We start from the raw sequence: 72089 nt of genomic DNA, 5'->3' as shown, positions 1-72089 counted from the left end.
TTGAGAATAGAGATATCTGCACCTGTATCAAGAAGAAAAACTAATTTTACGCCTGTTTCGGCATGAATGAATGTGGAAAATATGTTGAGATTATAATTGATGGTGTATACTCTACGATCTTCTTTTACTGAGTACCTAAAGGCTGTTGCGAGTTTCCCTGATCTTGGATTACTCGTACATTGGCATTATTTCTGTTGTAGTTATTTTGATTGTTGTTACGGCCTCTATTTCCATTATAGCGGCCTCTGTTATAGCCATTATAACGGTTATTATTTCCATTATAGCGGTTTTGATAACCGTTATTCTGGTAACCGTTATTTTGGTAACCGTTATTGTAGTTGCCTCTAATACTATTGTTATTAAAGCCTCTACCGCGGTTACCACCTCTATTGGCATTTCCGTATCCTCTGTTGGATCTGTTACCTCTAAAGTACATCACTTTATTGATGTCACCGGTAACTCTTGTACTCGTTCTTATGTATGCGCTAATCGCTGCATCCATAGTGGTGCAAGTCCCTGCTTCCAGTACTGTTTTGATGCTTTCGTGCTCAGCACGATTTATCATGGTTTCAATTGCCTCTTTGGTGCTTAGACCAGTGGCATGTTCTAGCGGTATACCCTCATCGATATAGGAAGCTTCTAATAGCTTTCTCAGGCTATCAACTTCAGCGGTAAATTGCGTTGCAGTTTTACCTCTCTGCTGAACTGTTGCTAGCTTTGCTTTGACATTACTGGATGTCTCACCGACAACTACTTTCTGCAATTTGTTTATAATTGCTGGAATTGTCGTTTCATTGTCAACTGAGTTCAAAATTGTGCCAACCATTTTTGACTTAATGACCTCAACTGCAATGTCTTCAAATGGTCCCTTAGCTAGGTCTACCAATTTGATTGCCTTAATGAATCTTTGTAAATGGATCTTTTGCCCATCAAATTCTGGCACTGTGCAAGCGACTTCCCTAATGTAAGACCTAATGGCAGCTGCTTCTTCTGCCATGGTTAAGTTATTTTCGGAGTCGGCTGCGTTATTTGTTTTATCGTCGTTCTTCAGCATTAATTTTGCTGGTATAGTTAGATCGTGAAGATCTTCCTCTTTAATGTCTTCCTTGACTATAGTCCTATCTTCCTCGTCAGAGTTAGTGCTGTCTTCATTCAAATTTATTCTTAGTGGGGTGTTTACTTTGGTTGGAATTTCTATCTGGAGACTGAATTTATTTTTTATAAGTATTAATTTTTCTCTTAATGTCACCAGTAGTTCCAAAGCTTTAGCACACTGTTTGCTTTCCAAATGCTTTCTATTTAGTTGAATCAGCTCTCTGATTTCATTATAACTATTTACCAGGATTTGGGCATTCTTATTAATTGTTACAGCTTTTATTGATCTGTTTTGCGTTAAGCATTTATAGGATTCTCTGAAATTTTCATTTGGGTCTTTTAACTGATCAACAAGCTTTTCCCAATCCATGTTATGGTATTCTCATATCTTCAAATTTATGCATTTGTATTTTTTTTTTAGTTTCTAATCTAGATAAATTCAATATTACGTTTGTATTTTTATTTATTATTTCTTTTTCAAAAATTCATTCAAATTTCAAATTTATGCATGATTAGGTTTTCCAAAATTTTCCTTAAATATTATCTAAACCGTTAGCAGTGCTACGGTATCGTTTCTTCAAGCACTTTTTGTGCAATTTGTATATTTTTATTAATGCATTGGATACCATAATTAGTGCAATTACAATTAGTATTATGGTTATCCAGAACAAGTCTGCATTTTGGACTTCAACTTTATTTATGACATTGGCTGTAGAGTCCACAGTTTTTGTATCTATTAGACCCATTTTGGGTATACTAATTATATATTTTTTTAGTGAATCTTCTTTGTATATATTTATATCTTTAGTTTTACTTATTCTATTTGTCTCTATAGACATTTATATTTGGAATAAAAAGTTTTCAATGTTCGTTAAAATAAAGAAAGAAATTGTATTTTACATTATTGCCTGCCTGATTCTAGCTATGGCTTCACGGGCCATATTGGGTTAACAGGGCATAATAGTATATGCTCCGTTTTACAATATTTCTTACAATTTCTTATATGTATTTTATATCTATTTTATTTATTTAATGTTCATCTGTTCATCTGCTGATGTTCATCTGGTGTCAGCTGGGCGTCGCCGGGGGTGGCACGCTGACACTCCCTCGATGCTGTCTATTTGTTGGGTGTCACTGAAGACGTCGATGGCCGCTCACAGGTCCCCAAGCAGTAGGGACTCCAGATTCCTTCGCATCCAGGGGGGCAGGACTTCTTTGGTTTAGTTAGTGGTGGTGCCGGTGCTGGACATTCCTTGTAATTACGAACTTCATTAATATTTGGTATATTTTTGATATTATCTGAGTGAGTTTTCTCGAGTTTTTGGGTTTTTAATTCTTGCTGATATTGCAGCAAGTGGTCTAGCTCTGCTTGTAGCTTTAGAGCTTTCGACCAAACCGGTGGCGTTTGTTGACCGTATATTAGCCACCTTACGTGGGCTATACGTTTATTCAGCTTAGTTTTCAAACCGCCACGGTGTTTACCCATACTCAATAAAACTCTACTCACTCAGATTCTTCCATAGTTTTGGAGGTTCCATTTAATTATTCCTTGTGTGTGTCTTCTTCCAGTCCAGTATTCCAGCTTTGGTCAATTCTTCCTTAGTTTTTAGGTTAGTTTTGGTTCCATTTAATTATTCCTTGTGTGCCTTCTTCCAGTCCAGTATTCCTTTGTCTTCACCAGCTTGGGTCAATTCGTCCAGCGTTGGACGACTGTCACGGCCGCCATGTAAAGGAAGAACCCAATTCAGAACACAAGTCCGTTTTAGTTTAATGCAGCCGTCGGGCTGACTTTATATTTATTTCTCTTTCAAATTATTCTTTTGGTTTTAGAGTAGGCAGAAATGGTTCTGCCAGCTCAACGTCTACAGAGTGTATGATTTTACAGTTTTTGAATATATTTGGACTTAGGCTAATCCGCGTAGCTGCGCTGCCGGGTACGCCAGCGGCGGAGCGGAGTTCTTATGTATATCTTATATATCTAGGCTTATCGGGAGAGCGAGCTATGTATGTACGTATGTAATAAGCATTTGGTCGGAGTGTGAATGCTGACCATGCACTTATACTTTTTGGCCTTCAAGTGGGCGATCATGTTACATCCGCTCTGGGCCTAACTGCGTGCATAAACATAAACATAAACATAGCAACAAAGTGCTGCCATATATTAATATGCTATTTTATTTAATTGTTCTTAATATTGCATAGGCACATACTACAGTGATATTTCGCAAAAGTGATCATCCGCGTTTTCCCATGCCCAATTACTTTCGCAAAGCCATGTTGTCGAATCCTCTTGTCTGCATTGGTTAATTTCCATTTCATAAATTAGGTGATATGCGTCTGTATTGAACGCAAAAAATTTAGAATTCAATTTCGGAATAAGCTTTGATCCGTTTGTCCACAGTGGTATTGGGATTACTTCAAAGAGATCCGTTTCCTGATTGTTGTATATCGGAAATTTTGCTTCAATGAATAGGACATTATCCTTCAACATAGCTTGTGCCTTCATCAGTTTATAGATCAGCGGTAATTGTATAACTGAATTTCCACCCGGTAGCATTTGTTTTCGTCCTAATTTTTGATTACCTTTTTCGAGCTCCTCCAGCATTTTGTTAGGCGCAATTAGTGTAGGATGAATTCTTCCTTCACTAATGTCCGTTATCATTGAGATCGCTGTTGCTTGTAGGCTTTCTGCCTCTTCAATCCAGTTTCGCACTTGATTTGATAACATAAGGAATTTAATTGACTCCTTATATACCATAAAGTGCTCCTTCATGGTTTCTGCAATAATATCGACTTTTTGGGTCAGTTTTCCCAAATTCCGGTTTATTTCTATTGTAGTTGCTCTTACTAATTCTTCCGTGGCATTGATGACCGAGGTCTGATTGTCAACATATTCCATTAGATGTTTTTCGTTTTTTATGATCGTTTGCATATTTTCCTGTATTCTATTTGCATTTCCGACATCAAAGAACAGTATAAACCTTTTCTTTCGGTTGGTACGGTGCCGTAGTATTTTGTCTTTTTTTTTGATGTTGCCAATTTTTGTCCGTATTGTCGTGCCGAAGAAATCGCAGTAGTCCTTGAAGTCTCCCATTTTTTCGCAAACCAAGCGGGATTTTTCCAGGAAGTCCTCTGATTGTTTTATGACATCAAAATAGGCTTGCATGTCATAAAAAAACAATAATTGCCAACTGGATGTGGCGACTTCAATTTTACCAATTTTGTTCACCATAACTGCAGCTTTTGCGTCGATGTCGTAAATTTTCTCAAGTTCTTCGGCCTATTTTCGAGGTTCCGAATATTCTGTCGCAGTTGTAGCTTGCAATATCAATAAACAGCATAGCATAGTAGCTATGCTTCCAGTGCGATTCCTTTTGTCTTTTGAAACGCTTCTTGTCTTTGCGTATTTGCATTGACTCCGTTTTAGATAGCGTTGCAGCTTGACAGATGTTGTTTAGCGATCTTTTTACTTCCCCATCGTTTCTTTTAACCGTGACTACCCGGACTTTATCGTCTTGTCCTTTAGTCGTACTAATGATTTCCCATTGGCCATTTTGCAGGGTGAGTGTTCTCATGTTTAATAAGAACCAGCTGTCCCTCCTTCAGATTCGGTAATTCTTGGCGCCATTTGGTTCGCTCTGATGCGTTGAATAAGCTTCCATCTATCCAAAGAGCTGATTGTCTTACTTTCGTCAAAATGTTTAGGAGCTCCAATTAGAGGTCTTCCCACCAGAAAATGAACCGGCGTTTATAAGCTGTTTTCACCAATAACTCGTTTAACGTAATTCCATTTGACATTGGAAATTAGTTTATTGATTTCTTCCACTCTAGTTTTTTCTGACATGTCAAACTACAGTGTGATTAACGACCGAATATGTGTACATCAATCGCTGATAAGGCACCGGGATCGTTTTCACTTATCAATTTACATGAACACAAATTTATTTAACAAATAAATACATAAATACAGAACTCGCTGCACAAGAGGTGAATGTGTAAGTCCCTCGCCTCCAAGACCACGGGATCTTCTGCACAGTGGTTTATAAAAAAAATAAATGTGAGTTGTTTGATTAACGACCGAATATGTGTACAAAAATCGCTGTTAAGGCACCGGGATCGTTTTCACTTATCAATTTACATGAACGCAAATTTATTTTACAAATAAATACAAATACAAAAATAAAAGGAAAAATTTAATAATAAAATATAATAAAAAAAATAAAAAATTAAATTAAAATATTTGCACAGTGATATGGTTTCCTTCGGCAAAATCAAGTAAGCATGTAAAAGATAAGTGTTACTCTTTATTTATTTAAAAAAATAAATTTTATTTTTTATTATTTAACATTTATTCGAAGACAGACTTTTTCACTTATACTATTACGAGACACTTTGTTGGTAGCTTATCTTTTGCTTCAAGCTGTTGACGATCTCGTCCCGATTCAGACTGATCTTCAAATTTTAAGTCCTAATCCAATCAACCTCGGCCAGAAGTTTTTCTTTTGAAAACTTACTGAACTTTCGATAAAAGCTTTATTCTGAAATTATTCCACTGCATTGTGAAATTCAATTATGCTGATCGATGCAGTTTTTGATTGAAGCGCAATAAGTTGGCCGTGGTTTGGTCTCCAAGCGGAAGCTGTGTTTACGTTAAGTTTGGGTTGCTTATATTAGCGGGTAGCTAAGCGCTGGCAAAGGCAATGACAAAAACAAAGACAAAAGAAACGCCGACGAGATTGAGAAATTTGTTTATAAGCTGTGGAAAGGAGCTATGTTTATGGGTTGGATAACTTGTATGTGTTTGAGTTGAGCCGCTTGTAAACCCTTGCGACGTCGACGCATCACTGTACATTGGCTGCCGCCAAGAGCTGATGTCGCGCCAGAGAGGCGCGGCGCTTGACGCCGTGTTCGCTTGTACACTGTTGAATTCTGTTAAATTCGGTTGAATTCTTTTTGCACACCACGCAATACGAGAAAAGAACCACTTACAAAAAAAAAAAAAAAAACAATATAATTAATTCAAGAAAAATATTATACATATATATTTAAAAAAAAAAAATATGAGGAAAAAAAAGGGAACACAACCCCCAAACAACCTAGCGCCTACTGTTGTCACTAACCTCTAAAATACAGTCTATTGAACACATATTTAATTCATGCATTACAGTTAAATTCAAAATATCGTCGAAGTTCGTGGCATACACCAACAACACGTCGCCTAATCACCCTTCTCAGATCCAGCCATTTACCCTTAAGGCTTTCTCTTCGGACTAGGGGGGGAGGAGTTAACATACTCCCTCTCTCGGTCTACCCAGTACTGCAAAAAGAGACAACACCGACCCAACAACAAGGGACTGAGAGCCGAGCGAAAGTTCAACGAAGACGAAGACATTTTGGAGATACATACATATACATATTTGTAATAAAGAATTCATGTTCATTTCTCATTTCATACCTCAAACTGCTCAGTTGTTTTTTTTTTTTTTGCTAGCATTCCTCCCTCGGCCACAGGATTGTAACTACCGCGCTAATCACCTCCCGCGTGGTCATATCTTTTGACACTTCGGCAATTGGCCGCTGCAATCGTACTTATCTGTAGCTGCCACTTATGCTGTCCAGTGATATGTCAATTGCATAAATATAATATATTTATAGTTTGCATACTTATCATGTCTAAACACATTTAGACAATCGGCGATCACTCTTTGTTCGCGTATTCTAACGCTGCCTGCGTGCAGCAAGCATACATAATTTGAATTTAGTTACCAATAAACTTCTGCGCTGTAAGCACGCATAATAGGTTATGGAACCAGACAAGAGTTTGGTGCGGTAACTCTAGAGAATTTGTCTTTACGAAAGAAAAAAAAGAAAATTTAAAATGAGTATTATGGTCAACATGGATAAGCTCGATGAGAGCAATTATGACATTTGGTCAATGTCCATGCGCAGTGTTCTGATATCTTCAGATTTATGGGACGTTTTATGTTGTAGTGTGAAGGATCCCGATGAAGTGCCAGGGTCTACTAATATGCATCTCAAACTGTCCCAAATTATGCACATTAAGTCGTGTGTGACTGCAAGGGAAGCGTGGAACATTTTAGAAAAAATATATAAGCCGGTAGAACCGTTAATTCAAATGCAGCTCTATCAAAAACTCATTCGTTTAAAAATAAAGCAAGGTTATAATGTTGCAGACTATGTGAAGTCATTTGTAAAAATTTGTGGAAAATTGACTTGGACTTCCAAGTAGCTTTGAAAATTTCGTAGTTGCCATGCAAACGAGCGATACTTTGCCCCCGTTTTCAACTGTAAAATTGAAGCTTCTCAAAGAAGCTGAACGACATAGAGTGAAAGAAGAATGCGAAGAAGTTTTCGAGAAAAGGGCGTACGTGACTCGGGTCGGACAGCCTACCTCAAAAAGCAATACGAAAAGTTACGGTTCCTACAAACGACGCCAAAAGCAAAGTGTAAAATCGTTTGAGTGCTGGTCGTGTGGAAAGCGCGGCCACAAAGCTGTTAATTGTGGAGAATGACATTTTTCGAAGATGAAGTTTTTAAAAAAATTCAACAATACAAATCATTTCTTGAAAATCAAACGGATAAAACATTGAAAATCTTGAGAAATGACAATGGGCGTGAATATTTAACTGGCTCGTTTGAACAGTTTATTATCAGTCATGGCATTAAAAGGCAGCTAACAGTGCCGCACACCCCCAACAAAATGGTGTAGCGGAGAGAGCAAACAGAACATGGCCCGTACCATTTTACTGTGTGCTGGCCTTGATGAAAGTTTTTGGGCTGAAATGATCAAGACAGCATCCTTCTTGAGGAACGGTGCAGAAACAACAACTTTGCCTGGTTTAACCCCTTTTGAGGTAACCCATACATTGAGCACCTCCGTGTCTTTGGTGCCAAAGCCATTGTGTTGAACAAGACACATAAGACGAAGTTTGCACCGAAGGGTGAGGAGCATATACTGGTTGGCTTCTCCAAAACGGCAAAGGCGTATCGACTGTATAGCCATGAGAGGAGGAATATGATTGAAGCGCGTGACGTCATGTTTTTCGAAGAAGACTTGGCCAGAAGTGTCTTGCATGGTGAAACAGAGTTTAAATTGGTTGAACTCCGAGACAAATCTACGCTTGTGGTTGGTGAGTTGTCTAATAATCCTCCTAGTGTGGAGCCTGAGGCAGGTGATGACTAACTATCAAGTATTGAACAAGAGCCAGAAGACATGGATCCTAAAAACGCGCAGCTTGAAGTAAAAGGAGTACAAAGGGATCCTGGACGACCGAAGTTAGTGCGAACTGGTCTCCCAGGACGACCTCGCAAAGAATATCAGATGCTGAATGTCCTGACGACTGAGGACATTGACAAGACAAGAATGGCTACATCGAACGCTTCAAATCGATACTGGTGGCCAAAGAGTGCGCACACGCCAGGGTATTAATTATTTCGAAACTTTTTCTCCCGTTGCCAGGTACTCCACAATAAGATTGGTGATCGCATCGGCAGTTGAACATGGCATGTTCATGCATCAGATGGACGTTTCTTCAGCCTACCTAAATAGCGAATTGCATGATGTGGTGTACATGAGGCAGCCTGAAGTTTTCATAGATGAGCAGTTTCCGAGACGCGTTCTGAAGCTCCACAAATCACTGTACGGCCTTAAACAAAGTGGACGCGAATAGAACGAGAGACTGAATAACGTGCTATTGGAGATTGGTTTCACTCCTTGTCCCAGTGAACCTTTTTTGTACGTGCGCAAAGTTGATGGAAATCTGGGCCTGTACATGGATGACTTGATCATAGCGAGCTACAACAAAGATGACCTAAATCAAGTTGCTTATCTTTAAGAAGTTTGACGTGGTCGACGGCGGCGATCTTAAACATTTCCTTGGCATGGAAATTGAGAGAAAGGGAGAAACTGGAAGTATCAAAATTGGCCACAAGCAGTATGTGGAGGCACTCCTTAACGATTATGGAATACAAAATTATAAGCCAAGCAGTATTCCATTGGAGGCTGACCATCAGATAATATGCGACCGTGTGAATAAGGAATCCTATCACTCATTAATTGGGTCCATTTTGTATCTGGCGATGACGACTCGACCAGACATATTGCATTATACTGTGAAGTTCGCAAAGAGGAATGCAGATCCTCAAAATTAGCACGAGGCGGCTGATAAGCGTATCTCACGCTTCCTGAGGGAAAATCGGAGAAGAAACTACACTACAGAAGAACTGGGGAGAACATTCACTGCTACGTGGATGCAGATTAGGCTGGCCTTTCTTCAGATCGAAAATCATATACTGGATGGACGTTATTTGCTGCTGGTGCTGCCTTTAGTTGGGAATCCAATAATCAAAGTATTGTAGCTCTGGGCAGCACAGAAGCCGAATATATAGATCTCTTCACGGCTGCCAAAGAGGCGGTCTATATTAGGAAGCTGGTTGCCGAAATGGGTTTCGGAGATGTCAAGACTGTGCAGATCTATAGCGACAACCAAAGTGTGCAATGCTTAGTTTAGAATCCTAAGTTCCATGCAAGAAGCGAACACATTGACATTAAATATCTTTATGTCAGATATATGTATAAGGATAAAATTGTAAACATTAATTATGTTCCCACTAAAGACATGAAAGCAGATGTGTTAACAAAGAATTTTAGTAGAATTAAGCATAATAAATGTATTAAGCTAATGGGACTGTTTTGAGCGAATATGTAAACATACAACGTTGAGAAGGAGTGTTGAATATATATAATGAACAACGATGTCTGTAAGAATCACTCAACTTCTTGTGTACTCTGGGTAGTACAGGGTAGTAATTGATTATAGAAAGCTAAATTAAATAACCTGACAAATATCCAATTCCAAATATGAACGAAATTATTGGCAAACAGGGTAAATGCTAATATTTTACAACAATCGATCTGGCAAAAGGATTTCACCAAATAGAAATGGACGAGGAATCAATTCCTAAAACTGCATTCTCCACCAAAAGCGGTCATTACGAATACCTTCGAATGCCATTTGGCCTTAGGAATGCACCCGCTACTTTTCAAAGGTGCATGAATAATATCTATCGACCGTTGCTTAACAAACACTGTTTGGTGTATCTGGATGATATTATAATTTTTTCAACATCCCTTACAGAGCATTTGAATTCTATACAATTAGTTTTTTCAAAGCTTGCAGAAGCAAGTTTAAAATTGCATCGAGACAAATGTGAGTTCTGAAAAAATATGCTATATTTCTTGGTCACACAGTAACTCCTGATGGTATTAAACCAAATCCATAGTTTAGAGCCTTCCTCGGATTAACAGTTTATTATCGCAAATTTATTCCAAATTACGCAGAGATAGCAAAACCCATGACCAGCTTCTTAAAAAAAGGAGCAAAGAGAGGAGCATTAATTCGCAGTCTATTCCTTTTAAAGAACGTTGGTTTATAAGCGGAATTCAAAGAAATCATACTTCAATCACATGAAAAACTTTTACACCCTGGTATACAGAAAATGACAAAATTATTTAAACAAAATCACTTCTCTTCAAATAGCCAACTCAGAATTCAGAATATAATAAGCGAATGCAACATATGCAATCTGGTCAAGACAGAACATAGAAACACCAAAATGCTTTTAAAAATCACACCTAAACGGGACCATTGCCGAGAAAAATTTGTGGTATATTCATCTGAGGGAAAACATTACATCAGTTGCATTGATATTTATTCTAAATTCGCTACACTTGAGCAAATTAAAACTAAGGATTGGATAGAATGCAGAAACGCATTACTGCGCATTTTTAATCAATTAGGTAAACCCAAACTACTAGAGGCAGACAGAGACGGAGCTTCCTCCAGTTTGGCTTTGAAGCGATGGCTTGAAGAAAAAGAAATCAAAGCAGACCTCGAAAGATTACACAAAACAATAAATGAAAAAATTCGTATTATCAATACGGTGGGCACCCAATATTAGACTTTCCAATAACTAAAGAGCAGAATATAGATCAAATAATTACAGAAAAGGTCCACTACAGAAAGGCAAATTAGAGAATCCATTTAAACCAACCAAAAATGTAGAACAGACAGACCCTGACCATTACAAAATCCCTAATAAAAAAGGAGTTATGCACTAATATAAAACACAATTCATAAAACAACAAAAGAAAAATAATCAACTCTCAATATCACAGGCACCTGGTATTATCAGGTACCACTATTGCTTATAACCAAATTGCCAAAATTCAATTAATAATATAAAAATAGAAGGAAACAAAATGATAAGAGTAACGCAATGCAAAAAGAAATCAATAGTATAATTTTAAGTGAAAATCTGTTAAAACCATAATTAGATTTTACACCACTTAATATAACAAAAATAAAAATTGTAAAACACCACGACATTGTTGAGATGATATCAGAGACAAATATTACACTTTACATACTAATGACCATTGTAATAATTGCACTAATTTTGTTGTACTTATATTTAAGAAATGTATCATTAAGACATTTATGATGCTGTATGCACAACTTAAAATAAGAAAAAATCAAAACACACCACAATAGAAATAGAAAAAACTCCATTTCCCATACTATATCCATTAATCCCAGCCCAAGTATAGGATTATCTTTACGGGAAGGAGAGTTACGTCTTTGGGTGGTCCAAACCGGCCACTTCAATTATTTTAAAGAGCTATACCATAATGCATCCCAGCTGCGCAGCATCCGTTTCTAATATAGAATTCATTGGCATCGTCACTTAGCCGTTCTTGTAAACATCCTAAGCCCTGAGCTAAGCAGATTTGACTGCTCTCTTTGAATCTTTTTCTAATCTTAAGCCAAGAGCGAGGCTCTTCCGAAAAACAAATATTGTTAAAATACTAAGGCTTCTCCTCAATCCAATTTACATTTGATATTTATTCTTAAGCTGATATCCTAATAAAGAAGTTCAATGAAAACCTTTGTTAAATAATTCTTCTTGGCGCTGTCTTTAGTCAACTGACGGGACATTTATTCGATTTAAATAAAAAAATATTACAACTAATTTTACTATATACACATACTTATAAAAATTTTAATTATACTTTGTCCCTTTATTACTTCCTTTGTTATTCTATGCAATGTCTAGTCAGTAAAACTACCCGGCTTCCCTAGAGTGCCATCTCTTAATGTAGTGCATCAAAAAAAGATATTATTCCCCCCTTTCTATATATTCTTTAACCTTCCGCACTTGGCTTATATTAAAGATGTATAAACTTTCCAGCGCGAAACTCGAGGATTAATTGGTACCCCACCTTTTTACCGACCATACAGCCGGAACCAGCACATCCGACTATCTTTGAATATAAGTTAACTAAGTTAACCGGACCGATCGTCCGTATTCCAGCACCGGCCAAATTGCTGACCAAGCGTTTGACCGGAAGCTTTCACATAGCCGGCAAAAGCTCTGCACATTTGCAGAGGCCGCTATGAAGTTCTCATTCTGTTAGCTTTTAAGCAGTTCGTTTTGGGCATTGACATAATAAAGAGCCATCGCTCATAAGCAAACAACTCCGACACTCTGTCGTTAATCTTTTACATTGATTACAGCATTCTGAGTCTCTAGGCCAGATGCTCCAAGGAAGACAGTCATCTTCCCAACATAATCGTCATAACTCTTCAAGTGAGTTTACTACCCTTGTCCCCCGTGCGAGGGGCATCATCGGTCAACCGGCTTAATATCGGAGACTGCAGCGAGGGAACCTCCAGTGGACACCCGAATATTTATTACTGGCGCCCAACTAACTTGGAAACCCACAACAAAACACACACAAGACACACAGATTATGTAAGTGAGCGCCTATCTCCAAACCCCAGCTGCATTTAAATAAAGTTCTAAAACATTTGTGCGAGCTACACTAAATACTAATCTGTATTTCCATGACAATCCTAACCCTTGTATGTGTTGTGAATTTAAGTTATATTAATGAAATTAAAGTTGAACACGGAATTTTAAATTTTTATTAACTGTGCGGATTAAATTATTCTTTGACACTGTCACAGAGATTTATTTACCTACAATTTACATTGTGTGCATTATTTCGTTCCACTTCTGCATATGTCTGGACACTGTCGTTCCACTCGAACTTGAATTCTCTCCCCGCAGCCGTCTCGGGCCCTCCTATCGTTGCCCCGACACCCGATACAGCAGCGCATGCATTGCTGTGGCAATTTTTTGCCTTTTATATATCTCTTTGTCTTTGCTGTTACGATTTGTTTGTCATTTATATATTTGTTTGGCTTAGCGGATGCAGACTCCCCGCAAGCCCCTCACCGTATCGTTGCTGAACGAACCTACGGCTCCGCTCAACGAGCCCTCGGCCAATGTTATTAAACGCCGACTCAGCCCCCGCGTCCCCTCGCCATACTAGTACCTCCTATGGGCAAGACGATGTGAATGTTTATATACTCAGCTCCTCATGAGCAATTCATTTCTACAGTATAGGAATTCTAAACCGCTCGCCAGCGACTCAGAGTCAGAAGGTGACGATTCCACAGAAAACTCTGTGCATAAAAACACCCCGGTTAACGCATTTATTGCATATAAAATGTCGCTCGAAACGGAGCAAATTAAGGCTCTCATAAAAGCTTTACAAGATCAGGCTATTGACAGTCAACGCAGGGAGAACGAATTACGTAATGTAATACAGGATCTTGCCGGTCAAGTCGCGGCTATACGGACTGCCCCGGCGCAAGCCGAAACTCCCCAGATTAAGATTTACAAACCAGTAATTATCACTGGAAAGGTCAGTTGTAGCGAAACATTGGATGCCGTCAAATGTCTCCCAGACTTTATGGGAACCCAGGAGACATACGTCTCCTGGCGGCAAGCGGCAAATGCGGCTTACCATATGTTTAGAGAATATGAAGATAGTTCGCGACACTATCAGGCGGTGGTCATCATCAGGAGCAAAATTAAAGGCCCTGCTGATGCAGTTCTTGCGTCCTTTGGGACCGTACTCAATTTCGATGCGATCATAAGTCGCCTCGATTTCACATACAGTGATAAACGCCCAATACATGTTATTGAACAAGAGCTAGGCACCCTCAGACAGGGAAGCCTAACGCTCCTTCAATATTATGACGAGGTCGAGAAAAAACTCACCTTGTTGACCAACAAAGTAACCATGTCACATGAAGCGTCGGCAGCGGCGATCCTATGTGAGAAATTCCGGGATGATGCTTTGAGAGTTTTCGTCTCGGGACTCAGGCGCAACCTCACGGATGTGCTGTTCGCGGCAAAGCCAAAAGACATGCCGTCAGCCCTCGCTTTGGCGCAAGAGGTAGAATCCAACCACGAGAGGTATTGTCGTGCCGAAGAAATCGCAGTAGTCCTTGAAGTCTCCCATTTTTTCGCAAACCAAGCGGGATTTTTCCAGGAAGTCCTCTGATTGTTTTATGACATCAAAATAGGCTTGCATGTCATAAAAAAACAATAATTGCCAACTGGATGTGGCGACTTCAATTTTACCAATTTTGTTCACCATAACTGCAGCTTTTGCGTCGATGTCGTAAATTTTCTCAAGTTCTTCGGCCTATTTTCGAGGTTCCGAATATTCTGTCGCAGTTGTAGCTTGCAATATCAATAAACAGCATAGCATAGTAGCTATGCTTCCAGTGCGATTCCTTTTGTCTTTTGAAACGCTTCTTGTCTTTGCGTATTTGCATTGACTCCGTTTTAGATAGCGTTGCAGCTTGACAGATGTTGTTTAGCGATCTTTTTACTTCCCCATCGTTTCTTTTAACCGTGACTACCCGGACTTTATCGTCTTGTCCTTTAGTCGTACTAATGATTTCCCATTGGCCATTTTGCAGGGTGAGTGTTCTCATGTTTAATAAGAACCAGCTGTCCCTCCTTCAGATTCGGTAATTCTTGGCGCCATTTGGTTCGCTCTGATGCGTTGAATAAGCTTCCATCTATCCAAAGAGCTGATTGTCTTACTTTCGTCAAAATGTTTAGGAGCTCCAATTAGAGGTCTTCCCACCAGAAAATGAACCGGCGTTTATAAGCTGTTTTCACCAATAACTCGTTTAACGTAATTCCATTTGACATTGGAAATTAGTTTATTGATTTCTTCCACTCTAGTTTTTTCTGACATGTCAAACTACAGTGTGATTAACGACCGAATATGTGTACATCAATCGCTGATAAGGCACCGGGATCGTTTTCACTTATCAATTTACATGAACACAAATTTATTTAACAAATAAATACATAAATACAGAACTCGCTGCAGAAGAGGTGAATGTGTAAGTCCCTCGCCTCCAAGACCACGGGATCTTCTGCACAGTGGTTTATAAAAAAAATAAATGTGAGTTGTTTGATTAACGACCGAATATGTGTACAAAAATCGCTGTTAAGGCACCGGGATCGTTTTCACTTATCAATTTACATGAACGCAAATTTATTTTACAAATAAATACAAATACAAAAATAAAAGGAAAAATTTAATAATAAAATATAATAAAAAAAATAAAAAATTAAATTAAAATATTTGCACAGTGATATGGTTTCCTTCGGCAAAATCAAGTAAGCATGTAAAAGATAAGTGTTACTCTTTATTTATTTAAAAAAATAAATTTTATTTTTTATTATTTAACATTTATTCGAAGACAGACTTTTTCACTTATACTATTACGAGACACTTTGTTGGTAGCTTATCTTTTGCTTCAAGCTGTTGACGATCTCGTCCCGATTCAGACTGATCTTCAAATTCTAAGTCCTAATCCAATCAACCTCGGCCAGAAGTTTTTCTTTTGAAAACTTACTGAACTTTCGATAAAAGCTTTATTCTGAAATTATTCCACTGCATTGTGAAATTCAATTATGCTGATCGATGCAGTTTTTGATTGAAGCGCAATAAGTTGGCCGTGGTTTGGTCTCCAAGCGGAAGCTGTGTTTACGTTAAGTTTGGGTTGCTTATATTAGCGGGTAGCTAAGCGCTGGCAAAGGCAATGACAAAAACAAAGACAAAAGAAACGCCGACGAGATTGAGAAATTTGTTTATAAGCTGTGGAAAGGAGCTATGTTTATGGGTTGGATAACTTGTATGTGTTTGAGTTGAGCCGCTTGTAAACCCTTGCGACGTCGACGCATCACTGTACATTGGCTGCCGCCAAGAGCTGATGTCGCGCCAGAGAGGCGCGGCGCTTGACGCCGTGTTCGCTTGTACACTGTTGAATTCTGTTAAATTCGGTTGAATTCTTTTTGCACACCACGCAATACGAGAAAAGAACCACTTACAAAAAAAAAAAAAAAAAAACAATATAATTAATTCAAGAAAAATATTATACATATATATTTAAAAAAAAAAATATGAGGAAAAAAAATGGAACACAACCCCCAAACAACCTAGCGCCTACTGTTGTCACATGTTCACTAACCTCTAAAATACAGTCTATTGAACACATATTTAATTCATGCATTACAGTTAAATTCAAAATATCGTCGGAGTTCGTGGCATACACCAACAACACGTCGCCTAATCACCCTTCTCAGATCCAGCCATTTACCCTTAAGGCTTTCTCTTCGGACTAGGGGGGGAGGAGTTAACATACTCCCTCTCTCGGTCTACCCAGTACTGCAAAAAGAGACAACACCGACCCAACAACAAGGGACTGAGAGCCGAGCGAAAGTTCAACGAAGACGAAGACATTTTGGAGATACATACATATACATATTTGTAATAAAGAATTCATGTTCATTTCTCATTTCATACCTCAAACTGCTCAGTTGTTTTTTTTTTTTTTTTGCTAGCATTCCTCCCTCGGCCACAGGATTGTAACTACCGCGCTAATCACCTCCCGCGTGGTCATATCTTTTGACACTTAGGCAATTGGCCGCTGCAATCGTACTTATCTGTAGCTGCCACTTATGCTGTCCAGTGATATGTCAATTGCATAAATATAATATATTTATAGTTTGCATACTTATCATGTCTAAACACATTTAGACAATCGGCGATCACTCTTTGTTCGCGTATTCTAACGCTGCCTGCGTGCAGCAAGCATACATAATTTGAATTTAGTTACCAATAAACTTCTGCGCTGTAAGCACGCATAATAGGTTATGGAACCAGACACGAGTTTGGTGCGGTAACTCTAGAGAATTTGTCTTTACGAAAGAAAAAAAAGAAAATTTAAAATGAGTATTATGGTCAACATGGATAAGCTCGATGAGAGCAATTATGACATTTGGTCAATGTCCATGCGCAGTGTTCTGATATCTTCAGATTTATGGGACGTTTTATGTTGTAGTGTGAAGGATCCCGATGAAGTGCCAGGGTCTACTAATATGCATCTCAAACTGTCCCAAATTATGCACATTAAGTCGTGTGTGACTGCAAGGGAAGCGTGGAACATTTTAGAAAAAATATATAAGCCGGTAGAACCGTTAATTCAAATGCAGCTCTATCAAAAACTCATTCGTTTAAAAATAAAGCAAGGTTATAATGTTGCAGACTATGTGAAGTCATTTGTAAAAATTTGTGGAAAATTGACTTGGACTTCCAAGTAGCTTTGAAAATTTCGTAGTTGCCATGCAAACGAGCGATACTTTGCCCCCGTTTTCAACTGTAAAATTGAAGCTTCTCAAAGAAGCTGAACGACATAGAGTGAAAGAAGAATGCGAAGAAGTTTTCGAGAAAAGGGCGTACGTGACTCGGGTCGGACAGCCTACCTCAAAAAGCAATACGAAAAGTTACGGTTCCTACAAACGACGCCAAAAGCAAAGTGTAAAATCGTTTGAGTGCTGGTCGTGTGGAAAGCGCGGCCACAAAGCTGTTAATTGTGGAGAATGACATTTTTCGAAGATGAAGTTTTTAAAAAAATTCAACAATACAAATCATTTCTTGAAAATCAAACGGATAAAACATTGAAAATCTTGAGAAATGACAATGGGCGTGAATATTTAACTGGCTCGTTTGAACAGTTTATTATCAGTCATGGCATTAAAAGGCAGCTAACAGTGCCGCACACCCCCAACAAAATGGTGTAGCGGAGAGAGCAAGCAGAACATGGCCCGTACCATTTTACTGTGTGCTGGCCTTGATGAAAGTTTTTGGGCTGAAATGATCAAGACAGCATCCTTCTTGAGGAACGGTGCAGAAACAACAACTTTGCCTGGTTTAACCCCTTTTGAGGTAACCCATACATTGAGCACCTCCGTGTCTTTGGTGCCAAAGCCATTGTGTTGAACAAGACACATAAGACGAAGTTTGCACCGAAGGGTGAGGAGCATATACTGGTTGGCTTCTCCAAAACGGCAAAGGCGTATCGACTGTATAGCCATGAGAGGAGGAATATGATTGAAGCGCGTGACGTCATGTTTTTCGAAGAAGACTTGGCCAGAAGTGTCTTGCATGGTGAAACAGAGTTTAAATTGGTTGAACTCCGAGACAAATCTACGCTTGTGGTTGGTGAGTTGTCTAATAATCCTCCTAGTGTGGAGCCTGAGGCAGGTGATGACTAACTATCAAGTATTGAACAAGAGCCAGAAGACATGGATCCTAAAAACGCGCAGCTTGAAGTAAAAGGAGTACAAAGGGATCCTGGACGACCGAAGTTAGTGCGAACTGGTCTCCCAGGACGACCTCGCAAAGAATATCAGATGCTGAATGTCCTGACGACTGAGGACATTGACAAGACAAGAATGGCTACATCGAACGCTTCAAATCGATACTGGTGGCCAAAGAGTGCGCACACGCCAGGGTATTAATTATTTCGAAACTTTTTCTCCCGTTGCCAGGTACTCCACAATAAGATTGGTGATCGCATCGGCAGTTGAACATGGCATGTTCATGCATCAGATGGACGTTTCTTCAGCCTACCTAAATAGCGAATTGCATGATGTGGTGTACATGAGGCAGCCTGAAGTTTTCATAGATGAGCAGTTTCCGAGACGCGTTCTGAAGCTCCACAAATCACTGTACGGCCTTAAACAAAGTGGACGCGAATAGAACGAGAGACTGAATAACGTGCTATTGGAGATTGGTTTCACTCCTTGTCCCAGTGAACCTTTTTTGTACGTGCGCAAAGTTGATGGAAATCTGGGCCTGTACATGGATGACTTGATCATAGCGAGCTACAACAAAGATGACCTAAATCAAGTTGCTTATCTTTAAGAAGTTTGACGTGGTCGACGGCGGCGATCTTAAACATTTCCTTGGCATGGAAATTGAGAGAAAGGGAGAAACTGGAAGTATCAAAATTGGCCACAAGCAGTATGTGGAGGCACTCCTTAACGATTATGGAATACAAAATTATAAGCCAAGCAGTATTCCATTGGAGGCTGACCATCAGATAATATGCGACCGTGTGAATAAGGAATCCTATCACTCATTAATTGGGTCCATTTTGTATCTGGCGATGACGACTCGACCAGACATATTGCATTATACTGTGAAGTTCGCAAAGAGGAATGCAGATCCTCAAAATTAGCACGAGGCGGCTGATAAGCGTATCTCACGCTTCCTGAGGGAAAATCGGAGAAGAAACTACACTACAGAAGAACTGGGGAGAACATTCACTGCTACGTGGATGCAGATTAGGCTGGCCTTTCTTCAGATCGAAAATCATATACTGGATGGACGTTATTTGCTGCTGGTGCTGCCTTTAGTTGGGAATCCAATAATCAAAGTATTGTAGCTCTGGGCAGCACAGAAGCCGAATATATAGATCTCTTCACGGCTGCCAAAGAGGCGGTCTATATTAGGAAGCTGGTTGCCGAAATGGGTTTCGGAGATGTCAAGACTGTGCAGATCTATAGCGACAACCAAAGTGTGCAATGCTTAGTTTAGAATCCTAAGTTCCATGCAAGAAGCGAACACATTGACATTAAATATCTTTATGTCAGATATATGTATAAGGATAAAATTGTAAACATTAATTATGTTCCCACTAAAGACATGAAAGCAGATGTGTTAACAAAGAATTTTAGTAGAATTAAGCATAATAAATGTATTAAGCTAATGGGACTGTTTTGAGTGAATATGTAAACATACAACGTTGAGAAGGAGTGTTGAATATATATAATGAACAACGATGTCTGTAAGAATCACTCAACTTCTTGTGTACTCTGGGTAGTACAGGGTAGTAATTGATTATAGAAAGCTAAATTAAATAACCTGACAAATATCCAATTCCAAATATGAACGAAATTATTGGCAAACAGGGTAAATGCTAATATTTTACAACAATCGATCTGGCAAAAGGATTTCACCAAATAGAAATGGACGAGGAATCAATTCCTAAAACTGCATTCTCCACCAAAAGCGGTCATTACGAATACCTTCGAATGCCATTTGGCCTTAGGAATGCACCCGCTACTTTTCAAAGGTGCATGAATAATATCTATCGACCGTTGCTTAACAAACACTGTTTGGTGTATCTGGATGATATTATAATTTTTTCAACATCCCTTACAGAGCATTTGAATTCTATACAATTAGTTTTTTCAAAGCTTGCAGAAGCAAGTTTAAAATTGCATCGAGACAAATGTGAGTTCTGAAAAAATATGCTATATTTCTTGGTCACACAGTAACTCCTGATGGTATTAAACCAAATCCATAGTTTAGAGCTTTCCTCGGATTAACAGTTTATTATCGCAAATTTATTCCAAATTACGCAGAGATAGCAAAACCCATGACCAGCTTCTTAAAAAAAGGAGCAAAGAGAGGAGCATTAATTCGCAGTCTATTCCTTTTAAAGAACGTTGGTTTATAAGCGGAATTCAAAGAAATCATACTTCAATCACATGAAAAACTTTTACACCCTGGTATACAGAAAATGACAAAATTATTTAAACAAAATCACTTCTCTTCAAATAGCCAACTCAGAATTCAGAATATAATAAGCGAATGCAACATATGCAATCTGGTCAAGACAGAACATAGAAACACCAAAATGCTTTTAAAAATCACACCTAAACGGGACCATTGCCGAGAAAAATTTGTGGTATATTCATCTGAGGGAAAACATTACATCAGTTGCATTGATATTTATTCTAAATTCGCTACACTTGAGCAAATTAAAACTAAGGATTGGATAGAATGCAGAAACGCATTACTGCGCATTTTTAATCAATTAGGTAAACCCAAACTACTAGAGGCAGACAGAGACGGAGCTTCCTCCAGTTTGGCTTTGAAGCGATGGCTTGAAGAAAAAGAAATCAAAGCAGACCTCGAAAGATTACACAAAACAATAAATGAAAAAATTCGTATTATCAATACGGTGGGCACCCAATATTAGACTTTCCAATAACTAAAGAGCAGAATATAGATCAAATAATTACAGAAAACACTACAGAAAGGCAAATTAGAGAATCCATTTAAACCAACCAAAAATGTAGAACAGACAGACCCTGACCATTACAAAATCCCTAATAAAAAAGGAGTTATGCACTAATATAAAACACAATTCATAAAACAACAAAAGAAAAATAATCAACTCTCAATATCACAGGCACCTGGTATTATCAGGTACCACTATTGCTTATAACCAAATTGCCAAAATTCAATTAATAATATAAAAATAGAAGGAAACAAAATGATAAGAGTAACGCAATGCAAAAAGAAATCAATAGTATAATTTTAAGTGAAAATCTGTTAAAACCATAATTAGATTTTACACCACTTAATATAACAAAAATAAAAATTGTAAAACACCACGACATTGTTGAGATGATATCAGAGACAAATATTACACTTTACATACTAATGACCATTGTAATAATTGCACTAATTTTGTTGTACTTATATTTAAGAAATGTATCATTAAGACATTTATGATGCTGTATGCACAACTTAAAATAAGAAAAAATCAAAACACACCACAATAGAAATAGAAAAAACTCCATTTCCCATACTATATCCATTAATCCCAGCCCAAGTATAGGATTATCTTTACGGGAAGGAGAGTTACGTCTTTGGGTGGTCCAAACCGGCCACTTCAATTATTTTAAAGAGCTATACCATAATGCATCCCAGCTGCGCAGCATCCGTTTCTAATATAGAATTCATTGGCATCGTCACTTAGCCGTTCTTGTAAACATCCTAAGCCCTGAGCTAAGCAGATTTGACTGCTCTCTTTGAATCTTTTTCTAATCTTAAGCCAAGAGCGAGGCTCTTCCGAAAAACAAATATTGTTAAAATACTAAGGCTTCTCCTCAATCCAATTTACATTTGATATTTATTCTTAAGCTGATATCCTAATAAAGAAGTTCAATGAAAACCTTTGTTAAATAATTCTTCTTGGCGCTGTCTTTAGTCAACTGACGGGACATTTATTCGATTTAAATAAAAAAATATTACAACTAATTTTACTATATACACATACTTATAAAAATTTTAATTATACTTTGTCCCTTTATTACTTCCTTTGTTATTCTATGCAATGTCTAGTCAGTAAAACTACCCGGCTTCCCTAGAGTGCCATCTCTTAATGTAGTGCATCAAAAAAAGATATTATTCCCCCCTTTCTATATATTCTTTAACCTTCCGCACTTGGCTTATATTAAAGATGTATAAACTTTCCAGCGCGAAACTCGAGGATTAATTGGTACCCCACCTTTTTACCGACCATACAGCCGGAACCAGCACATCCGACTATCTTTGAATATAAGTTAACTAAGTTAACCGGACCGATCGTCCGTATTCCAGCACCGGCCAAATTGCTGACCAAGCGTTTGACCGGAAGCTTTCACATAGCCGGCAAAAGCTCTGCACATTTGCAGAGGCCGCTATGAAGTTCTCATTCTGTTAGCTTTTAAGCAGTTCGTTTTGGGCATTGACATAATAAAGAGCCATCGCTCATAAGCAAACAACTCCGACACTCTGTCGTTAATCTTTTACATTGATTACAGCATTCTGAGTCTCTAGGCCAGATGCTCCAAGGAAGACAGTCATCTTCCCAACATAATCGTCATAACTCTTCAAGTGAGTTTACTACCCTTGTCCCCCGTGCGAGGGGCATCATCGGTCAACCGGCTTAATATCGGAGACTGCAGCGAGGGAACCTCCAGTGGACACCCGAATATTTATTACTGGCGCCCAACTAACTTGGAAACCCACAACAAAACACACACAAGACACACAGATTATGTAAGTGAGCGCCTATCTCCAAACCCCAGCTGCATTTAAATAAAGTTCTAAAACATTTGTGCGAGCTACACTAAATACTAATCTGTATTTCCATGACAATCCTAACCCTTGTATGTGTTGTGAATTTAAGTTATATTAATGAAATTAAAGTTGAACACGGAATTTTAAATTTTTATTAACTGTGCGGATTAAATTATTCTTTGACACTGTCACAGAGATTTATTTACCTACAATTTACATTGTGTGCATTATTTCGTTCCACTTCTGCATATGTCTGGACACTGTCGTTCCACTCGAACTTGAATTCTCTCCCCGCAGCCGTCTCGGGCCCTCCTATCGTTGCCCCGACACCCGATACAGCAGCGCATGCATTGCTGTGGCAATTTTTTGCCTTTTATATATCTCTTTGTCTTTGCTGTTACGATTTGTTTGTCATTTATATATTTGTTTGGCTTAGCGGATGCAGACTCCCCGCAAGCCCCTCACCGTATCGTTGCTGAACGAACCTACGGCTCCGCTCAACGAGCCCTCGGCCAATGTTATTAAACGCCGACTCAGCCCCCGCGTCCCCTCGCCATACTAGTACCTCCTATGGGCAAGACGATGTGAATGTTTATATACTCAGCTCCTCATGAGCAATTCATTTCTACAGTATAGGAATTCTAAACCGCTCGCCAGCGACTCAGAGTCAGAAGGTGACGATTCCACAGAAAACTCTGTGCATAAAAACACCCCGGTTAACGCATTTATTGCATATAAAATGTCGCTCGAAACGGAGCAAATTAAGGCTCTCATAAAAGCTTTACAAGATCAGGCTATTGACAGTCAACGCAGGGAGAACGAATTACGTAATGTAATACAGGATCTTGCCGGTCAAGTCGCGGCTATACGGACTGCCCCGGCGCAAGCCGAAACTCCCCAGATTAAGATTTACAAACCAGTAATTATCACTGGAAAGGTCAGTTGTAGCGAAACATTGGATGCCGTCAAATGTCTCCCAGACTTTATGGGAACCCAGGAGACATACGTCTCCTGGCGGCAAGCGGCAAATGCGGCTTACCATATGTTTAGAGAATATGAAGATAGTTCGCGACACTATCAGGCGGTGGTCATCATCAGGAGCAAAATTAAAGGCCCTGCTGATGCAGTTCTTGCGTCCTTTGGGACCGTACTCAATTTCGATGCGATCATAAGTCGCCTCGATTTCACATACAGTGATAAACGCCCAATACATGTTATTGAACAAGAGCTAGGCACCCTCAGACAGGGAAGCCTAACGCTCCTTCAATATTATGACGAGGTCGAGAAAAAACTCACCTTGTTGACCAACAAAGTAACCATGTCACATGAAGCGTCGGCAGCGGCGATCCTATGTGAGAAATTCCGGGATGATGCTTTGAGAGTTTTCGTCTCGGGACTCAGGCGCAACCTCACGGATGTGCTGTTCGCGGCAAAGCCAAAAGACATGCCGTCAGCCCTCGCTTTGGCGCAAGAGGTAGAATCCAACCACGAGAGGTATACCTTCGCAACTTCGTTTGCGCAGAGCCAAGAAAATAGGGATCGCAGACAAATTCCCAAAGCGCAAGAGCGCCAGCAGGCCCCCACACAAACCGGGCCGCAGGGAAGTGCCGGGAGAAACCCGCACTTTACTAGACAACATAGAGCACAGGTGCACTCCGCTCCGCGTAGCGACCGAATGGCTCGAGGGAACACGCCGGAGCCAATGGACATTGACCCATCATTGTCCAGGATGCAGCCGTCCCACGCCCCGGCTTTCCCAAAGTCGAAGCCGGCCGCGTCTGGCCGCTCGATCCCGCCTAAAAGGCAAAGGGTCAACCATGTGGCCCAGGCCTCAGATGATTCCGACAAGGCTTATGCCACCGCGGCCTCCAGTGCAGCGACTAAAGTTGACAATGATGCCATCCTAGAGTATGACTCAGATGCCATCAATTTTTTAGGGGAAAATCCCTGCTACCCGTCATCAGACGAAGAGTAGCGGGGATTGACATGAAACTACTGGTTGACACGGGCGCGTCAAAAAATTTCATCCGACCATTTAAGGGGTTGAAAGGCGTTCGCCCGGTAGAGTCCCCATTTGTAATCCATTCGATTCATGGTGTGACTACAATCACAAAAAAATGTTTTGTGTCTATTTTTAACATTAAAGCTACCTTCTTCTTACTACCAGATCTGACCTCCTTCGACGCGATCATTGGCCTAGACCTATTAAAGCAGGCCGGCGCGTCGCTTTGCCTGGCTTCCGGCCACCTCAAATGGGGCTCCGAAACAGAGCGCATTGACTTCCACACCTGCCCCGATGTCAATTTTACCAACGTAGATTGCTCGGACGCACCGCCCTTGATTAAGGATGCATTTTTGAAGATGCTTGGGAATAGGAAAAAAGCTTTTGCTGATCCTAATGAGGCTCTCCCTTACAATACGTCGGTGGTAGCAACCATCCGGACGACCGACGAGGAGCCCATTTATGCCAAATTATACCCATACCCTATGGGAGCAGCTGACTTCGTCAATGGCGAAATCCAGGAGCTGCTGAAAAATGGCATAATCCAAAAGTCGAAGTCCCCCTACAATAACCCAATATGGGTCGTAGACAAAAAGGGCACCGACGAAGCAGGCAACAAAAAAATGCGTTTGGTACTGGACTTCCGTAAACTAAACGAGAGAACTGTACCAGACAGATACCCTATGCCAAATATCTCAATGATATTAGGGAATCTCGGCAGGGCCAAGTACTTCACGACACTTGATCTGAAGTCTGGCTATCACCAAATCACGCTCGCCGAACGCGACCGTGAGAAGACATCATTCTCGGTAAACGGAGGGAAGTATGAGTTCCGAAGATTGCCATTCGGACTCAGGAATGCTGCAAGCATCTTCCAAAGAACGATTGACGATATTCTGCGAGAGCAGATCGGCAAGTTCTGCTATGTTTACGTTGATGATGTCATCATCTTCTCAGAGGATGAAAATGCGCATGTCAAGCACGTAGATTGGGTTCTGAAGAGCCTGTACGATGCCAACATGAGAATATCTGCAGAGAAGTCACGCTTCTTTAAGAAAAGCGCGAGCTTCCTAGGGTTCATCGTCACCAACAATGGCGCGGCGACTGACCCAGAAAAGGTTAAGGCCATAAAGGAATTTCCGGAGCCCAAAAATGTATTTGAGGTGAGGTCATTCTTGGGCTTAGCCAGCTATTATCGATGCTTCATCAAAGATTTCGCATCAATAGCAAGGCCCATTTCAGACATACTGAAGGGCGAGAACGGAAGTGTTAGCCGACACAGGTCTAGGAATATCAAAGTGGAATTTTCCGAAGCGCAGCAACGTGCCTTCGAGAAACTTCGCAACATTTTGGCGTCGGAAGATGTCATACTTAGATATCCGGATTATAAAAAAGCGTTTGATCTAACGACAGACGCTTCGGCCTACGGCATTGGCGCAGTGTTGTCCCAAGAAGGACGCCCCATTACAATGATCTCTAGGACATTGTGTGACAGAGAGGTTAACTACGCTACCAACGAAAGGGAGCTATTAGCCATAGTCTGGGCGCTAGCCAAATTACGACACTACCTGTATGCGGTCAAAGAGATAAACATCTTTACCGATCACCAACCTTTGACGTTTGCGGTATCGGAATCCAATCCGAACGCCAAAATCAAAAGGTGGAAGGCACGCATCGATGAGTCCGGCGCAAGAATTTTTTACAAACCCGGAAAAAATAATCTCGTTGCGGATGCCCTCTCGAGGCAACAACTCAACGTTGTTGAAAACCAGGAACCCGAGTCGTGCGCGGCCACGGTGCACAGTGAGCTTTCGCTCACATACACAATTCAGTCTACGGACAAACCTGTAAATTGCTTCCAGAACCAAATAGTTTTAGAAGAAGCGCGCTCCCCTTGGAAACGCACTTTTATTCTATTTGGAAATAAGAAGCGTCACGCGATTGGCTTCTCATGCAAAAAGACTTTGCTGGAAGAACTCGCCAACACCATTATCCCTAATGGTGTGAATGCCTTCCACTGTGACCTTCACACGTTGGCACAATTCCAAGACGAGGTGGTCCGACAATTTCCGGCCACAAAGTTCTGGCATTGTAAAAAAAGGGTCACCGACATTTTCGCGGTTGGGGAGAGGAAAGAAATCCTCACCGCAGAGCACGACAGAGCTCACAGGTCGGCCCAAGAGAATGTGAAGCAAGTACTCTCCGAGTACTACTTCCCCAAGATGACCAAATTGGCGAGCGAGATTGCCGCCAATTGCAAAACCTGCGCCAGGGCGAAGTATGATAGACATCCAAGGAAACAGGAGCTCGGTGAAACACCAATCCCGGGCCACGTTGGAGAAATATTGCACGTCGATATTTTCTCAACGGATAGGAAATACTTCCTCACCTGTGTGGACAAATTTTCGAAATTCGCCATAGTGCAGCCGATCCAATCTAGAACCATAGAGGATCTAAAACCACCACTACTTCAACTTATGAATGTTTTCCCAAGAGCTAAAGCCATCTACTGCGACAATGAACCATCATTGAAATCGCACACAATAGTGGCCATGCTGGAAAACCATTTCGGCGTCAGCATCTCGAATGCACCGCCCCTCCATAGCGTCTCCAACGGACAGGTGGAACGCTTCCACAGCACGTTGCTCGAGCTCGCTAGATGCCTAAAAATCGATAAAGGCATAAATGACACGGTGGAGTTGATCTTGCTGGCAGCAGCCAGATATAACCAATCCATCCACTCTGTCATTAACAAGAAACCGGCCGAGGTCATGCGGGCAGATCCGGACGAGCTACAAAGTGATGTCCAGGAAAAAATCAAAAATGCCCAAAACATGACAAGAAACCGAGAAAACTCCTCTCGGCGGAACAGAGTCTTCCAGGTCGGCGATAAAGTCCTAGTGAAGTCAAACAGACGACTAGGCAACAAACTCACTCCCTTATGCGAGGAGAGAACTGTCGAGGCGGACTTGGGGACCACAGTCCTAATTAAAGGGAGGGTGGTCCACAAGGACAACCTAAAGTGACACTAACAGAGCCCAGTTGCGGTTCACCCGGATTTTCTTTTTATTCGTTTTTCATTCATAGCCACTTGGCATAAGTTTTTCATTGGTTCTTCATTCGTAGCCACTTGGCATAAGTTTCATTATTATTCGTAGCCACTTGGCATAAGTTTCATTATTTTTTGCTTCCTATAGCCACTTGGCGTAAGTTTTCTTATATTCTTCATAGCCACGCGGCTTAATCTTTTAGAGTTTAATTTGCTTCATCTTATTTGTCTATTGGTGGTGGGCAACTCCATTCCGAATATTTATTAATCAACCACGCATATTACAGGTCGTTTACAACGCTTCTACTCTGTCTCCTGGCAGTGGCTTCAGCCCAAGTCACAGATTATACCCAGGCAAATTATATTCCCGTCATCGACGGTCAAGTCTTGGTATGGGAGGAATATGCCTACGTCAGACACTCTGCTAACCTCTCCGAGTATAGGCGAGTGATTGACGAAACCAACGGCATGGTCGATATGTTCCCTGAATCCCATATGAAGAAGCTCCTGAGCATTGACATCGCTCACCTTCGTGACATGCTCGACTCGTTGAGCGTCCATCACAGAGTGGCTAGGAGCCTTGACTTCTTGGGAACTGTGTTGAAGGTTGTCGCAGGAACACCTGACGCCGAAGACTTAGAGAACATTAAGTTCACCGAAGCGAGACTTATTGATGCACACAACGGCCAAATCGAAATTAACACCAAAACACAAGTCCGAATTAATGAACTTACCGACACCGTTAATGAGCTTTTAAAAATTTCAAAACAGAAGCAAGTAGACACAGGACACCTTTTCGAAACTTTATTAACACGCAATAGGATCATTGTCATGGAACTGCAGAACCTTTTACTCACAATATCACTTGCAAAAATAAATGTAGTTAGTCCAGTCTTCCTGGACCATGCAGACTTGGAGAATGTTTGGGGCGAGGAGCCCACCAACACCCCCATAAGGGAAATTTTGTCCGTTGCGTCCGTAAAGGTTTTACAGTCCCTTAACGTTTTGTATTTTGTTATAAAATTCCCCAAGATCGTGATGACCTGTAACAAGATCATCGTCTTCCCAGTGGCTCACCATGACACCATACTGAGGTTAGAAAACAATATGGTGGCAGAATGCAATGGAGAAATCCGTACAGTAAAAAACTGCTCCATGTCACCCGGAGCAACATTCTGTCAAATATCTTCGGTGAGCTCTTGCGCCCGAGAACTCCATGCTGGAGTAGTGGCCCATTGCGATACGCAACAGAGCAATCTCCACCCTATCACCTATGTCGACGAAGGGATTATCATTATTAATGATAGACCAGCACTCGTGCGCGTGGATAGTGGAACTACCACCCACATTACAGGCACGCATCTGATTATGTTTACCGATAGTGCTATGGTCAATGAGACCGTGTTTGTGAACCATAACACGATCCAGAAAAAGGCACCGGGAGTAGCTAACTCTCCTGTCCTCAATATCTCTGTGAAACACGAGATCCTGAGTCTCCCATATCTTCACCGCTTGAGTGAGAGAAATTTGGAGCAAATCAGGAAATTCGGAGAAGAAGTCGACGGATGCCGACTGAGCCGGATAGCGCTAATTGCGGGAGTAATTGTCTGCGCTCTTACCTGTGTCGGCCTAACTTACCTACGAGCCACGAGGGCCAAAAGATCCGCGGCCCAACTGACGGATGTCCTCGATCAAATAAGGTCGGCCGAGGGCGGCCTCAATCTTGAAGGGGGAGTAGTTAACTAAGTTAACCGGACCGATCGTCCGTATTCCAGCACCGGCCAAATTGCTGACCAAGCGTTTGACCGGAAGCTTTCACATAGCCGGCAAAAGCTCTGCACATTTGCAGAGGCCGCTATGAAGTTCTCATTCTGTTAGCTTTTAAGCAGTTCGTTTTGGGCATTGACATAATAAAGAGCCATCGCTCATAAGCAAACAACTCCGACACTCTGTCGTTAATCTTTTACATTGATTACAGCATTCTGAGTCTCTAGGCCAGATGCTCCAAGGAAGACAGTCATCTTCCCAACATAATCGTCATAACTCTTCAAGTGAGTTTACTACCCTTGTCCCCCGTGCGAGGGGCATCATCGGTCAACCGGCTTAATATCGGAGACTGCAGCGAGGGAACCTCCAGTGGACACCCGAATATTTATTACTTATACACCCCATCGTGTGACAAGATCCAGCATTACCATCGCAGGTTGTATGCTACAAAATTGGCAAGGCAAACAATAAAACAAAGAAAAATCAAAACAGTTTTCAAAAGTGTAAGCCTTCCATATATGTGGGAACTGTGAAAATTTTAGAGATAAGGTAAACAGAGTAGAGGCTGCCACAAGGCTTTTGCACAGAATCTGAGCACACAGCCAGGGATTCCATCGGAACCTGGCGAATAGACCGGTTTAACACGCTGAAGATCGTTTAGCAGTGAGCTTTCGTTTATAGTGGCGCAAAATATTAGATTCGAATTCGGAATGAGGTAACACTGAATATGTTGTTTCAAAAAACTTGGAGAGTGGATCGGCTATTGCATGATCCGATGTCACCTTAGTGTTTACAAAAGATAGCGAAGCAGGGTAAAAAAATTGTTTTTCACTTAGTGTTTACGAAATTATAAAACTGTTTTGTATCCTGTGCGAACTGGAACTTACAACGGTTTAAATAATTCCTGTATCACAGAGCACGGTAGTGTTTAACCGAGCGCTTAAATATTTATTATTATTAAGTGGGTTTCTATGTGTACTGCGACCCAGTAGGATCTATTGTACTACCCCTTCATTACTCAAAGATCTCCCTGAAGTCCAATGCACTGTATAAAAGACAGAATTTTATTGGGGTTCAGGCCCGCAATTGTTTCCCGTGGGACTACATACATGCCAAGGAGTCTGTTCCTCCTGATGGAAAGCGCCGTGCAGTCACAGTCTTTCTTCCCAGAAGGACAGACGTTTTTCTTCCTCTATTGACTTAAGTAAGCCTAGTACTCTGTGGTGACCAACACCACAGAATGGTTCGGGCCCAATTAGAGGGTTCTCTGCCCCTTTCCTGGCTAGGTTGTCCGCTAGCTCATTTCCCGGGATGTTGTTGTGTCGCGGGACCCACCTTATTGTGAGTTTGTTGACAGCTCCTAGTTTGTCTAGGGCTTCCCTCACTTCATTTACTAGCTTAGATGTTATCTTAGCTTTGCTGAGCGCCTTTATGGCTGCTTGACTATCAGACAGTATAGCAATGTCCTTGCCACTATAGTTCCTTTGCAGATTAAGCTCCGCACAGCGTCCAATAGCACAGACTTCAGCTTGAAAAATGCTGGTGTATCTGCCCATTGATTCGTGGTATTTTAACCTGCGGCCTACAACCCCCAGCCCACTTCCCTCGTCGGTGAGGGATCCGTCTGTATACCACTTTATTGTTTGTGGTTTCATAGGGTGTACTTTCCCCAGGGTTGTCCAACTGTTTTTATTACTGAGATGAGTGCTGAAGTTCTGAGCGAACCTGTGCTCAGCTGGCATCTCATCCCTTGGTTGCATCAGCAAAGGGATATCCCTTCTTAGGCTTTCAGCATCCTTTCTTGTTAGGTTGCAGTCATTTCCTGCTCCCTCAATTCTTATTAGGGTGGCTTTCCGTTTCATTTCAATGACGATGTGAAGCGGCGTTACCTCCATTAGTACTTCTAGGGCTGCAGTGGGGCAGGTACGCATTGATCCTGTCATGCATATGCAGCCATTCTTTGCAGCTTATGAAGTTTCACCTTAGTGGTGCTAAGGCGTGCTCTTTCACCCCAGGCTATTACTCCATAGGTTAGTATGGGTCTGACTACCATGAGGTACAGCCATCTTATTATGCGTGGTGAGGTTCCCCACGATTTTCCAGCAATTTTCCTACACGTGAAAAGTGCTCTGGTGCACTTATCAATTGTGTTATCGACATGAGTTTTGAAGCTAAGTTTGGAGTCGAAGGTTATCCCAAGATACTTAACTTCTTTGCTGGCCTCTATGCGACATTCTGACAGGGTTATTGCCTTCATTCTCTGTAGCTTGTACCTATTTGTGAAAGGAACAATAACAGTTTTGCTAGGATTTAGGCCCACCCCCTAGGGGGTATCCCCTTAGGTAGATACTGTGGACGACTGTCCTCCTATAGTGGCCATGGCTCGCCTAGATGCCAGTAGTGATTTGATCCATCTACTGGTTGTTGCATCTAGTCCTCTTCTTGCCAGGGATGCGTTGACCGCCCCATGAGAGGTATTGTCGAAAGCACCCTGTATGTCTAAGAAGGCACCTAACGCCACTTCCTTATGAGTCACTGAATCCTCAATAATGCTTTTCAGGTGATATAGGGCAGTATCAGTTGATCTGCCCGCCCTGTAGGCATGCTGCGTCCGTTGGAGCGGATGCTCTACAAGCAGAGTGCTTCTAATGCTGACATCCACTAGCTTTTCCAACGTTTTTAGCAGAAACGATGTCAAGCTGATGGGTCTGAACGACTTCGGATCAGTAATGTCTTTCTTTCCAGCTTTTGGAATAAAGACCACTTTTGCTATACTCCAGGCAGTAGGTATGTGTCCTAAAGCTAGGCTGCTGATCAGTATTTTCCTGATCGGCACTGCGAGCTGATTTAGCGCTCGTTGTAGCAGGATTGTCTGAATGCCATTTGGACAAGGAGATTTGTAAGGCTGGAATGTACCAATTGCCCATCTTAGTCTCTCCGTTGTTACTATTGATTTTGCTTTGGCCGAATCAGTAGCACACGGTCTACTTTGTGGCGTTACCGGGGTATTCCCATCCGTTTGAAGCGTGCTTCCCGAAAAGTGAGTTGCCAGTAGTAGCTTAAGTTTCTCCTTACTTCCTATAGTATAAGAGTTATACTCCGTACGTATTGCCTGATTTGATTCTGGCACTCCTTTGGAGATTGCTCTGTGAAGTCTTGCGCCTTCACATGTGTTTACTATTGCCTCACAGAAGGTTATATAATTTCTTCGTTTGGCTTTCCTGATCTCATGGTTATACATGGTCAGTTTATTCCGGTAGGCATCCCAGTTCCCTTCTCTTTTTGCTTTGTTAAAGACACGCCTGGTCGCTTTCCGTAATTTCTCCAATTGGTCGTTCCACCATGAAGCATCTTTTTCCCTCTTGACTCGACCAAGGGAGCAGTTTTCTCTAAACGCGTTAGTAAGACACGAGTTAATATCTTCTACGGCGGCCTCCAGTTCTAGAGTGGTTTCCCGGTTACTCCAGAAGCTGGATTCCGCAGTAAAGAGAATTTGAACCCTTCCCAGTTCTTATTCTCCGGATTGCCCCTACGCTCGCTACATTCTAGATTTAGCCCTATGTTGAAACGGATAATTCTGTGATCTGACATTGACTCCTCAGGAGATACGTGCCAGTCGCTTATATGCTAAGCCACTGATCTGCTGGAAAGTGTAATGTCCAGAACCTCAGATCTTACCCTGGTAACAAATGTCGGAACATTGCCGACATTTAGGATTTCTAGATTGTTATCTATCCTCTTTGATTTACGTCGCTGCTGCCCCTTATCACGTGATGTGCATTTGCATCACATCCGATGATGTAGGTGAGTGTGTCCTCTTGCAGTATTTTGCCAGTGCAGTGATTTCGGGCGGTGGGCGCGCCTCGTCACCGGCAAAGTACACCGATGCCACCACAGTCTTCTTGGCTGCTCCCACATCTTCTACCACGATCGGTACACAGTCCCGCGTGAGAAATTCTGAAAGTATATAATAATTAATACGTCTACATGCCAGGATACAGGCTCTAGGGCTAGAGGCCCGTTGATCCCAAATTATCTTGGCGTTCGTCGCGTACAGTCCTTTTATTCCCTGGTTATACCAGGGTTCCTATACCAGGGCTAGCCCAAGATGTTGTTTGGTGAACATCCTTGCCAGCACATCCGAGGCCGCCTTGGCGCGATGGATGTTCACCTGAGCTATCCCTGTACTCCTGACCATAAGATGATCGGCTCCATCATCGGCGTTACTGATCTGGAGATGCCTAGATCACCATCTACCGGTACCGCTTCTTCCTCACTCAACAGGTCTAGTTCCATGCCTAGCTCCTCTGAGGATATCGGGGTCTGATCCCCCATTTCGATGACGGTCGCATCAAGATCCTCATCCTTCGCCAGATCCTCGCTGGATTCGGAGAGCTTATTGGGCTTTTCCTTCTCGGCAGAGATTGGTGGATTTCGAGGAGTCTAGACCCGTCTTGTGCCTGCTTTGATCGCCTTGGCCTTCTTTAGACCACAAACCGAGACGTCTCCAAACCTGAAGCTTAGCTTGTGGTCGCTAGAAATAATCTTGGCACATGAATTCTCATCAATGCCAAGGCTGAGGAGGAGGACGACTTTGGGGTACCCCTCTGGTACGACCACAACATTATTATTATTATAGATGGCTTGCGTACCTCAGTTGCCTTTGCAGCCCTTGATGTACTTGGGCCATCGAAGGGATTCTTTCCTGATTCTTCCTTGATATGAGACGCCAGTTCTCAGTGTCCAAGTCATTTTGTTTCATGATCAATTCCATGATCCACTTTGTTGTTTTGTCTCCTTTCCTGGGGCAGAAGATGGTGATGTTGTGTTGTGATGATGGCAAGTCGTCGCCCATCTTTACCTCCAGGGAGACACCGCTTCACTTACTGAGGCTGGGGACTGCTAATTGCAGCCACTCAGCAGTGGTTGCGTTGCTGCGAGGGCTTCGCATTTTATTCATTCTTACATAGGTTCTTATCATCTAAGCTTGTAAGACGCCGCAGTCTGCGTTGGTAAATGTAGGTGAGTTTTATTCTTAAGTCTATGTTTGAGGCCTATGACCGCGCTAATCACCTCCCGCGTGGTCATATCTCTTGACACTTCGGCAATAGGCCGCTGCAATCGTACTTATCTGTAGTTGCCACTTATGCTGTCCAGTGACATGTTTATTGCAGCCCGTAAATAGAACATATTTATAGTTTGCCTACATATCATGTCTAAACACATATTTAGACATTCTCGGGGGGGAAAAGTGTACGGCCAGTAGTCGTCTCTCATTTATGCGTTGACTCCGTTATAGATGGCGTTGCAGCCCCAGCTGGTTTTGCTTCGCTAACAGGAAGTTGACAGATCTTGTTTAGCGATCTTTTTACTTCTCCATCGTTTTTTAACCGTGACTACCCTGACTATCATCTTGTCCTTTAGTAGTACTAATGATTCTTCCCATTGGTCATCTTGCAGGGTGAGTGTTCTCATGTTTTATAAGAACCAGCTGTCCCTCCTTCAGATTTGGCTTTTCTGGGCGCCATTTGGTTCGCTGTTGCAATGACACCAGATACTCCCCTTTCCATTTCTTCCAAAAATCACCTCTGATGCGTTGAACAAGCTTCCATCTATCCAATTCCCAAAAGCGTTCCAGGTCCTTTAGATTTATTGTTGTAGTGGGACTTATAATTTTTTGCTTTGCTGCTCGAGTTATATTTCCGGACACAATCCATCCAAATCTGGTTTTTTGTCCCAATATTCCATTCACGGTTTTTATTTTTTCCATCATAATCAGGGGAAATAGATCCACACCTATCACCATGTCAATTCAGCTTGGCTCGTTGAATCGTGGATCTGCTAGCCTGTAGCCCTTCCACTCTTTGTTGATATCAATATCAAACTTTTGGCTGGGAAGGGCTCTATGGAGTGTTGGTAAAACCAATGCTTCCGTTGATGTTTTGAAGCTGCTTGGAATTTTTGGTTTGATCGTCAGGTGGACGCTATTTTTTTATACTTGAGTAGTCTGGGAGATACCTTCGACCTCTATAGTACTCCTTATTCTGGGAATCCTTAATATTTGTGCTGCTTCCTCTGAAATCAGCGTTCTGGGATCCACCGTCAATAAGCGCCCTCAACTCGTTGTAACCTCGAGCTTTGTTTTTCACTAAAACAACAGCTGTAGGCAATAGTGTGTCTTAGCCATGCTTGAGGCTATTGCTGCTAATACTGCGTTTTGTGTCTTCATGAAGAAGGCTGTTGTGTCCATCGATTGCATGATATTTCCTTTCTGCAGTCGTTCCAAAGCATGTAAAGTACATGCTGTTCTTTTGAACGAATTCTTTTCTTTTTTCAATTGATTGTGCTCTGAATTTGAGACACTTTATCATATCGTGGCCATCCTTAGAGCAAAAGGCACACGATCTAACTTGCACTTTTCTTGTAGTAAGCTGAGCGGTATTTTTCGTAATGGCATTTACTGAGTTGTATTGTTGCTCAATAAACTCCAGTACGTCTTGCAAGGACTGTATAGCTCTTGCCTTTTTTACGTGCTGTTCATACAGCTGCAAGGCTTCTGGCGAAAATTTCCGCTGTAGAATTTCTGCTAAAATTACGTCAGCAGATCTTTCTATTTTTCCTATTTCCTTTATGATGAATATGCTCTCAGTCGCAGTATCCAAAAACTTCCATAAATGTTTCTCATCATGAGGCAGCAATCACTCCAGTTTCATTAGTTTGTTGAAGTGTTGGGAGAATATTTTTCTGCTATTCTCATAGCGTTTGCAGATAAGCTCCCACGCTGCTGTATAGCTAGCCGCTGATCCCGTTTTCAAATGGCTAACCACCATTTGAGCTTCTCCTTTTAAGCAGGCTCTTAAATATCCCAGCTTCCTTGTGTTGCTGAGATCCTTCCTGTTGTCTATTAGCTCAGAGAACATCTCGTTTTCTTTTCCCCGTTTCCGCGAGGAGTCCATCGAGAATTTGTGTCATACAAACGAGGGACTAACGGAGCTGTCATCAAGATGCGTACCATCAATTCCAACCAGTGCTTGAAGATCCCCAAGGATATCAAGGCCTCGGTGAAGGCACCCGCGGCACCCTGAAGCGCAGCTTCAAGCAGTTGGCTCTGGACATGTACATTCCCGACAATCGCACCCTGAAGGTGGAGAAGTGGTTCGGAACCAAGAAGGAGTTGGCCGCCGTTCGTACCGTCTGCAGTCACATCGAGAACTTGATCAAGGGAGTCATGTTTGGATTCCAGTACAAGATGCGTGCTGTGTACGCCCATTTCCCCATCAACTGTGTCACCTCCGAGAACAACACGGTCATTGAGATCCATAACTTCTTGGGCGAGAAGTACATTCGTCGTGTGGAGATGGCTCCTGTCGTCACAGTGCTCAACTCCACTGCCCAGAAGGACGAGCTTATCGTGGAGGGAAACGATGTTGAGTCTGCCTCCGGATCTGCCGCCCTCATCCAGCAGTCCACGACCGTCAAGAACAAGGATACCGATATAGAACAAGGTAAGTGTCCGAGAAGACGACCGTCTTAGACTTTTAGAATGCGTTTCAACCAAATGTTGGTCATTCCTTCGCATTTCCATTGAACGTTGGAAGGTCCACTTTTGGGAGTTCTGGCACGTTGTAGTTGGAACTGTTGAACTGTTCCAACTTCATTTGAAGTACCATCTCTAGTGCGACAACGTCAGATTGTTGAATGTCTGCCTCATCTTGATCAAAGGCAGTTCTGTCATACTTGTTTTCAAGCAGTTTCAGTGTGTCCGTCACGTTGGACCAATGACTTTTCATCATTGCCAGCTGCTTGACTAGTTCAATCTCACTTGAACTATCTAGGGTTTCGTAGATTAGGCTCATCTGTTGCCTCACCCTGTCCGCTCTTCTATCCACCAGTTGAACCAGATTATCAACTGGACTGGAGCTCCGAGCTGATGCGGTATCAGATAATTTTGATCCTCTTGGTATATTTATTTCATCAAGTGTTTCTACCTTTTATAGTGACTCCTTGTAGGCCTTGATAGCATCCATAGTTTTCATAAATATTTTATCATTAAACTCCCAATTTTACTAGAGCATTGTTGTTAGTAGTAAATCGGACTACCAATACATCTATTGCTGATATAGATGCCCTTTCCTTGATGGCTTGCAGTATTTTGTTCTGCAGCTCTCCTTGTTCTTGCATAAATTTCACAGATCTTTCCGACAACATCTTGGGAAAACAATCACTGTGACTTTTTTGTGCTTTCTGCCAGTTGACCTAGCTGTGCCTCGACTCACAGCTGATTGATCAGCCAAATAGAATAGAAAATAAATACCCTAACATACACCAAACATTTGCGAGAATGCTCGGAATTAAACCAATGTAATCAACCCACTGCCTCAAGGGCATTATCAATAACCAACCAACAACATGCGATGTCAAAGATGCCGGCCAACAGGAAATCATCAAAGAAGTAGATCAACATCACGCCATACACTTTGTTGCTAGGTTTGCTTATTTTATCGTTTCCTCCAGCTTCGGCGTTTCTGTTCCCAACTGCAATGCCTCGCCCCTATCTGTCGCCGTCTTGGTTGTTCTGCTCGCCTCCGTTTTCGTTGCCTTTCTCACCGCCGTCTTTGTTGCCACCATCGTCGCAGTCTTCGCTGTTGCAAATTTTCTTTTTCGTCCCTATTTCCGTCGCCGCTGTTGTTGTTGCGGGAGTTACCGAATCATCCATACCGTGTATTCGGTACCACCCGCCAAGCCACCTAGAAGCAGTTCATCGCTCAGCGATCTCAAGTGATCACTACACTTTGTTGCAATGCCGACTCCGTATTGGACAGGATGTCAATTGCGACAGTTCGGAAGAACAACTGAAACTGACGCAACAGCATTTTCGCGGACACAATTTAGACAACATAAGCATTCTTGTAGACACTTGTAGCTTAAGCTCTTATTCGAGAAATAAAGTAAGTTCAGTTCAGTTTGGAAGACAGAAGAGAAAAGGCCTATTGTCTTAAATCAAAATACCATACGGAAGTACACCACCCTCAGTAGACACTGGTAACTCGGGCGCTGTCTGCACTGTTGTTTTCGATGCTAGTGTTGTTCTTGTTATTGCTTATGCCGATTTTGCCGCCATGTTCGCCGTTACTTTTGTTGTTGTGCACAGTGCCATTCTCATCGTCGTCTTCGTTGCTATCTCCAGCTTCGCTATTACTTTCGTTCTCTTTATGCTCTCCGTCTTTTCCGTTTTTTCTTTTGCCTTTTTGAACATTATTACCGCTGCTTTCGTAGAAATCTTCTTCTAAATTTCCAAATCAACGCAACCGAAGAATTCTGAACCCCTTTGCGTGATATCATATTCTCTTTCGGAGTCCCGACGTTGCTGGTAGAAGTCCCAGAAAGAAGAAGACGTCGGGTTAGCTGCACTTCACTTAACTTTATAAAAGAATACTGTGAACATAATCCACCGCATTTTTCATACCTCACTGTACCTCCCCCTTCTCCTATTTACCACCCTTTGCATGAAACCTAAATTGGTTTGCGAAACCTGCACGCTTGGTATGCAAGTAGCCTCCGAGATCAACCGGAGCAGTAGCCTTACCATACCCTGTAAGATCAACCGGAGCAGTATCCTTTCCCGAAGACTCCGATATCAAATAGAGAGTAATAATACGAAATTTCTCCTGCTATGATCGCCGCCGCGGTGAGCGGAACAACAGCGGGGTTTATTCATTCGCTATCGGGCATCTTATACTCTCAAATACAAATACCTAACTACAGGTTCCAACCCTTCTATATACATTTCTTGTATAGGTTCCTTGGACAGGACTGAGATACTATCCCGGCCAGACCCCTTCTTTACGAGGTTCACTTGGAAAAGAGTATAAATTTCTTTGCCAGGGCAAGCCTTTTAAACAGAAAAGCTGGCTTCGCTTAGGCCTATACTCGGTTCCGATGGGTTACTTCGAGCGGGAGGCTTTACAATGCAAACTTGCCTACCATACGAGACACTCATTGTTTGCATGCAGAACGGCAGGAGTTGTTTGTTCCTAGTATCATCAATAAATGCGTCCAATGTTTAATAAGGCAGAGACCAGAAACAAGGCACCCCATAGATGCTATATCGCTGTCTTCGTTTGCTTTTCCATGTTGTCAAGGATCTCACGACGGATTCTTTCAGCGCTGAAAAAATTAATGAGGTTCGAGGGACAATGCAAGTTATCCAATCCGTAAATATAGCCCTCTGCCCCATTTGATAAACAAGTTTCAAACTCCAATCTCATCAGCATTTCCTTTGCCCTATTATGTCGCCAGCACCCAATAAATAACCAAACTTAAAGTAAGCGGCATTCAGCAAATTTGAATTTCACAATGCTGTGAAAAAATTTCAGTTTAAAGCTTTAATCGTAAACATATTTGAAAGTTCAAGAAAATCTCAAAGAAAAGCTTCTGGCCGAGGTTGAGTGGATTAGGATTAAGATTTAGAAGATCAGTCTGAATCGGGACGATATCGTGAAAGTAATAGTATAAGTGAAACATCATCTGATGTATTGCCTTATATACAAGACAAAACAAAAGCCGATAATAGAATAGGGACATATCATCTTTCAAGATAACTGTCCCTAATGAGCTTTTAATAAGCTTCGACCACATGTTCTGCTGATTTTTGGCCGGATAGTATGGTAGTAAAGGAGTTCGAAGCTAATATTAAAAATAGGAAGGGGCCCGTCGGAATTAATCTTCCATCACGTGGACAGACCACTCCACCATCCGCCTCTTCATCTCCTTTCTCTTCTTCAAATAACTAACATCTAATCTTACTATTTCCTATCAAAATGCTAGAGGCTTAAGTAGCAAACTAACCAAATTGTATTGTAATAGTCTTTTCTTTGCATCCCATATAATAGTGTCCACAGAGACTTGGTTAAAGCCGGAGATACTTAACTCCGAAGTCATCCCAGGTATGTACACTATATATAGGTTTGACCGTCCCTCCAGACGGCGAGATGGAGTCTTAATTGCGGTCTACCCTCGCGTCGGAGGAGTTACTTTTTGACGAGTCCCGTAACTCTGAATTGTTATGCGTAAAACTGTCATTTTCCGACAGATGAGTTTATATTACGTGTTCGTATATTCCACCACCTTCTGAATTCTCAGAATATCAGAATCATCTGTCCGCTATCCAATCCATATTAAATAAACTGTCTGACAGGGACCAATTGGTAGTTCTAGGTGATTTTAATATACCTGGCACAACGTGGTGCCCAGAGGAAGAATCGAATATCCTTCTCCCTTTGGCACAACATGAATTTATTGACGGCTTGCTCGACCTATCGTTGTTGCAAGTTAATTATATTCGAAACTTTCTTGGTCGACTGTTGGATCTATGTCTTGTAAAAAGTCCTAAAAGTGTGTTTCTGTCCAGGGTAGCACCTCTTACTCAGCCTGAAGATCCAAATCATCCTACTTTCGAGGTGGCAATCGACATAGGTACGGTATTAAAAGTAAATTCAGTGAAATCAACAAAGCGAATTCACTGTTTTCACAAGGCAAATTTTCGGAGGCTAAACAATTTTATTGCTGGCTTTAATTAGTTCGATCTTTACTCCTGCAACATAATGACTGATGCCATTAATATGTTTTGACTCTTGTGTTCCGATGTACTATCCGGCAGTCTCTAAACCTCCTTGGCTTAATAAAGAGTTGACACACCTAAGAAATGTCAAGTCCAGACTTTATACAAAATTTAAAAATACCGGTTCTCAGTCCATCCTTTCTAAATATGTAAGCGCTCAATTAAACTTTACCGTGCTTAATGCTCAGTGCTACAGAAATTATTTAAACCGTTGTAAGTTCCAGTTCGCACAGGATCCGAAACAGTTTTATAATTTCGTTAGCACTAAGCGAAAAACAAGTTCTTACCCTTCCTCGCTATTTTTTGAAAACACTACGGTTACATCGGATCAGGCAATAGCCGATCTATTCGCCAAGTTTTTTCAAACAACATATTCAACTTTACCTCATTCCGAACAGCCATACTCTTATGCGGTATCTAAGTCGAATCTAATATTTTGCCCCACTATAAACGAAAGCTCACTGCTAAACGATCTTCAGCGTGTTATTCGCCAGGTTCCGATGGAATCCCTGGCCGTGTGCTCAGATTCTGTGCGGAAGCCTTGTGCAAGCCTCTACTGAAACTGTTTACCTTATGTCTGGAATCTTCACAGTTTCCTCATATATGGAAGGACCCCTTTGTGATTCCTCTTCATAAAAAAGATAGCAAACTGGATGCAAGCAATTACAGAGGAATCTCTAAATTGTCGGCTATCCCAAAACTTTTTGAAAATGTTATCACTCCTCATTTGCAGCACCTTTGTAGATCAATCATATCACCGTGTCAGCACGGTTTTATGAAACGCATATCAACAACCACTAACCTCTTGGAGCTAACTTCTTTCGTAATACAAGGTTTCAAAAATAATCTTCAAACAGATGTCATCTACACTGATTTTAGTAAAGCATTTGACTCTGTTAATCATTACCTTCTAGTAAGGAAACTTGATATATTAGGTTACCCTGTTGATCTTCTAAATTGGATTTCAAGCTATCTAAATGACAGGACGCAAAAAGTCCTCTTTAAAAATTCTTTATCTTGTATTCTTCGAGTCACATCCGTTGTCCCACAAGGGAGCCACATTGGTCCGCTTCTTTTTACCTTATTTATTACCGACCTGTACGCAGACGATGTTAAATTATGCCTTCAGCACAAGGACATTTCGCGCCATTTGGACTTACAATCCGATCTAGGCAGCTTTCAAACTTAAACTTAAATGATGATCTTTGTGTTCTTCTGGACCCTTAACTAAAATTTTCTGACCATATTTCGACTATTGTCAATAAGGCCAGGGGTCTGCTTGGTTTTATAAAAAGGTGGTCTAAGGCATTTGATGACCCTTACTTGACTAAAACCTTATTTCGTTAGTCCGTCCGATTCTTGAGTATGGATCACCTGTTTGGAGTCCACAATTCGTAGTCCACTCGGACCGCATTGAATCCGTCCAAAAAAGATTTCACTTTTTGCCTTGCGGCGCCTAAATTCGGATGCAAACCGTATATTACAATTTGTTTTTCTTTATTGTTTTATGATAATAAAATCGCTGAGTTTTCTGCAGTATGTTGCCGTTTTGTGTATTGTCATGAATATAGAAAAGTTATCTTACTTTTTTTAATATCAGGCTTATGACGCTATCACTAGCACTAGTACCTTTATGTTTGTGCTGCTGCTGTGTTCTTGTGATTTGTGTATGTCGCACATCATTTAAATTTAACGACATTTCTAGCATGTTGGCACGCGCCATGCCGCCTTTTCTTTTCTTTTGATTCGCGGCAGAGAACCGTTGGAGTTCCTGCCGAACGTATTCTTGTCGCGGGTAGGAGCGGGGGGAAGTAGATGTCTGCAGGAATAACGGAAGCCTACAGAAAAATACGGTGTGCATTAGTATTGATGTATGTGGACTGGAGTGGGTCTCCAAACAGTGTTGGTATTGCTTGTAGAGTTAAGTTGTGAAAAGAGATTGAGTCAGTCAGTTATCGAAAAATAACTGAGCAGAATAAGTTCAGTGTGGGCGGAAATATTATCGACCACGCCTATTTATTACATTTTAACAATTCTTAAATTTTAAAGAACTTACAGTATCAATTTCAAAACTCTATTACCACTAGAAGTATTTTTGGCCGTGACTTCATACAAGCCCAGCCAGGGTGCATTGCCTCTCTCGTTGCTTGGCTGACAGCTCTCTCGCACCGGTTCCAGGTGCCAGGTCCAAAAGATGTGCTGTTTTGTGGGGTAGTCTCTGCCTTATGGTGTTGAAGTGACATTTCCGAGTCGGCGCTCGTTGATGGTAGTTCCGGAACGTCTATTGTTTTATGGCATCTTGTATCTTCTATCTCTAATTATTGTCTCTCCTCCACCTAAAACTTTAACAATATTAACTACGCACCCGACTGCTTCATATGTCGTTGTGTCATAGTTAAGCGTTAACTTGTTTGGGAAGACAACATTTTTAATTAAGACTTGGTTGCCCACCTCGCTATCTGTCTCCTTCGCCCCTCTCCTTTTATCTACCTCTACTTTCCCCTTATGTTTCTTCAAGCAGTCAGTATCTTTTTCTCTTGAATCGTGGACTTCGCCAACAATATCTTAGACGTTTGGGATTTTGTCCCTGATCATACGGTTAAACATTAGCTCAGAAGAAAAGGTCCCTGTAGTGCTATGTGGTGTGACATTGTGCATTAATATGAAGTCATAAATTTCTTGTAGATATGTTATTAAGATGAGCAATTTTAAGTCTCTTTACGATGGATCGATTCATATTTTCGACCTCGTCGTTCGCTTGAGGCCTTTCCTTCATTGCCCCGATATTTATTCGTACGATATGCACTGTAACAATTTTAATTCCATATACCGGGAAAAATAATCGATGAACAGCAACACGTATTTTCCGTTAGGAAGTGGGCCTAATAAGTCACTGGCCATGGAATTCCATGGACTTGTTGGAAAAACTGTTCTTTGCATTGGAGCTGGACGGAGTGGTTGTGAAACAAGCATGCAATCTTTGCATGTCTTTACAAAATTTTCAATAGACGCTTCATAGCTGACTCACCAGGACGTCCTTCATGGGTCAATTCTAAAACTCTTTTTCGCATTGAAAGCTCGATTCGAAATGAGTAGAAACTGTTCGATGTACCAGTATCCCACAAGTTCGCATCCAAAGAAATCATCGCGTCCATGATTTCCTCATCAGCAGCGCTCTCCCGTGCGATTTCCGAAATGTTTAATGATGTAGGGACTGTGTGTTTAATAACCCGAAATATATTAAGTTCAGTTTTCCGCCATCCAGAATTTGTTGATGACTTTGTATATGACTTTGAATTTGAATGCTTGTAGACGTAAGAGCCATCGCTCAATTCGAACTGGAGGTTTTGAAGTTGGCTTAAAAATGGTTTCTAACGGCTTGTGGTCGAATTCTAGTCCGACTAAATAAAAATATAATTTTTCGGCTGCCCAAACTAAAGCCAGACTTTCTTTCTCAGTCTGTGAGAATCGCTTTTCTACATCTGATAGGCTGCGACTTGCAAACGAAACAATCTTTGGTTCACCGGCCGTATCAAATTGCAATAGTACTGCTGCTAGGGCCACTGGGCTTGCATTTGCTAGCGCGTTTTATTATTTGTGTCAAAATATGATAAGTTCGTAATTCTCGCCAAATGCTGCTTTAGATCTTCAAAAGCTGTCGTTTCTGACTCTCCTCAGTTTAATTTGCTCTCCCTTTTAAGCAATCGTCTGAGGGGTCTGCACGGTTGGCCAAGTCGGGAATAAATTTTCAAACATATGTAACCAATCCTAAAAAACTACGGGTTCCTCTTTGTTTTAGGGATGTCTAAATGAAAGGATCGTTGTCACTTTCTCCGGGTCCACCTCGATGCCTTTTTCCGATAGTAAGTTTCCCAAGAATTTAACTTGTTGTGTTTTCTAAACACATTTCTCCTAATTCAGAGATACGTTATTTACCTTTAAAACATCCTTGTTGGCCAGCCTCATGTCAATGCATATCCTTATGTCGCCGTTTTCTTTGAAAGCTATGACCATAGGCGATATCCATGGGGAGTGTCCTATTACTGGTTCAATAATATCAAGGTCAACAGCCACTTCCAGTTTGGCAATTACAATATCTTCAAGTGCGATTGGTATTTTACGAATTGGGTTGCTGGATCGGTTTGATGCTTGTATCAATCGATAATTTTACTGGCAGACCATTCCATTCTTCAACTCGAGTACCATGCGTAAGACATTTAGTTGAAGTGCCGAATCTTCCCAGTAGTGATGCGTTCCGTTTCTATTACAGAAAATGAAGCAAACACCTCTGGGTTCGAGTCAATTGATATACGGGCTTCGAGAACACAAATTATGTGCAGCAATTCTTGTGAACCATAGCCTCTGAACTTGTTTGTTGAATTTGGTCGAACGTTGAATACAGCTGCCTTCTCTGCCTGAAGATGGGCCCAGTCTTTTGTACTTATAAGGTTGAATCTGGAAACAGAGTCAATTATTAGGGAGAGTTCGCTCCCGCCAACGCGACATCTAATAATCTCATCATCCTCGTCACTTTGAATCTGAAACAGTTTGCTCCAGGTCACGTTCTTCCTCTACCCAACGCACCTTACTGCGTTGACGTTTAGCTGATTCATAATGTCTCTGAGGTCTCTAGCTTTTCAAATATGTTATGTGTGCACTTGGTGTACTTTTGATTTTTGGCTGGACATGAAGAACTGTTGCTGAAATGGCTTTAGGACCACATCTGCCGCATTCGTCGGAACTATTTATGTTTATGTGACTTGTTGAGATTTTTCATTTTCCCTCAGTTTCAAAGTATGCTTCAGATTCCGGCTTTGCTCGCATAAGTTCATCATCGACTTGACAGGCATTTATCATTTGGGTCAAAGTGTATTCTTTTTCCAACAATTTCTTTTTAAGACTTACTCCGGCCCAGCTATCAATTATTTTGTTATATTTTAGTTGCCTCAAAATCAAATTTTTTAATTTTATAGAGCAGTCAGTCGTAAAACAAATTTTGGAAAGGTCTCTCCTTCTGAAGGACAGTGGTTCCTAAATAGATGCCTTTTAACTGGAGTTTTGCCTTGGAGAGAAGTATGCGCTTAATTTCTCAACGAGGACTTTATATATGTAGCAAGTTTCTATTATAATGTGTTACTTTATTGTTTAATGACAATTGGTTATAGTACACTTTATATTGTTTGATGACAATAGTTCTCGCTTATTATAATTTAATTGTTTGGCTCTAGTTACGTAAGTATATAGCGCGATTGAAAAACTTGCGACTGCTCTCGTTCACCATTCTACTCGAAGTCCTCTTTTTGTTCTTTCCGTTAATAAGCGTTGCCACTGCGCGTTACTCTCTTGCTCTCTGTGTTATCGATCATTTTAGTTCGCTGATCTGGTTCATTTCCCACAATCGGCCCTCCTGATACATCATTCGACCCGAATGAATTTCCCCACGGCTTCATATATTCTGCGACTGTCGATGTCTTAAAAGGTCCATAGCCGTCTCCAAGTTTTTCTACGTCATACCTTCCGTGCTTGTTTACCTTAACAATTTTGTAAGGTCCTAGAAATTTTCCTTTCAACTTTAACCCAGTTCCGTACTGCGTACGCTTAATAGCTACTAAATCATCTATCTTGTAAATTATTTCACCTTTGCGCTTTAAATCGAAAACCCTTTTATTTTCTGTCTGCAACTGTTTTATGTTTTCGGAAGCTCTTGCGCGCACCAGCTCTCTCTCCTCATCCAAATCCATCCATCATTCGGAAGACGCATTTCAGTGCCAGTCAAGATTTTAAAAGGCTACACTAAAGTGCTTCTAGGCGGTGTACTATTGATTATTTGCTGCACTTTACTGACATGCTTATACCAGTCTCCTGCACTTTCATGACTTAACTTCGACAACATCGACACTACTGTCTTATGCATTCTCTCAACCTGACCATTTCCACGAGGTACACCTGTTGTAATCACTAGATGCTGAATTTTCTGCTCCTCACAATACAACTTAAATGCCTGTGCAGTGAACGCAGTTCCCCTATCAGAGATAATCCGTAAAGGATTTCCAAAATTAGTAGCCTGACGCTCTAGACAACTTATAACTTCCTCTGCTCCTGTGCTACGGGTGGGATACAACCATACAAATTTCGAAAAACCGTCAACTATAGCTAAAATGTGGTTGTAGCGCTTGCTCGTCATCTCCATTGGCCCAACATGGTCAATGTGATACGTCATCAACGGTCTATCTCCCTTTTCAATCCGGGTCTTCTTCTTCTTTCTTCCCAGCTTTCGAATTAAATATAATACACTCCACACAACTGTCCACAACACGAACAACCTTTTCTTTAAGTTTTGGTATGAAGTAAGATTTCTCAACTAAATCTTTCGTTTTCTTCGCAGCAAAATGTCCTTGCTTATGAGCAATCGTAATTATTTCATTTTCCATCTGCGACGGTACAACAATAAGCTCACGATTAGGATCTTTAAAAAGTATTTGATTTTCTATATAAAAATCTTCATACCCTTTATTTTCTACAAGGCTTCTCACTACTTTCGTCCATTCATCGAGTAATTGTGCTTGTTTCAAGCGATGTACAACAGTATCGCTCAGCATAAAACACGATACTCTACTCAACGCATCAACATGTCTCATTCTCGTCCCTGAGCGATGTTCTATTTGATAATCAAAGTCTTGAAGGTCCTTCTTCTTCATCGTCATAGTGAACGCGTTGCAGTCAGTCACAATCTTAAATTTCAAACCCAACACATACACACGCCACTTCGTTAATGCACCGATAACTGCAAGAACCTCAAGCTCATAAGAATGATACTTTTCTTCGCATTGTTTAGTCTTACGACTCATGTATTGAACCGGATGAAAAAAACAATCTTCTGGGTCTTTTTGTAACAATACACCACCGAAACCATATTTTGAAGCGTCTGTATGGATTTCCGTTTCTAATTTGGGATTGTACAATTTCAATATTAGAATTAGGATAGGAATAGGATTAGAAGAAGAATAGGATTAGAAGTTAAGGCTACTTTCAGCTGTTCAAACGCTACCTTCTGCAGCACATCAAATTTAAACTTAGTATTTTGCCTTAAAAGGTCCGACAAAGGCTTAGCAGTCACTGCAAAATCTTTGACAAATCTACGAAAATACGACGTCAATCCTAAGAATCTTTGAACACCTTTTTTATCATTTGGCAACGGAAAATTAACGATAGCACTTGTCTTCTCTCCAGAAGGCTTAATAGTAACACCCTCAACTATATACCCCAAAAAGTTAACTTTCGTTTGCAACACCTGACATTTCGACCAATTTATTTTGAATCCATTTTCACTGGCAACACTCAACACCTTCTCCAGCTTTACCAATCCTTCACACACATTTTTACTGGGCACAATCACATCGTCCATGTATACTACTACATCTCCACTGTTGATTAGTTCCCTTAAGACTGCCATTATGAATCGAGTAAAAACTGCAGGTGAGTTTGTAATACCAAAGGGCACATACAGAAATTCGTACTTTCCCTTTTGTGTTACAAAAGAGGTATATTCTGGGATTCCAACTCAATGGGCACATGAAAGAAACCGTTAGTTAAATCCAAAGTCGTATACACCAAAGCACTCTGAAGCTTTTCGATAACAACGTCAACCTGAGGCATTGGAAAGTGATCACGAATTATCTTTTCATTTAATTTCCGATAGTCACAACACAATCGTTTTTTCCCATTCTTTTTCGAAACAAGCACCACTGGTGATGCGTATTCCGACACACTCGGCTTTATAATCTTGTCACGCAACCATTCCTGAACTTGATCATCCACAATCTTTTGTTCACACTCTGCCAAACGTCTTGGTTGTTGGAATACTGGTAAATCATCGGTTAACAGTATTTTCATCTTCACTGGTGTCGAACAATTTCGAATTGGCTTATAATCTCCAATTAGACTTAAAGCTTTTTCTTTTTGAACACTACTCAAATGTGATAAATCAACCTCATCCAATATGTCAGCCTGCTCCACCCCCAACATGCACATACTTTTAAATTCAACAAACAACTCAGCACATGATCCTTTGTACAATGGCTGGATTCTCTGACTCTCAACCTTATTTTGGTTTACAACTCGACTTATGAACTCTGTGCCACCTTTGGTTACTTTCATATCCACGCTGTTTAAGATTGTTCTTCCTAAAATCGAATCAAAACCCATATCCTCATCAGGAACTACGTGAAATTCAACTTGCATGTCTATACCATGTACCTCAACCGAAATTACAAAGCTACCGAATGTAAGCACCTGGCTATCACCTAAGCCAGTCAAACACTTCGCTAAGCCTGTCAACTTATTTCTGCCCAACTTAGTATAAACACTTCTGCGTATAAGACAAAGGTCAGCACCTGTATCAACTAATCCTTGAAACATCATTGACTTATACTGCACAGTTTTCAACTCTAAACCTGAAGGAGTGAAAATGCTTAATGGCTTTAACTCTTCCTTCCTATCTTGTACAACATTTGTGTTTTGATCCTGCTTAACTTTTCCATCTATTTTACACTCTGATGCGCGATGTCCTGGTTGGTTACACTTAAAACAAACAAAATCTTTCTTCCTACAATCTCTTAGCAAATGGGTATCATCACCGCACTTAAAACATTTACGTGTCTTGTTGTCACTGTTAATCTTCTTGAACTCAGAACTCTGTTTATCAAAGAATGATCCAGGCTTGTTTAATGACTTGCTTGAACTACAAACTTTTTTGTAAACATCCAAACTAAGTTTTAGTTCTTTTAATGTTTTTGCTTGATACAGCACTACTTTGTTTGCAGGGGAATCTTGAATGCCACTAATGAAATAGTCTATAATACTCTCATCTTCAAGCTTTGCTGGCTTAGCTATTTCCATCAGTGCGTACAAGAATTCATGTAAACTCTCATCTTTTTTCTTTTGGCGCTACAGCACTACTTTGTTTGCAGGGGAATCTTGAATGCCACTAATGAAATAGTCTATAATACTCTCATCTTCAAGCTTTGCTGGCTTAGCTATTTCCATCAGTGCGTACAAGAATTCATGTAAACTCTCATCTTTTTTCTTTTGGCGTCTATTTAATCTTCGATGTATTTCTGCTGATGACACTTTAACTTCGAACTCATCTAGCAATACAGTTTTCAATATTTCCCAACTTCGAATGTTTTGTTGACTTTTGACAAACGATCTAGCAGCACCTCGTAAAAGCTGCTTCGCATAGACAAACATTTGTAATTGGTTCCACTGAACTGTACTCCCACATTCTTCTACCTCATTTATCCACTGGTCAACATCAACACTACCTATAGAACCTGAGAATTCAGAAATACTACCTTCGACATCTTTTAGAGTAAACCATGACCTATTATTTTCATTTGTCATCATTGGTGCAGTTGCTACTGACTCATCGTCCGAAATGTTTTGTTCTTCATTGTTTAATCTGTAGTGAGCAAGGAGCCGCTGCTGCAGTATGCTTTTAGTACCACTTGTCTGCAAATTTAACTCAGACAGCTTATTTCGTAGGTCATCAACGCGCAGCGCAAGAATTTCAATCCGATCCATTATAAATGATATAAAATTTATCAGTACAAAATTCTCAATACGAAATAAAATCTACAGTTGATTTCTTTGCGTCAAGCTGCAAAACTACTTAACATACCCTCTCTTTAAAGTTTTCAAAACTACTTAGCCAACTCTGTTAAATCTATGTTAACAGCAAACGTTTTCTTCGTTTTCCTCGCCTCTTTCGTTCCTACTGCCTCGCCTCTTTCTCTGTTGCTTCGCCTCTCTCGTCGCTGTTGCCGCTCGATCGCCTTCGTATATGTGGCGGCGTATTTCGTTGCGCCGTTATTCTCCTTCTGCTTCCTCTGCCACTGAAGCGACCGTCGTTTTTCTGATTGCTTCACCGTTCTTCTTCTTCTGTTACACCGTAACCGTCGTTTTTCCGTTCTTCTTCAATTGTCTGCTTGCAATTTCTACGGCGTGGCCTTCAACTTTTGGTCACCGCCGTTGCACTTTTGAATAAACACAGCGTCTCCAACACCTTTGGCTGCTGCCGTTTTCTTCAATTGTCTGCTTGCAATTTCTACGGCGTGGCCTTCAACTATTGGTCACCGCCGTTGCACTTTGAATAAACACAGCGTCTCCAACACCTTTTGGCTGCTGCCGTTTTTCTTCGAGCACTAGATACGGAATCTCCAACACCTTTTGGCCTCCGTCTTCTAAAGTCTTCACATGGACACTGCGTCACAAACACCTTTTGCTCGCCGTCGTCGATTGACTTCTCCTTGCTTCAGCTTCACCGCGACTCCTCTTGCGTCGTTGTCGTTTTCCTTTTAATCGATGCGGCGTACGTTCTGTCTCGCTCGCACTCATTAAATTCGCACTTATGCATACACAACTTGGGCCTTCTCGGACGAGCCCGCAAATTTGTAGCAAGTTTCTATTATAATGTGTTACTTTATTGTTTAATGACAATTGGTTATAGTACACTTTATATTGTTTGATGACAATAGTTCTCGCTTATTATAATTTAATTGTTTGGCTCTAGTTACGTAAGTATATAGCGCGATTGAAAAACTTGCGACTGCTCTCGTTCACCATTCTACTCGAAGTCCTCTTTTTGTTCTTTCCGTTAATCAGCGTTGCCACTGCGCGTTACTCTCTTGCTCTCTGTGTTATCGATCATTTTAGTTCGCTGATCTGGTTCATTTCCCAGATATATATATATATATATCTTTATCTGCAACATTTTCTACCACAGTTGAAGTTGAAGTTGTGGTCCTCCCAGGTGAAGTCGTTGGCTTTTTTTCCGAACAGATGTAGTGATTTCCTCAGCTACGAGGTAAATTTCAAAAGCTCGTAGCCATTTCTCCCACTCGATTCGTAATAGATACTTATCAATCGTCTCGCAGAGGCATGTCTTAATTGTATTTTCTGCAAGTGTTCGTGAAAAATGACACTATTTTATATGAGCTAATCTGCAACCGGAAAAACACACTAAGAGAAATTACGAAGAGAAGTTAATATTAAAAAGGGAAAGAAAAACTAATTCCTAATTACACACAGTGAAACCTGAATATATAAAAGTAAATAAATTTAAGAAAAAACAATTTTTTTTAGAACTTTGCTTTCAATATGATTTGCGAACAAATTTTTGAAAACTAATGATATTGCTGAAGTAAACTATTAAATATTTTTTAAAAACAAAACGAACTTACTCGCAACCCACTCTCTTACATTTTTTTTTTCTGATTAAAGAAACCAATTTGAAAAAAAAATGTATTTTATGTAACAAGAATAGAGTAAAGAAGAACAGCACTGAAAAAAAGAAAAACGGAAATATGGGAAAATTTAAATAAGTAATTTTGTTTTTAGAATATATTTAGCAAATAGTCCAATTAGCATCTATTTAATTATAACTTTGTTGTATAACTTTTATAAAAATTTTTGTTTGATTATATATTTCTATAACTTATATAAGTTTTATTATCTAACAGTCTACCCTGGGAAAATCAAATTTATTTCAATTTATTATGTACTTGTATGTCGCAAGCACGCTCAATTCTCGATTTTATCATTAATGTCTTTAGAGAAAAGGTATCTGTACAAGCAAGACCACCACACCCAACGCCATCGAGCTAGAGTCGGATTTTTAAAATTTTAATTCTGTCCTTTTTAAAATATTTAAGTGATCTGTTAAATGTTACCTTGTTCCAGTTCGCATAGGATCCTAATGAGTTGTATAACATTGTTAATACTACAATATACTTCGGTAACATCGGATCAGACAATAGTCAATCTATTTGACAAGTTTTTTCAAACAACGTATTCTACGTTACCTTATTTCGAACAGGCTTACTCCTATGCGGAATCAAAGTCGGATTTTAAGTTTTGTCCCACTCTAAACGAAGGCTCACAGCTTTACGATCTTATGCGTGTTAAGCCTGTCTGTTCGCCAGTCCCCGACGGAATTCCCGACTGTGCATAGATGCTGAGCCTTAAACATGCCTCTACTGGTACAGTTTACCTTAGCTCTGGAATATTTGGTTTCCCTATATATGTAAGTAGTCCTTTGTGATCCCTCTCTTTATAAAAGGTAACCAATTACATGCAAGCAATTACATAAGAATGTCTGAATTGTCGCCTATCCCTAAGCTTTTTAAAAATGTTATCACCCCTCATTTTCAGCACCTTTGTAGGTCACCATGTCAGCACGGTCTTATGAAAAGAAAATCAACAACGACTAACCTTTTGGAGCTAACTTCCTTCGTAATACAGGGCTTCAAAAACAATCTTTAAACAGATGTCATCAACACTGACAAAAGTTCGCGGTGACCGCCGAAGTGTGAAGACGTTTTTATCGAGCTCCGCACAAAATCGGTGGTTTTGAGTGAAGTGAACGCCAAATAAAGTAAACTAAATAAAAAATCCGAAAGCGAAAGAGACGCTCTATGCGATGCAAGATCGCTTAAATATACAGTGATTTGTTATCTTAAATTATAAAACTATGAGTCAGAACGACACTCGCGCTCAGCGTCAGCGCGAGCAAGACGAACGCCGGCTCTCAATTCAACGCAACAACGCGTACTTCTCTTAAGTCTCAGCGATAACCGCAAACGCAGATATCGAGCGGTCAATAACCCATAGCCAAAGAAACCTTCTTCTACCAACAAATCAAGAAAGAGCACGCTCCTGCTCTCCCGCTCTCTTAGCTCCGACAGAAGCCCCGCTACCTCCAACAACAACAGATGGAGATAGACCGACAGCCCGCTCTACCTCGTCATCGGCTGCACCCGCTCACGCTCTGACTGAGCGTGATCAAAAATGTAGCCCCTGCAAATACCAACAGATTTGCCTTGCTGGTAGATACCGCTGAGGACGTGCCGCTGGGATCCGTTGATATCGAACCGAAGAAAACAAAACCTCCGCCAATATACATCCGCCAGAAGAGCACAAGCGGTTTTGTAAATACTTTGATTAGCCTTATTGGAAAAGATAGTGTAGGTGTACTATAAACCCTCTTATTTAAATAAAACAGGAACGCAGGATTTAGCCTCTTCAGTTTATTCGGTACTTTGCATTTCCAACTTTAGCAATCGACTTACTCCCTCTCCGTTACTGATCTGCCTCTCTGCTTGTTGCTACAGAGCCAATGTTGCGAAACAGCGAGAATGCCACCCGAAATCGAACCATGACTTAATTTTTATACACTTAATGTTTATATACTATGTTGCTATACTGAACTTATGTATGCGTACCTCTAGCCTACTAAAATTCGACCATCCTGACATTTAAGATCACCTGATCTTGTCGAAATTTTCAACTTATACTTATTACATTGTTCTTATTCGCTATTTGCTTAAAATATTTTTTTTTTTTTTTTTTTTTTCTTATCTTTAAGTATACAAATTTATTTTCCACTCCCAATCCAATGTTTAATATTTTGACTACTCCAGACACCTTGATATTGATTTCGCGCCAACTGAAAACCTTCAACATCTTTAATTAAAAACCTATCATTTTTCAATACCTTCTCTATTACATATGGACCCTTATGTTTAGGTATTAGCTTTCTAGCAACTCCTCCTGTACTATCGAAATTCTTAACCATAATGTAATCTCCTACTTTGTACTGCGTACTTTCTTTTTTCTTATTATATATCTTTTTTCATTATACCTCTCTGCTTTTAATTGCGATTCCGATCCTTTTCTTCTAATTTCTTTCAGGTCTCTAATTTCACTAACATTATCTAACTCTTCTAATTTTTGTCTTAATTCGTCAACAACTTTTTCCTTTTGTTCAATTCCAAACAACATCTTGCTGGGAGATTCCGCTATACTTCTTTGTTTGGTATTATTCAGAGAAAATTCTACGTCTTCAATAACTGCATCCCAATGCAATCCCTTTTCAATGTCTGTTAATTTAGCTATCATAGGCCCTACTATTCTATTGACTCTTTCTACCTGTACATTGGCCTGGGGTGAACCTGTCGCTATCTTTATGTGTTTAATATTATACTCTTCCAAACATTTTGCAAAATCTTCGGATGTAAAACAGGTCCCCCTATCTGATACTATAACTTTCGGCCTGCTATATGATCTAAAATAATCCTTTAAAGCTAGAATTACTTCCTTTGTATTCGTTGTTTTTGTTGCGTATAACCTAACATATTTAGTGAATCCATCTATTATTACAAACAGATGTTTTTTTATTCTACCATTATCTACCGGTCCATAATGATCGATATGTATTATCTCAAACGGCACGTTTCCCTTTGGGATGCTATGCAGCATTCCTTCTTCTTTTCCCGACTTCGGTGAAAATGCCACACATCTCAAACAATTTCCTATATGCCTAACAACTTTTTCTTTCATATTCGAAAACCAATAAGTCTTAACAATAGCATCTATAACCTTATCTCTCCCTAAGTGACCTAATTCATTGTGATATTTATATAAAATTTTTTCTTCCATTTCTTCTGGTAAACAAAACAACAATCTTCCACCATTTGCCTTCCTATAAAGTACACCATTTCTCATTTCAAAAATTGTATCTTCCGTTTTCTCTAACTTTTTCCTAATATCTTTCAACTTTTCATCTTTTGCTTGACAAATAATTAAATTATCTTCAAAACTATTAGTTTCTACCACTAATATGTTCGTATTTCTGCTCAATGCATCCACATGCTGCATATGCTTTCCTGCTTTATGAACTAACTCAAAATCGTACTCTAATAGTTCTAATGCCCACCTTGCAATCCTAGGATTTAATTCTACTCTATTTAACGTTAGAGTTAATGCGTTGCCAATGTTTCAAGTTCAAAACTATGATATTTGGCCTCATCCTTTGTTGTGGCTTTCGAGTAATAAAACACTGCACCAAAGCCTTGTGCACTTGCATCTGTATGTAACTCTATTTCATTCTTATAACAATATAACCCTAACACTGGAGCTTCCACTAACTTTTTCTTAAGTGTCTCAAAACATTCTAACTCTTTTTCTTCAAACGAAAATTCTTTGTCTTTCTTCAATAAGTCATATAAAGGTTTTGCAATCGTTGAAAAACCCTTAATGAATCTTCTAAAATATGAACACAATCCTAAAAAGCTTCTTACATCATGCACCTTATCTGGTATTGGAAAATCTCTAATTGCTTCTATTCCCTTGTCATTGGCCTGTATTCCCTTACTTTTTATTAAAAATCCTAAATATTGTACACTCGATTGCAGAAACTCACATTTATCCATTCTCATCTCTAATTTGTTCCTCGTCAACCTCTCAAAAACTTCCCTAAGTACTTCCATATGTTCCTTAATTCCTTTGCTAGCTATCATAATCTCATCCATGTATACAATAACTTTATCCTGCCTTATCATATCCTCGAAAATTCTATTAATAAATCTCTGAAAGAACGCCAGTGCATTTTTCAGCCCCATTGGCATCCTTAAAAATTCAAACTGTCCTAAAGGCGTCATAAAAGATGTATTGATTCCTTATTAACAAAAACATGAAAGTAGCCATGTTTAAGATCTAACTTCGAGAATATCGTTTTATTTACTAATCTATCCAACAGATCATCAATCAATGGTAAAGGTTAGTTATCTTTGACCATTGATTTGTTAAGTTTTCTGTAATCAACACATAATCTTAGGTCTCCTGTTTTCTTTTTCACTAACACTATCGGAGATGCATACTCTGAATCACTCGGTTTAATAATTCCGTTTTTTAGATACTCATCTAAGATAATCTGCAGCTTTTCTTTTTCAGTATATGCTAATCTTCTAGGAGAACAACTAAACGGTTTCGGGTCATTTAATCTTAATTGTATTTCACACCGAATCTCCGGTTCATTCGGTCTTTCTTTATTAACATAACAGTTTTCTACCAACTCAATAAATTGACATTTCATATTATGATCCACCTGATCACCTATTTTGTAATCAATTGAGTCATCTATTACATTAATTTCAAGCAATTCCCTCTCATCTGTGCTTATTTCAGCATTGACAGCTTTCTCTAATTTATTTGTAACCTTGTCACTAATCATTTGACTTTTACTACTACCTTGACTAACACTATCGCTAACTGTTTTACTATTGTTGTACATATTTGTTTCTTCTAACATTTTATCGCTTTTCTTGTTACATCGACTTTCAATTTTATCCACTGTAATCATTTTCAAGGTGTCCAGATTCAAGCATAAGTTGCTTGCTTCCATAAAGTCTCTTCCCAATACTACATCATGACTCATAGACTCGTTTGCCACTATTATTAAATTAAAATGTATTTTATTCAAATTTTTCATAATGTAACACAATATTTTTCCATATGTTTTCAAGTAACTTTTGTTTAATCCGTAAAATGAACTTAAAACTGGTACTTCAATAACATCTTTAGGTACTTTACTAATTTTTATGAACGAAATGGGGCTTCCCGTGTCTATGAGGCTGTAAGGCATGCTGTAATAAATTTTGATTTAGAATTGTTCATAAAATTAATTTCAAAATATCTTACGTAATTGTTTTCATCCACATTCTTGTTTTTCATCTGCCCCATCTGACCACAGGCATAGCATGACCCTTTTTCGCGCTTTGGCTTCCTGCACTCTTTGGCCCAGTGTCCCTTCGAATTGCAATTGAAACAACGCAAGCGTGTGCTGTTATTATTGTTCACCGATGCCACCTTCTTGTCTGCTTCATCCATTTTCGGTAGTTTCACTTCCGCAAATACCCGCTTTAAGTGCTGGATATCTTCAAAGCATTGGGTACGGGCTTGGTTACGTAGCATTTGATTCGGAATACCTTCAATGAGGAGCGCCACCAATTCTTCATCATCCATTTTTATTCCATGTGCAAGCATCACCTTATCGTCTACATAAGCAAAACAGCGTTCGCCAGCTGTCCATTTTCGTTCCTCAAATTTTCGCCTTGCTTCTAACTTCGACTTCCTCTCACCAAACATTGATATAAGCTCAGCCGCCAACTGCTCTGTTGGTAGCAATACACGTTCTGGATCTGCATGCAACCTCATGCATGCTTTTCCTTTTATCTTACTGACGATCAACATCTTTATATATGGTTCATGTATTCCATAAACGCTGGCTATATTTTTCACCTGTAGGATCCATTTGCGTGCACATGTATCTCCCGAAAATCCATTCACTGCATCGGTTGCCATACGCAATAATAAATCCATATTTTGCCCAACATGTCCCACTGTATTTCGTTTATTCCCGCCAAATTCTTTGTCGCTTTTCTCACCGCTGCCATCTTCGTCGCCGTCTTCGCTGCCGCCAACTTCGCTTTCGTCGCTATTCCCGTCGCCGCTGTTTTTGTTGCGGGCGCTGTCTGCACTGTTGTTCTTGTAAGTGCGTACCGCACTTATGTCGTGCTCTTCTCATCGCCGTCTTCGTTGCTATCTCCAGCTTCGCCGTCACTTTCGTCGTCTTTATGCTCTCCGTCTTTTGCGTTATTTCTTTTTCCTTTTTGAACATTATTATTGCTGCTTCCGTAGAAATCTTCTTCCTCGCTTTTTAATAATAATTTCAATTGATTTCGCTTTTCGTTTGTTAAATTATTCAAACGCAAAATCAATTCTCTTTTTGTTCCCGTGGTCGGTTCTTTTAATTCACTCAACCACCCTTTTAACTGCTCCGTCGATGCATTGCTTATATTTATTTTTTTTTCTTTGGCTCGTGATCGGCCCACTTCTGATATTGTAGGGGTACCATAAACCCTCTTATTTAAATAAAACAGGAACCCAGGATTTAGCCTCTTAAGTTTATTTGGTACTTTGCATTTCCAACTTTAGCAATCGACTGACTCCCTCTCCGTTACTGATCTGCCTCTCTGCTTGTTGCTACAGAGCCGATGTTGCGAAACAGAGAGAATGCCACCCGAAATCGAACCATGACTTAATGTTTATACACTTAATGTTTATATACTATGTTGCTATACTGAATTTATGTATGCGTACCTTTAGAAGCTAGCTCTAGAAGTACCTCTAAAAGCCGCACAAACGTAACGCCCCTGTACAATGTACAAACTGCCAAGAGTATGGCCACACGAGGTCGCCCGGTGTGCGTAGTCTGTGGAGATCTCCACGACTCCAAACAGTGTCAAACTAACAAAAAAAATGCATGCGAGAAAAAATGCAATAACTGTGGGGGCAATCACACAGCAAACTACAGAGGCTGTCCAATCTACAAAGAGCTGAAAATCCGTCTTCCAAAAGAATGAACACGGCGCGGGCACACCAAGGAACAGCTACGCTGATACCATCAAAGACAAACCCTGAAGTAATTTTCTCGAAAGCAGGAAGTTTCGCTCCCTGGCCTACATCCAACACTAACAAGACAACATTTGCAAACGTTTTAAAATCAGGTATGACGCCTCCAACCCAAAATTCCCGAACTCCACATGAAGTGCACACAAAATTAGACATACAACAAAACTATAACCCAGCTGCGCAGCAGGAAACAAAAACTGAAGCTATGATGCAAGCCTTACAACAGAGCATGATGGAATTTATGACATTTATGAAGACCACCATTCAAGACATGATGCGTAATCAAAACCTTTTGATACAAATGCTTGTAGCCCAACAATCAAATAAATAATGGCTACCTTACGCATAGCTACGTGGAACGCCAATGGCGTTTCACAGCGCGAACTTGAGCTAGCTCAATTCCTACATGAAAAGCATATCGACGTAATGCTTCTTTCGGAAACTCATCTCACAAGCAAATACAATTTTCAAATAAGAGACTACCATTTCTACGATACAAATCATCCCGACGGAAAAGCACACGGTGGCACCGCCATACTCATAAGGAACCGTATGAAGCACCACTTTTAAAAAGAATTGGCGGAAAATCATCTTCAGGCCACATCTATCAACATTCAGCTGGATGACAACACTCACCTTACACTAGCGGCCGTATGCAGCAGCTCTTACTGCAACACCCAAAATAACAAATAATACAATTAATTCAAAAAAGACCAACGTACAAATCGAGCAACTCGTCCACGTAAAACGACGCTTACGCAGAGAATGGCAATCTTCCAGATCCCCAACTGCAAAACAAAAGCTAAAAGTAGCCACACGGAAACTGGCCTACGCTCTGAAACAAAAAGAGGGCGACGATCAGCGCCGATACATAGAGCAACTCACACCAACAGGCACAAAACAAAAGTCACTGTGGCGAGCCCACTCAACTCTTCGCCCACCGACTGAAACCGTTTTGCCGATAAGGAATTCCTCAGGTGGCTGGGCCCGTAGTGATGAAGACAGAGCCACCACATTTGCCGCTCACCTACAAAATGTGTTCACGCCAAACCAGGCTACTAGCAGATTCGCGCTATCGTCCTATCCCGTAAACCGCCACCAGCAACACACCCCAATTGTGTTTCGTCCTAAAGAAGTTACTAAAATAATCAAAGACAATCTCAGCCCGAAAAAATCCCCCGGCTGCGACCTTACAACACCGGAAATTATCATCCAGCTGCCACATTCTGCAGTTCGCTACATAACCAAGCTCTTTAATGCCATCACCAAACTTGGTTACTGTCCACAACGATGGAAGAGGTCGATTATCATAATGATTCCAAAGCCTGGTAAGAACCACACAGTCGCTTCATCTTACAGACCAATAAGTCTACTCTCATGTATTTCGAAACTATTCGAAAAATGCCTGTTGATCCGACTTAATCAACATCTGATATACCACAATATAATCCCAGCCCACCAATTTGGATTTCGCGAAAGCCATGGAACCATTGAACAGGTGAATCGTATTACAACGGAAATAAGAACTGCATTTGAATATCGCGAATACTGTACAGCAGTATTTTTAGACGTATCCCAAGCATTCGACAGAGTCTGGCTCGACGGCCTAATGTTTAAAATTAAAACATCCCTACCCGAAAGCACACACAAACTTCTAAAGTCTTACCTCTATGACAGAAAGTTTACAGTGCGGTGCAACACTGCCACTTCCACTGATCATACAATTGAGGCTGGAGTCCCCCAAGGCAGCGTTCTTGGGCCAACCTTATACCTCATCTATACAGCCGACATCCCTACAAATAGTCGCTTAACGGTATCCACATTTGCCGACGATACAGCTATCCTTAGCAGTTCAAGGTCCCCTATCCAAGCTACAGCACAGTTGGCACTGTACCTCATCGACATTGAGAAGTGGCTCTCTGACTGGCGAATAAAAGTAAACGAGCAAAAATGCAAGCACGTGACGTTTACGCTAAACAGACAAGACTGTCCTCCGCTCTTGTTGAACAACATAACACTCCCGAAAGTAGATGAGGTAGCGTACCTAGGAGTACACCTTGACAGAAGACTCACATGGCGCAGGCACATTGAAGCCAAAAAAACCCAACTTAAACTCAAAGCCAAAAACTAACACTGGCTCATCAACTCTGGTTCTCCGCTCAGCCTAGATCACAAGGTCTTGCTCTACAATTCTATATTGAAACCTAACTGGACCTATGGCTCACAGTTATGGGGCAATGCCAGCAAAAGCAATATTGACATGATACAGCGAGCACAATCAAAGATTCTGAGAACCATCACTGGGGCACCGTGGTACGTTCGGAGTGAAAACATCCAAAGAGACTTAAATATCCCATCAGTTACCAACGCAATCACGGAACTTAAGGAAAAATACCATAGCAAGCTTTACACGCACCCCAACCACCTAGCGCGAGGTCTAATCCAGCTCAGCAGCCGTTCCCGTCTCCGGCGAAAGGACCTACCAACCCAGCGAATAAATTATTAGGGCCGTTTAATCATAGAACAGTTGGAAATATAATACAACTGTTCAAAAAATACTTGTTATAGTTAAGATTTTTAAACTTATTGTTAGTTCGTATACAAGAAGATTCAATAAATAAAAACAGCAAAGTAAAAAAAAAAAAAAAAAAACACTGACTTCAGTAAAGCATTTGACTGTTAATCATTCTCTTTTGGTAAAGAAATATGATTTATTGTGTTTTTTTCTCATTCTTGTGTGCTTCTATTCACATCCGGTGTCCCACAATGGAGCTACCTTGCTCAGCTACTTTGCATCACCTCCATGGAGTCTAAAATGAGTAGTTCACTCGGACCGCGTTGAATCGGTAACAAAAAAAAACGTTCTTACTGTTTGTTTTACGGCGCATAAATTGGGATTCAAACTTTATATTACCACTTCATTTCCATTAACTCCCTAGCTAGCCGTAGAACGATGCTTGGAACAGTCTTTATTTGTAAGCTAATTCGTGGTAATGTTAATAGTCCCGACTTGGTTAGTCGGCGAAGCTTTTCTGTTCGAACCAGATTCACTAGAAATTACATACCCCTTTTTTAAAATCATTGTTCTAACGAAGCGTTGCATTACCCCTGATGACTACTATGTACTGACTATAATTTCTCTATGACGCTCTGAACGCAATCAATACTAACTTTTTAACCCATAATTGGATCTTACTAATATTTATATATTTCCGCGCTTCCTAACTGTTATCTACATCGCGTATATGTTTTCGCGAAGCAAGTCGTAAGATATATGGCAGTTCCCCTCGGTTTGTTGGGCGGGATATTTGGCCGTGGGACTCGCGCGAGTTACCATGCCCAGCATTAACCCCCCTCAACAACCACCTCCGCCTATGAAGCCCTCCCGGTAGGCGACATCAGCAAAGTGCCAACGCTGTATATATATATATTGATCACGAGCTACCATGCCAGCATAGCCTCGTCCCCCGCTACCTGAAACTCTGTTGCACCCGATGATGAAATCGGCATGAACACACACACACACACATATTCACACATACTGCGTGGTGGAGACGCTCTCGACGTTGAAATTAACATGAACCTACACACACACATACACACTGCGTAATCGCGACGTCCTCGTCTAGACTCGCTATCTAGAACTAACGGGATCAAAAGCACTGCTGCTTGCCCGTGCGTATACATTAAGAATAAAGCTTTCATCATTCTTGATCTTGACACCAAACCGAGCAGTTGATTTATTTAAAGTGGCAAATATATATAACCTACATATATCATAAGTACACAATAAAGTCATTATTGACTCCCATCACATCAGCCTGGGCAGCAACTAACTAAGAGTAGAGAAAGGAGGACCCCCGATCCAACGGAGGCACCCGTAACTCGCGCTTTAAAAACACTGTTGATAACGCAGGACACAGAGACGGAACCGGAATGAATCTGTAGCCCAGACATGCCTAGGAAAATTAAGGCACATCCTCGGAAATAGCGGACTACGTTTTGGAAGGCAATCTGCTGGCAATCGTGGCCAAGGCATCTATAGAAAAATTAAATTTATAAACAAGGGGTGGATCCTGTAGTTAGAAATTTGTATTGAAGAGTATAAGATGCCAGAGAGCGAATGAATTAACAACGCTGTTGGCCCGCTCACCGCGGCGGCGATTTTCGGAGGAGGTATTTCGTAATATCACTCTCTAAGATTGGTTCGATCACTCCACCGGGCGGCAGACGGGGGAATGCAGTAAGTTATGAAAAATCCTTAATCTAGAGCGTAAAGTAATGGTAACAAGATACTAACAATAAAAATGACAATAATAATGGGAATAATTATTGTGTCTGGAATGTTGGTATTAAATCGGCATCGGTGGTGGTAGTGCCAGTTCAGGTGCATTTGTGCGGCCCTGAGCCACGGTCTTCACAACCTGGAGAGAGTTTCCCAAGCCCAAGAGAGTAAAGTAATGGTAACAAGATACTAACAATAACAATGACAATAATAATGGGAATAATTATTGTGTCTGGAATGTTGGTATTAAATCGGCATCGGTGGTGGTAGTGCCAGTTCAGGTGCATTTGTGTGGCCCTGAGCCACGGTCTTCACAACCTGGAGAGAGTTTCCCAAGCCCAGGCAATGCATTACAATCTGTTGAATGACAAGTGAATCAAAGGATAGGGACGTTATCTTGGCAGATGAGCATAATTGTCGAAAGCGGCAGATGGTTTTGCTGCAAAGTTGGCACCGAGGTTCGATTGTCAGCTGACAATCCATATTTCTCGACGCTAAAAAAAAATTGTTGCAGGTTTAACCACCGAATCGGTCACTTGTCTAAATGTTGATGGTCTGCATGTAAGCTAAACCAAACAGAGGCTTTGTTCAACTTGGATCATGATTCCCTGGAGGAACTGGACCTCAATCAAATGGAAAGCGATATGCGTGACCAGTTCAAAGACATTGTCTTTGAAATGCGGTATGTTTTATAAACGGAACTCAGTAGACGCAAAGTGCGAGAGATTGCTTGTTCAACTATGAGTCAAGATCCAGGTACTGAGTGGCCTCTTGGTTTTTTATTTTGACGACCGAATGTGCCTAACCTCACGCTACCAACCTTTAGTGGAAATTATACTGAATACACAGATTTTATGACTTCGATTAAAACCCAATACTGGCTGACATGGAGAAGTTTCAACACCGTAAGTCTTGCCTAAGTGGTCCCGCTTTGGATGCCGTTGTTGCTTTAGAGGTTACTGATGCACATTACCCGGCTGCCATGGAGTTGCTGGACAAGCGCTACTACAATAAGCGGCTTATTTTCGAGTCTCACATTTCGGCGATCATGAACCTACCAAAAGTAGAGTGTTCATCTTCTGTAAAGCTGCGTGAACTGTCCGTCCAAAATAATTTGCGTTTACGGGCACTTCACAAAATAGGCACCCCTGTGCAAATATCCGAGTGTATTCTCGTTTATGGTATTCTCCAAAAGGTCGCTTCCCGTCTGTAGTGAATTTGTCAACTCTTTGGAGACAAGATGCCAGAAATTTGAAAACATCGAACGTACCAGTGTTGCCCTTCGAATAATGCCCCAGGTTGTAAAACCTTGGAAAGCCATCAACAACTCTAGAAATTCATTTGTCGCCACTACCTCTGTCGCTTGCTGCCCTGTCTGCAATGCTGTAGACCACATAATTTTTGATTGCCCACAATTCAGAAAACTGTCGCATCAAAATCGCTTACAGGAGGCAAAAAGGTTGGCTTTATGCCAAAACTGCCTTAAGGGTGGACATCACCTACGACATTGTAATGCCGATCGCTGTCGTATTTGTGGAAGTAAGCAGAACAAATTACTACATTTTTGCTCAATGGCAATTAGAATACCAATCTCAAACTTCAGATTTCGTTGCCAATATCGCAGCTTTGGTAGCTACTACTATCACGGACAACCAGCGCAACCTAACTGTAAACTCTGAAGACTGGGAAATACCAGCTAATCTTCGCTTGGCCGATCCCCAATTCTTCAGGCCGCAAAAAATTGACTTGACTTGAAAATTGACGTGTGTAGGCCAAATAAAATTGGCCGATGGCCAATCGTTTTGGATGGATTGTCACTGGTGGTGGCTCCAACTCTAACAAGGCTTCATCATTGACCGTTAAATCAAATGGCATCCGTCTGGAGGAACTGGTGGGTAAATTTTGGGAGACAGAAACCATTGCTGAATCCGTCTGTAAGAGCACAAAAGAAAAACTCGACTGCGAGGTCCACTTCAAGTCTATCTTTTCTAGGCTTCCATCTGAAGAATATGCAGTTCGACTTCCTGCAAAGCGCAGCCCGGAAGTGTTAGGAGATTCCTATCGACAAGCCCTTTTTTAAGTCTGGAAAACAAACTTGTACGCCATCGCCAGCTCAATGAAAAGTATTCAGCCTTTATTTACGAGTATTTTAATTTTATTTTAATTTTATTTGCCGCATCAATTATTTAAGCTTGAAACCGTCACCCACCAACCGTCAACCACCATGCTAGCAGAAGACGAACAAGCGTCCTTTCCAATTGGCGCTAAAATTCTTCTACGAGACTTTTATGTCGATAACCTTGACACAGGAGGTAACTCAACCGAAGAAGACTCGGAGATCATGCGACGGACCATAGTATTACTGGATAAAGGTAATTTTAAATCAAGAAAATGGTGCTCAAATGATCCTGGTACTTTTAAGCAGATTCCCGATTTCTCAAATTTGATGATGGCAGCGACATTAACAAAACTCTTGGAATCGCCTGGGATTCCATCTCGGATATTCTGCTATTCTCCACATCGCCCATGAAAGCAGTTCTAAAATCCAGCAAGCGCTTAGACCTGTCTGCAATTTCTCGCTTTTACGACCATCTTGGTCTTATCTGCCGCGTCATAACGAAGGCCAAAATCTGCTGCAGAAAATCTGGAGAGAAAAATTTGACTGGGACGAAAGTTTAGCTTCGGCGCTTCCTTCTGCGTAGCTTAAGTTGTCTGCTGATATCTGTCTCACCCAGAAACTGCAGTTTCCTCGTCTCGCACTGGTACCCAATAGCGTGGTCGAAATTCATGGATTCAGTGATGCCAGCATTGACGCATATGGAGGATGCATCTACATCTCGTGTTGCCCTATTGAAGACCCTCACGGTTTCCAAATTGTATTACTGGCTCAACTAATGCAGGAAGTCCTGCAACTTGTCTTATTTTTATGCCCTGTTTATTGCTGGTCAGATTCTGCTGTGGTGCTGTCCTGGATTCGAGATGAGTCTTCGCGCTTTCAAACTTTTATTTCTAATCGTATCTCTTTAGTCCAGGAGCTGTCAAATGCCATAGAATGGTAATATGTTCCTACAGCCTGCAATCCAGCGGACATACTTTCCAGAGGGGCACTTCCTAGTGAGCTATTCGAGTCAAGTCTTTGGTCGCATGGTCCAGACTATCTTCAAGAAGACAAATCGCACTGGGCAGAATCTTGTCTCGCTCCATATGTTTTCGAGCCAAGCCACATATAGCTTGTCACATTATGGGTGATCTTCCTGAGGACCGCGTAACAGCTTCACATTCCTTCAAGGTCACTGGTCTGGACTTTTGCGTCCCATTTTATTACAAAAATCCTGTTCGGAACAAAGCACCCATCAAGTGCTATATCTGCATCTTTATCTGATTTTCTACAAAGGCTGTTCACCTTGAGCTGGTTTAGGATCTCTCCACTTCTGCATTTCATAATGCATTGCGTCGATTTATACTGACTCGTGGAAAGCCTGCACGCATATGGTCGGACAACGCCACCAATTTTGTCGGCGCGCGGAATGAGCTGAAGGATCTTAAGCATTTGTTCCTGAACACATCACATCAAACTGCAGTACATGAATTCCGTTTGTCTTCCGCTGTCGATCACCGCATTTTGGAGGCCTCTGGGAGGCGGCTGTCAAAACAGCAAAGCATCATTTTTACCGAGCTGTTGGCCCTGCCGTTTTGCCCGCTGATGACCTGCGCACGCTTATTTGCCACATTGCGGCAATAATTAATTCAAGACCTTTAGTTTCTCTTTCAGAACACCCTGACGTCCTTGAAGTACTAAAGCCAGCGCACTTCTTAGGCATGGGCCCCCGGGCCTTGTTTGCTGAGCCTGATCTAACAAAATTAAATCTCATCTGATTGGATCGCTGGCAGCGAATCATCTACTACCAGCAAATATTCTGGAGCCGGTGGAGACGTGAATATCTAACGCTTCTTCAGCAACGTTCCAAATGGCGAGCACAGAAGACAGATGTTCAAATCGATGATGTCGTTTTAGTAAAAGACGAAAACCTGCCACTCCTCAAATGTCCACTAGATCGAGTAATCAATCTGATCCCTGGACCCGATGGCGTCGTACGAGTTGCTGTTCTCAAAACTGCCACTGGAATCTTCAATAGATCAGTCGCTAAACTTTTCGTTCTAACCAAACAGGATGATGTTGTCAGCCCGTGTCCTCCAACGGGGGGAGGATGTTTGGTTATGCAGCCCGCAGCCAGCAGCAGCTCATCATAAATTTGAGTTAGTTTATTTTATCACTCTAATTACATTTTTTTTTTTTTTTTTTTTTTTTTTTACGCACGGGTCCCACGGCCACACCTCCCGCCCAACCGACCGAGGGGCGCTGCCGTGTATCGTACGGCTCGATTCGCGAGAAAATATAGACGCGATATAAAAAATAGAATAGGAACGAGGAAATGAATATAATGTTAAATAATAAATAAATATTAGTGTTAGTAGGATCTAATTATGTAATAGAAAAGATAATATCGATTGCTTTAATAGCGGCAGAGAGTCAAGATTACAGATAATAGGATAAAGTCTATTATAGTCAGAACATAAAACTCTGTAAGGGTCATGCAACTCATAATTAGATCTACAATGATTTAAGATAAGGGGTATATAGTTTCTAGTGACTCTACTTGGAACCGAGAAGTTAAGCCGACTAATCAAGTCGGGACTCTCAACATCCCCACGAATAAGCTTACAAATAAAGACTGTTCCAAGCATAGTTCTACGGTTAGCTAGGGATGGTAAATTAATTAAAAGTAGTCTACTGGAATAAGGAGGTAATATATGGTTTGCATCCCAATTTACGCGCCGCAAGGCAAAAAGTAAGAAGTTTTTTTGGACCGATTCAATGCGGTCCGAGTGGACTGCGTATTGTGGACTCCAAAAAGGTGATCCGTACTCGAGAATCGGACGGACTAACGAAATAAATAAGGTTTTAGTCAAGTAAGGGTCATCAAATTCGTTACCACCTTTTTATAAAACCAAGCACACCCCTGGCCTTATTGACAATAGACGAAATATGGTCAGAAAATTTTAGTTTTGGGTCCAGAAGAACACCAAGATCATCAACTCGTGTTATTCTGTCCAGAGGGCACCCACTTAGAGTGTAAGTCGTGCGTATTGGGTTGGCACGACAAAAGGTCATAACTTTACACTTGGAGCCATTTAAGTCTAATATGTTATCACGGCACCATATTTGAAATCGGTCTAAATCGGATTGTAAGTCCAAATGGCAAGAAGTGTCCTTGTACTGGAGGCATAATTTAACATCGTCTGCGTACATAAGTACACGCGAATGTTTTATTATTAAGGGGAGGTCGTTAATGAATAAGGTAAAAAGAAGCGGACCAAGATGGCTCCCTTGTGGGACACCGGATGTGACTCGGAGAATAGAAGATAACGAATTTTTAAAGAGAACTTGTTGTGTCCTGCCATTCAGATAGCTTGAAATCCAATTTAGAAGATCAACAGGGAAACCTGTAAGATCTAGTTTTTTTATTAGAAGGTAATGATTAACAGAGTCAAATGCTTTACTGAAATTAGTGTAGATGTCATCTGTTTGAAGATTATTTTTGAAACCCTCTATTACGAAAGAAGTTAGCTCCAAAAGGTTAATGGTTGTAGATCTGCGTTTCATAAAACCGTGTTGACACGGTGATATGATTGATCTACAAAGGTGCTGCAAATGAGGAGTGATAACATTTTCGAAAAGTTTTGGGATAGCCGACAATTTAGAGATTCCTCTGTAATTGCTTGCATCCAGTTTGCTACCTTTTTTGTGAAGAGGAATCACAAAGGGGTCCTTCCATATATGAGGGAATTGTGAAGATTCCAAAGATAAGGTTTCAGTAGAGGCTTGCACAAGGCTTCCGCACAGAATCTGAGCACACGGCCAGGGATTCCATCGGAACCTGGCGAATAGACCGGTTTAACACGCTGAAGATCGTTTAGCAGTGAGCTTTCGTTTATAGTGGGGCAAAATATTAGATTCGACTTAGATACCGCATAAGAGTATGGCTGTTCGGAATGAGGTAAAGTTGAATATGTTGTTTGAAAAAACTTGGCGAATAGATCGGCTATTGCCTGATCCGATGTAACCGTAGTGTTTTCAAAAAATAGCGAGGAAGGGTGAGAACTTGTTTTTCGCTTAGTGCTAACGAAATTATAAAACTGTTTCGGATCCTGTGCAAATTGGAACTTACAACGGTTTAAATAATTTCTGTAGCACTGAGCATTAAGCACGGTAAAGTTTAACCGAGCGCTTAAATATTTACAAAGGATGGACTGAGAACCGGTATTTTTAAATTTCATATAGAGTCTGGACTTTACATTTCTTAGGTGTGTCAACTCTTTATTAAACCAGGAGGTTTAGAGATTGACGGATAGTACATCGGAACACAAGAGTCAAAAAATGATTTAATTGCGGTATAAAACATATTAATCGCATCCGCCATTATGTTGCAGGAGTAAAGATCGGACCAATTAAAGCCAGCTATAAAATTGTTTAGCCTCCGAAAATTTGCCTTGCGAAAACAGGGAATTCGTTTTGTTGACTTCTCTGAATTTACTTTTAATACCGTACCTAAGTCGATTTCCACCTCGAAAGTAGGATGATATTGATCTTCAGGTTGAGTAAGAGGTACTACCCTGGACAGAAACACACATTCAGGACTTGTTACAAAACATAGATCCAAAAGTCGACCAAGAGAATTTGGAATATAATTAACTTGCGACAGCGATAAGTCGAGCAAGCCGTCAATAAAGTCATGTTGTGCTAAAGGGAGAAGGATATTCGATTGTTTTTCTGGGGACCACATTGTGCCAGGTATATTAAAATCACATAGAACTACCAATTGGTCCCTGTCAGAAAGTTTATTCAAGATGGACTGGATAGCGGACAGATGATTCTGATATTCTGGGAATTCAGAAGATGTCGGAATATAGGAGCACGTAATATAAACTGATCTGTCGGAAAAAGACAGCTTTACACATACGAATTCCGAGTTACAGGAATCGTCCAAAAGTAACTCCTCCGACGCGAGGGTAGATCTAACCGCAATTAAGACTCCACCTCCCCGTCTGGAGGGACGGTCAAACCTATATATAGTGTACATACCTGGGAAGACTTCGGAGTTAAGTATCTCCGGCTTTAACCAAGTCTCTGTGAGCACTATAATATGGGATGCAAATGAAAGACTATCACAATACAATTTGATTAATTTACTACGCAAGCCTCTAACATTTTGATAGGAGATAGTAAGTTTTGTAGTTAGTTTTTTGAAGAGGAAGAAGATGAAGAGGCGGATGGTGCAGTGGTCTGGCCACGTGAGGGAAGTTTAATTCCCACGGGCACCTTTTTCTTATTTTTGATCTCAGCTTCAAACTCTTTTACCACCATACTATTCGGCCAAAAATCACCCGAACATATGGTCGAAAAGAGCTCGTTTGGGACAGTTATCTTGAAAGATGATATGTCCCTAGCGTAAGAGAAGTTAAATTTTTCCACTTTTATATTATCGGCTTTTGTTTTGTCTTGTATATAAGACAATACATCCGACGATGTTTGATCAGGGGAAAGCCGAGAAACAAAAATTTGTTTCTTTAGTGGAACCACCGCGAGGGGTTTTGGTGCTGCAGATTGTATTTCTGAAGCGCCAACTTGTGCCGGTAGTCCGGACTCAATGTTCCCTTGTGGTGGTAAACTAATCGAGACAGGTGGAATCACTGGTTGAGAAACCAGTGCAGACAATTCGGAATTTTTAGCAATCA

General features: G+C 40.8%; 1 pseudogene; it reads left to right on the top strand.

Moving 5' to 3' along the window:
- The first annotated feature begins 37004 nt into the window (after positions 1-37004).
- Positions 37005-64987, top strand: LOC6620750 (annotated as a pseudogene).
- The last annotated feature ends 7102 nt before the right edge of the window (positions 64988-72089 follow it).

This window comes from Drosophila sechellia, chromosome 3R, assembly GCF_004382195.2.
Source record: "Drosophila sechellia strain sech25 chromosome 3R, ASM438219v1, whole genome shotgun sequence".
Classification (NCBI taxonomy): Eukaryota; Metazoa; Arthropoda; class Insecta; order Diptera; family Drosophilidae; genus Drosophila; species Drosophila sechellia.
Note: the sequence above shows the minus strand (reverse complement) of the source record. Positions and strands in the feature narration are given on the sequence as shown.